This window comes from Hypomesus nipponensis, chromosome 18 (assembly GCF_054491055.1).
Source record: "Hypomesus nipponensis isolate SF chromosome 18, ASM5449105v1, whole genome shotgun sequence".
In the NCBI taxonomy this organism is placed as follows: Eukaryota; Metazoa; Chordata; class Actinopteri; order Osmeriformes; family Osmeridae; genus Hypomesus; species Hypomesus nipponensis.
In genome coordinates, this window is record NC_140378.1 from 20,395,089 (window position 1) to 20,457,500 (window position 62,412).

General features: G+C 50.0%; 2 protein-coding genes and 1 non-coding gene across 9 annotated transcripts; 2 read left to right on the forward strand and 1 right to left on the reverse strand.

Moving 5' to 3' along the window:
- Positions 1–30,626: 30,626 nt before the first annotated feature.
- Positions 30,627–30,698, forward strand: trnag-ucc (transfer RNA glycine (anticodon UCC)). Its single transcript has one exon. It is a non-coding gene; the product is annotated as a tRNA-Gly (tRNA).
- A 6,630-nt stretch (positions 30,699–37,328) lies between these two features.
- Positions 37,329–46,835, forward strand: LOC146252640 (carbohydrate sulfotransferase 11-like). 4 transcript variants are annotated; one of them, XR_014732027.1, is made up of 4 exons: positions 37,329–37,801; positions 42,538–42,614; positions 42,967–46,058; positions 46,276–46,835. XR_014732027.1 is itself a non-coding variant. In XM_084679585.1 (4 exons), exons 2-4 carry the CDS (start codon positions 37,708–37,710, stop codon positions 43,810–43,812), a joined length of 1,017 nt encoding a protein of 338 aa, XP_084535711.1. In that variant the 5' UTR covers positions 37,338–37,472; positions 37,591–37,707; the 3' UTR covers positions 43,813–46,835. The 4 variants fall into 4 exon arrangements, 3 of the variants coding, with proteins under 3 accessions (XP_084535710.1, XP_084535711.1, XP_084535712.1); XM_084679585.1 differs by having other exon boundaries at positions 37,338–37,472; positions 37,591–37,801; positions 42,967–46,835; XM_084679584.1 differs by having other exon boundaries at positions 42,967–46,835.
- Positions 46,836–47,261: 426 nt separating this feature from the next.
- slc41a3 (solute carrier family 41 member 3) lies at positions 47,262–60,392 on the reverse strand. 4 transcript variants are annotated; one of them, XM_084679580.1, is made up of 10 exons: positions 60,265–60,392; positions 53,680–54,014; positions 51,839–51,946; positions 51,514–51,730; positions 51,247–51,393; positions 50,876–51,020; positions 50,452–50,531; positions 48,693–48,827; positions 48,471–48,619; positions 47,262–48,061 (listed from the first exon to the last, which is right to left on the reverse strand). In XM_084679580.1, exons 2-10 carry the CDS (start codon positions 53,968–53,970, stop codon positions 47,888–47,890), a joined length of 1,446 nt encoding a protein of 481 aa, XP_084535706.1. In that variant the 5' UTR covers positions 53,971–54,014; positions 60,265–60,392; the 3' UTR covers positions 47,262–47,887. The 4 variants fall into 4 exon arrangements, with proteins under 4 accessions (XP_084535706.1, XP_084535708.1, XP_084535707.1 ...); XM_084679582.1 differs by lacking the exon at positions 60,265–60,392 and adding an exon at positions 59,629–59,651; XM_084679581.1 differs by lacking the exon at positions 60,265–60,392 and adding an exon at positions 59,359–59,380.
- Positions 60,393–62,412: the final 2,020 nt, after the last annotated feature.

Consider the following 62,412-nt stretch of genomic DNA (forward strand, 5'->3'; position numbering starts at 1 on the left):
AGAGCAGAGTACGGTAGAGTACACAGTACAGCAGAGTACAGTAGAGCAGAGTACAGTAGAGCAGAGTACAGTAGAGTAACGTAGAGCAGAGTACAGTAGAGTACACAGTACAGCAGAGTACAGTAGAGCAGAGTACAGTAGAGTAACGTAGAGCAGAGTACAGTAGAGTACACAGTACAGCAGAGTACAGTAGAGTAACGTAGAGCAGAGTACAGTAGAGCAGAGTACAGTACAGCAGAGTACAGTAGAGTAGAGCAGAGTAGAGCAGAGTACAGTAGAGCAGAGTACAGTAGAGTAAACAGTAACGTAGAGTACAGTACAGCAGAGTACAGTAGAGTAGAGCAGAGTAGAGTACAGTAGAGCAGAGTACAGCAGAGTACAGTAGAGTAGAGTACAGTAGAGCAGAGTACAGTAGAGCAACGTAGAGTACAGTACAGCAGAGTACAGTAGAGTAGAGCAGAGTAGAGCAGAGTACAGTAGAGCAGAGTACAGTAGAGCAGAGTTTTCCTCTCCTGTCACACCCCTCTTTCCCTTGTCACGTCTGCGCATGTCCGCTGCTCCTCCAGAGGTCGACACCTTGCTTAGAACACGCTCCACTCACCTTTCACCTTCATCAACTTCCTACTTAAGCACTGGATGTCCCTCCACATTCACTCTGTCATGGATTCTCGTGAGTACGTGTTCAATGATCTCTCCGCTCTCACTTTGTATCCTCTCGGTTACGAGCTAGCACTGAGCTGAAGGAGGTGACAACACCCCTGCAATAGATTATTGGTTCTTTTTCTGATTTTGGGATTACACCTTTTTTTCGTTGTGGCTTATATCATGGACTATACAGACTGTGGATTACCCTTTGTTGATTATATTGCCTGCTCTGTTCCAAGGAAAACTCAGGATTAATAAACTTGTTAAATGTCTCACCTGCATTCTGCGCTTGTGCTTCAGACAAAGCCTGATATCCCTCCCTCCGCCCTCCATTCTTCTCTGAGGGGAGAGAAGAAGTTGTGTTCTTGCATTGCATCAATTTGTTGGAGCTTAAGTTACCAGACTACAGTGTGATTGTGTGTGTGTATGTATGTGTGTGTACGTGTGTGTGTGTATGTGTGTGACAGATGGTCAAACCAAGACTGACTAATGGACAGCTAATTGACAGGTAATTGAAAACACTTGACAGGCGTACTATAAATGAAACAAATGACTCCTGATTGAACTATTTCTCTCTCCTCTCTCTCTCTCTCCCTCCCTCCCACTCCCTCTCTCTCTCTCTCTCTCTCTCTCTCTCTTCTGCTCTTCTCTCCATTGCCTTATCACTCATCTTTCTCTCTCCTCTAACAACTTCCACCTCCCGCCTTCTCTCCTCTCCCTCTCTCTCTCTCTCTCTCTCTCTCTCTATTTTTCTCTTCCTCTATACTTATTTCTTTCCCTCTCTCTCGCCCACTCTCATTCCTTCCCCACCTTCTAACCCTTCCAGCTTTCCTTTTTCTACCTCTCTCTCTGTCTCCCTCTCTTCCTCCCCCATCTTCTCTCTCTCCCCACCCTTCCATCTCTCTCTCTCCTTTTTCGTCTCTCTCCCCACCCCCCTAGCCCCCCTCTCCCTTCCCCCTCTTCTCTCTCTCCCTCTCTCTTGCCTCCTGAGTGCTAGAGGTTAGGACTGTGCTAAGACCTACGTACCAATTACCATCCTCCCACATCCTGTGGAATCCAGATGCCTCTTAAAGCGCTACAAAAGCAACTAATTAAACACTTAAAGAGCTGTGTGCGTTTGTCTGTCACTGTGCGGCACGGGTGTGGGTGTTTGTATGTGTGTGTGTGGTGTCCATACGGTGTGTGTGTGTGTGTGTGTGTGTGTGTGTGAGAGAGAGAGAGAGAGAGATGGCTGAATGAGTGGGCGAAGTAAAAAGGAAGATGTAGCAAGATGAAAGGGACATAGTGAAAGAGGAAGAGAGTGAAAGAGAGTAACGAGATAGAAAGAGAGATAGAGAGGAAGAAAGATAGATATAAAGGGAGAGAAAGAGATAGATGGATAGATTTAGTGGGAGAGAGAGAGATATGGATCGAGAGAGAGACATAGAAAGAAAGAGGGATATTTATATATAATATAGGTAGAGAGAAAAAGGGAGAGCGATGGAAAGAAAGCCTTAGGTGACCTTCAGGAGGAAGGTCAAGCGACTGTACAGAGAGATGCTCTGAGCTGCTCTCCCCGACTCAGCTTCATTGATTGAGCCATTGTTCTTAATTACGTCCAAATATATCCCATTACAGGCGTTAGAGCCTCAGCGTCCCTGAACGCAGCTCATTCCCTCGTCTGGTTTAATTGTGTTGCAGAGAGAGAGGGGCAGATAACAAGCACATGCGTTTCTATTGACGCAGTGTGTTAGGTGAATTGAAACGAAAGCAGCGAAAGCACGTCTTTCATCTCTCCACTCTCTTTCTCTCTCTTTCTATCTTCGTCTCTCATTCTCACACAAACACTCATGCTGGGAAACACACTTGTGAACACAGCAGCCCTGGCACACACACACACACACACACTCTCTGTCTGTGTGAACCTGGGCTCTTGTTGCAGGTCCTGGCTGCTGTCAGAGTCTGGCTCTTATTTCATCTGAAGAGGAAAAGACGGACCTGTTACAAGACACACACAAACACACACACATGCACGCACACACACTGTCCATACATACACTCACACATACTGTACGTACACGTAAATACACGCACACACACGTACTGTGCACGCATGCAGACATGTACTCACACGTGTGTGTAAATGTACATGACATGCATCCCACAGCCTGGAGAGGGGTGGGTTTGGGAGGACAGTCTGGAGGACAGACTGGAGGACAGACTGGAGGACAGTCTGGAGGACAGACTGGAGGACAGTCTGGAGGACAGACTGGAGGACAGTCTGGAGGACAGACTGGAGGACAGACTGGAGGACAGTCTGGAGGACAGACTGGAGGACAGACTGGAGGACAGTCTGGAGGACAGACTGGAGGACAGTCTGGAGGACAGTCTGGAGGACAGACTGGAGGACAGACTGGAGGACAGACTGGAGGACAGACTGGAGGACAAACTGGAGGACAGACTGGAGGACAGACTGGAGGACAGACTGGAGGACAGTCTGGAGGACAGACTGGAGGACAGACTGGAGGACAGACTGGAGGACAAACTGGAGGACAGACTGGAGGACAGACTGGAGGACAGTCTGGAGGACAGACTGGAGGACAGTCTGGAGGACAAACTGGAGGACAGACTGGAGGACAAACTGGAGGACAGACTGGAGGACAGACTGGAGGACAGACTGGAGGACAGTCTGGAGGACAGACTGGAGGACAGACTGGAGGACAGACTGGAGGACAGTCTGGAGGACAGACTGGAGGACAGACTGGAGGACAGACTGGAGGACAAACTGGAGGACAGACTGGAGGACAGACTGGAGGACAGACTGGAGGACAGTCTGGAGGACAGACTGGAGGACAGTCTGGAGGACAGTCTGGAGGACAGACTGGAGGACAGTCTGGAGGACAGTTTGGAGGACAGTCTGGAGGACAGTCTGGAGGACAGACTGGAAGACAGACTGGAGGACAGTCTGGCTTTCTGTCCCACTACATGTGTGTGTTTATACACGTGTCTGTGTATGTGTGTGTGTGTATCTGTGCAGTGTGTGTGTGTGTGTGTGCAGTGTGTCTGTGCAGTGTGTGTGTGTGTGTGTGTCTGTGCAGTGTGTGTGTGTGTGTGTGTGTGTGTCTGTGCAGTGTGTCTGTGCAGTGTGTGTGTGTGTGTCTGTGCAGTGTGTGTGTGTGTGTCTATGCAGTGTGTGTATGTGTGTGTGTGTCTGTGCAGTGTGTCTGTGCAGTGTGTGTGTGTGTGTCTGTGCAGTTTGTCTGTGCAGTGTGTATGTGTATGTGTGTGTGTGTGTGTGTGTGTGTGTGTGTGTGTGTGCGTGTGTGTGTGTGTGTGTGTGTGTCTGTGTGTATTACTTCTACCATGTGGTGTGCAGCATAGTAGCGCTGCCAGGAACCCTGTAGAGCCCCAGTTACAGCAGCATACTGGCCTCAGCCCACACAGCAGCCCAGACAAGCTCACTCCTCCCCTGGGGATAAGACCTACCAAAGGCCATCGCTCTCCTCTACTCCTCTCTCCTTTCCTCTCCTCCTCTCTCCTCCTCTCTTCTTTCTTCTCATCCTCTCTTCTTTCCTCCCCTCTCCTCTCCTCTCTACTCTGTTTCTCAACTTATGACGAATGATCGTGCATCATAGAGAGCATAAAGGAAGGAAGAGAGAGTAGAGAAGGAGGTGGGACAGAGTTTGGGAGAGAGAATGAGAGAGAGAGGGAGAGAGGGAGAGGGAGAGAGAGAGAGAAAGAGAAAAGAGGAGAAGGGAGTTAGAGAGAGAGTGTGTGAGAGAGGGAGAGATTTGATTTGTGATGAGTGCATGTGGAGGAGCAAGTCTTTCAGGAGATTTGTCCTAGACAGCCTCTCATAATTAGTTGTTTTCTGTTCTTGACACTTTGTTGTTGCCACATGTTCCGGACAATACTGACTGTCGTTCCTTCTGTTGTTTTTGAATGGTGTTGTTCATGTATGGTTGTCTGTTATGCCTCTTGCTTTGGCAATACGGTTGTAATGACTGTCATGCTAATAAAGCTGAATTGAATTGAAGTGAGAGTGAGAGAAAGTGAGAAAGTGTGTGTGTGTGTGAGAGAGAGAGAGAGAGAGAGAGAGACAGAGAGAGAGAGAGAGAGAGAGAGAGAGAGAGAGGGAAGGGGAGGGAAGGGGGAGGACGGTACACACAACGACTGCTCCTGCTGATAGTAATCGTCTGAAGGATGGAGGGTTCCCTCATGCAACACATGCAGAGGTAGCCCTGTATTGAGAATGAGAAACAAACTGTTGAATGCTACAATTCACAGCCGGCCCTGTGTGCTTGTGAGAGAGAAATGCATGAGGGGGATGGAAACTCAATGAGAGGGGGAGAGAAAGAGGGGGAGAGAAAGAGGGGAGAGGAAGAGCGGGAGAGAAAGAGGGAAAAGGAAAAAGGAGGGGAGGGAAAGGGGTAAAGAGAGGAGGGAGGGAAAGAGAGACGTAGGGAGAAAGAGATGAAGAGCTTTATTAAGACATTCTCACACCGAATACCCCCACACACACACACACACATACATACACAGACACACACCCGCCCCCACACACACACACACACACACACACACACACACACACACACACACACATACACCCATCAACCCGCTAACACCATCATCCCATGAAGATGACATATCCCTAACCCCAAGACTCCCCCTGCCCCTCCAAAACACCACACCCTCTCAAACTCAACCTGCTTCAGAGAGAGAGAGAGACACAGACACAGACAGAGAGAGTGAGCGGTGGCGAGAGTGAGAGATATAGAAAGATGTAGAGAAACAAAGGGAGACAGAGAGAGAGAGAGCCCTGGTCGGTTGTGAGGAGCAGAGCAGATCAAACAGTCAAACTACTCCAGCTCTGTCTCCACCCTGGAGCAGAGACATGAAAGACCAGCACAGTAATGGGCTTCTACATCTGCCTGCATGAAAGCAGGGAGGGAGGGAGGGGGAGGGAGGGAGGCAGAGAGAGTCAGAGGGAGGGATGGATTGAGGCATGGAAGCATGGAGGGAGAGAGAGAGAGAGTGGGAGGGAGGCAGGGGGGAGGGATATTGGGAGGGAGGGGTAAAGGTATGACAAGGGGAAGGTAGGGTTGGTGGGTTGTAGGGAGGGAGGACTGGAGAATGGAGAGATGACGTCATGGGGGATGACTGAACCTGAGAGATGGAAATAGGGGGAGGTGATGACAGAGAGAGAGACTGATGGTGCCGCAGGGAGGAGACACGGAGGGTGTGTTTGTCTCCTGGCTGCTCGGTCCAGACTGGTGACAGGCTGATGTGTTTTACTGCAGTACCCTCACCACTGTCCTTATCACAGAAGAAACTCTGCAAAACATGTTCTGGGAAAACGTCAGAAGATGCAACTTTCTCAAAGAGAAAAAAAAATGAAAAGAGAGAGGGGGAGGAAGAGAAAGTGGGAGAGAGAGAGAGGAGAGAGGAGGGAGTGAGAGGGGAGAGGGAGGAGAGGGAATAGGTGAAAGAGATTAGAGACAGAGGGGAGAGAGAAGAGGAGAGAGAGAGAGTGGGTGGGAGACATAGTGGGTGAGAGAGAAAGTGGCTGAGAGGTATGTTAAGATATACAGTGCATCAAAAGGCCCCTCAGAAATGATTTAGTTTCCTGTGTGACTCTGAGAAACTGTGCTACTGTACACAGCACTGGAGGAAACTGCAGAGAGAGAGTGGGGGAGAGTGGGGGGAGGGAGGGAGATCAAGGCATAACTAGAGAGAGTGTTAGAGAGAAATAGAGGGTGGAGCAGGGAGAGAGAGAGAGAGAGAGAGAGAGAGAGAGAGAGAGAGAGAGAGAGAAAGAGAGAAAGAGAGAAAGAGAGAGAGAGAGAGAGAGAGAGAGAGAGAGAGAGAGAGAGAGAGAGAGAAAGAGAGAGAGAGAGAGAGAGAGAGAGAGAGAGAGAGAGAGAAAGAGAGAAAGAGAGAGAAAGACACAAGGAGAGAGATGAGAGAGAGAGTGGGTGGAAGAGGGACAGCGAGAGACAGAGAAGTAGAGCAGAGGGGGTAGTGCTAAACCTGCCCCCCTCCCTCACCCCCTCCCTCACCCCCTTCATCTTGCAGGGGAGAATCAGTGAAGTTGACTTTTTGGGGTTAGCACAGCAGGGACCCCCCTTTACGCTTGCTAGCATATCTACCTAGCTAACTCTGGGATTACACTGGAGATCCATATCACACACACACATGCTGTCTCTCTCTAGCACACACACACACACACACACACCAACACAGCTCAAACGACCAGCTTTACACCCTAACCACCACATCTGAAATGTGTGTAGATTATGTATTACTGCTTGAAGCACACTCACACACACATATACTGAATACACACACACATACTGAATATACACACACACACACACCTCAAACAACCAGCTTCATACCCTGACCATCACATCTGAATGTTTGGGCCTCACAACCTTATTTCTGAAAACATCAAGTCTGATTAAGTGTAATTATATATCATAGCACATCACTATAAATACTACCAATATGATCCTCCATTTATGAACCTTCAACCGAGGATGGAAAGAGAAGGAGAGAAAGGAAGAGAGAGAGAGAGAGAGGGTGGGGGAGATGGAGAGAGAGATGGAGACAGGAAGAGAAATGAAGAGAAAAAGGTTTCTTTTCCGCGCTGAAGTTCAGAAAGCCAGACGTGACCTAATGAGCATGCTGACACAAGACGGGTTGGCTGACACCCCTCCCTCCTCACCCCATCCCTCCTTCCTCCCTCCCCATGAAAGAGGAGGAGAGGATGAGGAGGGAAACAGAGGAGGAGCAGGAGGAGAGAGAAGAGGAGGATGAGGAGAAGAAGAGAGAGGAGGAAGAGGAGCAGAGAGAAGAGGAGGATGAGGAGCAGGAGGATTAGGAGAGCAGGAGGAGTAGAAGGGGCTCACCCTATCTCTACCCCTGGCCTCTGGGGAGGCCGTAGGTAACCAATCAAACAGGGATCCCAGCCCTCCACAACATTCCCCCCGGGAACGAAGACTCTGCTCAACAATAGTTCCTCCTTATCTCCCCTGCAACACCTGCCTTGTTGGTACCCACTCATCCCCTGATTACAGCTGTAGCCATTTCAGCGGTAATTCGCCGAAGCATGATTTCTGAAATGAATAAATATGGAAGAGAGCAGACGCGCCCGCGGAGCGCTGTGTGAAACGTGCTGTTCTGCAGAGAGGAGGAAAGGAGGAGAGGAGGAGAGGAGGAGAGGAGGAGAGGAGGAGAGGAGAGAGAGGAGGAGAGGAGGAGAGGAGGAAAGGTGGAGAGGAGGAGAGGAGGAGAGGAGGGAGAGGGGGAGAGGAGGAGAGGAGGAGAGGAGGGAGAGGGGGAGAGGAGGGAGGGAGAGAGGGGGGAGGAGGGAGAGGGGGAGAGGAGGAGAGGAGGAGAGGAGGGAGAGGGGGAGAGGAGGGAGGGAGAGAGGGGGGAGGAGGGAGAGGGGGAGAGGAGGGAGGGAGAGAGGGGGGAGGAGAGGAGGAGAGGAGAGAGAGGAGGAGAGGAGGGTAGGAGAGAGAGGAGGGGAGGAGAGAGAGGAGGAGAGGAGGAGAGGAGGGGAGGAGAGAGGAGGAGAGGAGGAGAGGAGGAGAGGAGGAGAGGAGAGAGAGGAGGAGAGGAGGGGGGAGAGGAGGGAGAGGAGGAGAGGAGGGAGGGAGAGGGGGAGAGGAGAGAGAGGAGGAGAGGAGGGAGGGAGAGAGGGGGAGGAGGGAGAGGGGGAGAGGAGGGAGGGAGAGAGGGGGAGAGGAGGGAGAGAGGGGGAGAGGAGGGAGAGGGGGAGAGGAGGGAGGGAGAGAGGGGGAGAGGAGGGAGAGGGGAAGAGGAGGGAGGGAGAGAGGGGGAGAGGAGGGAAGGGAGAGAGTAAAAGGGGAGAAGAGGGGGAAGGAGAGAAAGGGAGAGAACTGAATGAAGAAGTCGAAAGAGGAGAAAGTCAAGCTGTCATCCCAGAGTCTGCACATCTGTGTTTGTAGGAGAGCAGGAGGAAGAGAAGAGGAGAGGAGAGAAGAGAAGAAATGGAGAGGAGAGAGGAATGAGGATGAGAGAAGAAGGAGAGAAGACAAAGAAAAGGAAAGGAGGAGAAGGAGAGTAGAGGAAGAGGGTAGGAGTGGAGGAGAGAGGAGAGGAGGAAGAGTGTTTCCTAAGAGGAGCTGGTCACCACAGCGATGCGGGACAGCAGAGCAGGACTTCCTGCTGGAGGACAACCATCCAGCAGCGTGAGGAAGACCAAGCGTAAGACACGTGATGGTGACCTTCCTTCCTTCGTTTAACAAACACTTTTCTCAAAAGCGACATGTAATTAGTGCATATGGAAAGTACAGCAGAGAATCTTAGAAGGGCACAGTTGTGACAGGAAAGTTCAGAGCTGGTAATAATAAATTGCATTCAGTAGAACATAGAATAAAACACCACTGATGAGCTGGGAGGGTGTCGGAAGTGACAAAGATCTCCCCCCTCACACCTCCCTCCTCTGCCCTCCTCCACCCCACCTCCCTCTTCTGAGTGTGTGTGTGTGTGTGTGTGTGTGTGCGTGTGTGTGGTGGTTCCAGGGTTGTAACTGTGTGTGTGAGAGAAAGAAACGCATCTAAGAGATTCAAAACATTTGGGGGGGTCTGAAATTCCCCTGCCCCGCTTGTCCTTCTTGTCGCTTCCTGGTATGATGAAAGCAACCACTTTGTGTGCTGAAGACAGAAGAGTTGCCTGGTGTGAGTTCAACTAAGAAACGTGTCACTTGAGTTTGGCTCGCTCAAAAAGACGCGCTAATTAGAATAGGTGTAGGTGATGAAGATGGCTAACCCAAGGATACGGCAACACTGATAATGAAACACTTTGCAGGCTTGCCTTCGTATTGGAAACAGAGGGGGGACCAATCACGCTCAAATGTGTGTTTGGAAAAAAAAGAAGAAAAAAATGGGGGAGGGAGGTGTTCCCCCACAGTATCAGCACGGCCCTACTGTGCTACTTTCTAAAAACAGAAGAACCGTCAGCGTCGCATGTCACCGTCGCATCAGCCGCTTCAACCTCCTGTTTCACTGAAGATGTTTGTTAAGCAGACGAGCTGACAAAAGCAGGGCTGGGAAACCGCACAAGTACTTTAGATACACTGGTTAGACCTGGGACACACAGCAACACACTGGAGAAAACTGTGAACATGGGGCCGAGAAGGGGATGAAAGATAGCAGAGCAAAAGGAGAGGGAGAAGAGGAGAAGAGGAAAAAAGGGGAATTAGAGGAGAGGGATGAGAGAGAAAGAGTGGAGAGGAAGGAGAGAGGGAGGAGAGGAGGAAAGGCGAGAGGAGAAGAATGAGAAGTGAGAAAAGAGAGGAGGATTGAAGAATTAAGTTTGAGAAAGAGAAAGAAAAGGAGAAAAAATTGTGAGGTGATGAAAGAGAGAAGAATCGAGTCATTGGAAACAAGGTCGAAAAAGAAGAGAGTGAGTCAAAGATAGATGGGAGGAGAAGGAAGACAGGAAGAGAGGAGAAAGAGAGAGCAGGATGGAAGAGAGGAGAAAGAGAGAGCAGGATGGAAGAGAGGAGAAAGAGAGAGAGAGCAGGATGGAAGAGAGGAGAAAGAGAGAGAGAGCAGGATGGAAGAGAGGAGAAAGAGAGAGCAGGATGGAAGAGAGGAGAAAGAGAGAGAGCAGGATGGAAGAGAGGAGAAAGAGAGAGAGAGCAGGATGGAAGAGAGGAGAAAGAGAGAGAGAGCAGGATGGAAGAGAGGAGAAAGAGAGAGCAGGATGGAAGAGAGGAGAGAGCGTCCACATTGTCGTGTCATCGAGGGAGCGAGAGTGCCCTCTACTGGGGAACACTGAACCGCAGACTAGAATAACCAGGGCAGGGGGGACAATGAATAGGGTTTAGAAGCACTGGGACCTTATGTCAAAAAAAATAATCTATCAAGCATTGCACAGTCAAACAGTAAACAAGTTAAGAAAGCTTTATTGCTTGTGGCTAGGCCACAAGGAGACAAAAACATCACACGCCATTGTGCTACAAAGTTTGTCCGCTAGCATGTTGTGCTAGCAAGCTATTTAAACAGACCTGCTCTTGATGCACCTCCAATGTTTTTACCACAGGTATTGCCATGTAGTGAATGTACCATGTGACATGACATCATATCCTGTTACTCCACCTCACACAGACATGGACTGGGCCCTGCTAGATTAAGAATTAGACCAGGCCATGCTATACTTCACTGTACCATACCAGGCCATGCTATACTGGACTGTACCATACCAGGCCATGCTATACTGGACTGTACCATACCAGGCCATGCTATACTGGACTGTACCATACCAGGCCATGCTATACTAGACTGTACCATACCAGGCCATGCTATACTAGACTGTACCATACCAGGCCATGCTATACTGGACTGTACCCTACCAGGCCATGCTATACTGGACTGTACCATACCAGGCCATGCTATACTGGACTGTACCATACCAGGCCATGCTATACTGGACTGTACCATACCAGGCCATGCTATACTGGACTGTACCATACCAGGCCATGCTATACTGGACTGTACTATACCAGGCCATGCTATACTGGACTGTACCATACCAGGCCATGCTATACTGGACTGTACCATACCAGGCCATGCTATACTGGACTGTACCATACCAGGCCATGCTATACTGGACTGTACCATACCAGGCCATGCTATACTAGACTGTACCATACCAGGCCATGCTATACTGGACTGTACCATACCAGGCCATGCTATACTGGACTGTACCATACCAGGCCATGCTATACTAGACTGTACCATACCAGGCCATGCTATACTGGACTGTACCATACCAGGCCATGCTATACTGGACTGTACCATACCAGGCCATGCTATACTAGACTGTACCATACCAGGCCATGCTATACTGGACTGTACCATACCAGGCCATGCTATACTGGACTGTACCATACCAGGCCATGCTATACTGGACTGTACCATACCAGGCCATGCTATACTAGACTGTACCATACCAGGCCATGCTATACTAGACTGTACCATACCAGGCCATGCTATACTGGACTGTACCATACCAGGCCATGCTATACTGGACTGTACCATACCAGGCCATGCTATACTGGACTGTACCATACCAGGCCATGCTATACTAGACTGTACCATACCAGGCCATGCTATACTAGACTGTACCATACCAGGCCATGCTATACTAGACTGTACCATACCAGGCCATGCTATACTGGACTGTACCATACCAGGCCATGCTATACTGGACTGTACCATACCAGGCCATGCTATACTGGACTGTACCATACCAGGCCATGCTATACTGGACTGTACCATACCAGGCCATGCTATACTAGACTGTACCATACCAGGCCATGCTATACTAGACTGTACCATACCAGGCCATGCTATACTGGACTGTACCATACCAGGCCATGCTATACTGGACTGTACCATACCAGGCCATGCTATACTGGACTGTACCATACCAGGCCATGCTATACTAGACTGTACCATACCAGGCCATGCTATACTAGACTGTACCATACCAGGCCATGCTATACTAGACTGTACCATACCAGGCCATGCTATACTGGACTGTACCATACCAGGCCATGCTATACTGGACTGTACCATACCAGGCCATGCTATACTAGACTGTACCATACCAGGCCATGCTATACTAGACTGTACCATACCAGGCCATGCTATACTGGACTGTACCATGCCAGGCTTGGCTGGAATATTGACCATCGGGGCGTAGGCTCTCACAGAAACAGTGTTTTGTTCAGTTGAGGAGAGATGGCACCAACTAATCAGTCTCTCAGTTATTAACTGTTGAACTCCTGTCTGTTTCTCTGCAGATCATTCTGTCTCCTGAGAGCAGAGATGATTGATGGAAGGAAGCAGGGATTCCTCCTCTGAGAACTCTTCTAATCAGACATGACTAATCTACACTCGCCCCAGTCTCCCTCCAAACCCACCTAGAGATTTTCTTCCACCTCCCTTTCCCATCCCTCCCTCCCCCCTCCTTCCCCCTTGCTCCCTCCTCCCCCCTCGCTCCCTCATCCCCCCTCCTCCCCCCTCACTCCCTCATCCCCCCTCCTCCCCCCTCACTCCCTCATCCCCCCTCCTCCCCCCTCCTCCCCCCTCACTCCCTCCATCCCCCCTCCTCCCCCCTCGCTCCCTCATCCCCCCTCCTCCCCCCTCGCTCCCTCATCCCCCCTCCTCCCCCCTCGCTCCCTCATCCCCCCTCCTCCCCCCTCACTCCCTCATCCACCCTCCTCCCCCCTCACTCCCTCCATCCCCCTTCCTCCCCCCTCACTCCCTCATCCCCCCTCCTCCCCCCTCGCTCCCTCATCCCCCCTCCTCCCCCCTCACTCCCTCATCCCCCCTCCTCCCCCCTCGCTCCCTCCATCCCCCCTCCTCCCCCCTCGCTCCCTCATCCCCCCTCCTCCCCCCTCGCTCCCTCATCCCCCCTCCTCCCCCCTCGCTCCCTCATCCCCCCTCCTCCCCCCTCGCTCCCTCATCCCCCCTCCCCCCCCCCTCGCTCCCTCATCCCCCCTCCTCCCCCCTCGCTCCCTCCATCCCCCCTCCTCCCCCCTCGCTCCCTCATCCCCCCTCCTCCCCCCTCGCTCCCTCCATCCCCCCTCCTCCCCCCTCGCTCCCTCATCCCCCCTCCTCCCCCCTCGCTCCCTCATACCCCTCCTCCCCCTTCCTTTGTTTGCTAGCAAGGCTATCTGAGTTCTGGACAATAGCACCAAGCAGAGCCCCAGCGAGAAACAATGAGGACCATATCCCCAGAAGAACTTGGTCGTAGTGTTTGGTACGACAAGGGCTCGCTATTGATCCCTTTTCATAACCCACTCCACAGACCTCACACACACATACATTCAACACACACTCACACACACACCTTTGCCTCATCCTTGCCTCCCATCTCAACCTTTACTCACACACACACACACATTGTCGCCATACCTCTGTCTCACATCTCAACCTCCACAAGCAACTCCCCTCCCCCACACACACACCTTCCCATCTCTCTGTAGGGTAATTACAAAGCCTTTTCTTGTCTCTGCGTCGGCCCGCAGTATCGGGCGACTCATCGAATGGCAAAGAAGGTTCAAATTAAATTCCTCCATCTGATAATGGAAGCTATTAGGTCCTTGTGAGAGCTGCGGCCATGACGAAACATCCCAGGAGAACAGCCAGTAATAACCAGAAACAACAAACCAGCCTGGCCTTCTGCACAACACACACAGCTGACTGCAGACAGGGAGAGGGGACAGCACTCACCCCACACACACTGGACAGACAGATATCAGGACAGACAGATATCAGGACAGACAGACATCAGGACAGACAGATATCAGGACAGACAGACAGACATCAGGACAGACAGATATCAGGACAGACAGACAGATATCAGGACAGACAGACAGACAGATATCAGGACAGACAGACAGATAGACATCTGGACAGACAGATATAAGGACAGACAGACAGACAAACAGACAGATAGACATCTGGAAAGACAAATATAAGGACAGACAGACAGACACAGATATCAAGACAGACAGACAGACAAATCTTCCTTCTGACAGAGTGTTCAGCTCCACCTGAACTAATGTACTTTTTGCGTGGCCTGAATGATACATGTGTGTATCTTAGCAGCATGCATCTTACATGTGTGTTGCATGTATCTTACATGTGTGTTGCATGTATCTGAACTGTGTTTGTCAAACGTGTGTGTGTATCTGACACCTTCTGCACGCGTGCAGTGGTTCGCATTCCACATTCCGTAACTGTTCAGCCAACATTCCGCTTCATCTCTATGGTAACCGCAGCACCGCATGGACCCCCGTTCGCTTTGAAGCAACAAAGGCTTTTCAACCTTCCACTGAGCCGACCAATCACACGCCGGCGACCTTAATCGCAATACCAGGAGGTGTGAGGCTTTGTCTGTGACATCTGAATTCAAAAGACCTGACTGAAAAAGAACTTGTTTGCGTCCCTGCAACATTTACATTTTTATTCATTTAGCAGATGCTTTCATCCAAAGCGACATGCAAATCTTACATGTTGGAGAGTACAGCAGCCATGCGGATACAGAGGCTTGAACCAGAAAACGCTCTGTGCTTTTGCAACAGCGTCACCTCCACTGCAATATCACCTCCTTTTAACGACAGTGCGTCAAAGAACGACAACCTTGTGTGTTGTGAGTCGTGTTGTGTGAGGTGGAACACGGTTCACACTCCTTGACCATAAACTGTCCTTCAGGAAGTCAGTCCAACCACTGGAGAACATCCATTGTGACAAAATGTGCATTCAGCAGATACTTTTATCCAAAGCAAAGTGCAGGAGGGATTTGAACCTGCAATCTCTTGATCTGCAGTCAAAGGTGGCATGCCCACTATTTTATATTGGACTACAATACTAGCCTCTCAGTTCCTGTCCCTGGCGTCTCTGTGCTAGAAGATTCTGTTGTGTCTAGACGTCACACGCTGAGGGTGGGATGTTGCCCGTGGAATAAAAGCCTTTCACAAATTAGGAAAGAAAATTGTGTGGGAGGAGGAGGGAAGGGGGAGAGTGGATTTGGGTGTGGGCTTGTGGCTGATGAATTAGGAGGAAAGCTTGTGTGGAGGGGAGAATGGGGTGCAGTGAGTGGGGACAGTATGTGAGAAAGGGAGAGGAGGAGGGTGAGGGATGGGGGAGGAGCGGGAGGGAGGGGGAAGAGGGGGGGGAGGGGGGGAGCGGGCTCGTGACTCAAGCCATCAGGCATCGTTCGCCCAACAATTATACATTCATGAGTGGTGCTGTAAAAATGGCGTCTGCTGGGAGGTGGACGAGGAACCCTGTCAGGACTAAGTGCTTGGTAAAATAGTTTAATTGGTCTCAGTCTTTCGCTCGGTCGATCACAGGGCAGAGGGGAGCGGAATGCTGAGAGGGAGCCAGGCTGAAACCCCACTAGGCCGAGGGAGGGAGGGAGGGAGGGAGGGAGGGAGGGAGGGAGGGAGGGAGGGAGGGAGGGAGGGAGGGAGGGAGGGAGGAAGGGAGGGAGGGAGGGAGGGAGGGAGGGAGGGAGGGAGGGATGGATGGTGGGAGGGAGGGAGGGAGGGGGGAAAGGAGGGAGGGATGGTGGGAGGGATGGTGTGAGGGATGGTGGGAGGGATGGTGGGAGGGATGGTGGGAGGGAGGGAGGGAGGGAGGGAAAGGAGGGAGGGAGGGAAAGGAGGGATGGAGGGAGGGAGGGAAAGGAGGGAGGGAGGGATGGTGGGAGGGATGGTGGGAGGGAGGGAGGGAGGGAGGGAGGGAGGGAGGGAGGGAGGGAGGGAGGGAGGGAGGGAGGGAGGGAGGGAGGGAGGGAGGGAGGGAGGGAGGGAGGGAAAGGAGGGAGGGAAAGGAGGGAGGGAAAGGAGGGAGGGAAAGGAGGGAGGGAGGGATGGTGGGATGGAAAGGAGGGAGGGAAAGGAGGGAGGGAGGGAGGGAGGGAGGGAGGGAGGGAGGGAGGGAGGGAGGGAGGGAGGGAGGGAGGGAGGGAGGGAGGGAAAGGAGGGAGGGAGGGATGGTGGAAGGGAGGGATGGTGGGAGGGAGGGAGGAGGGAAAGAAAAGGTCATGTTAACTGCCATAAAGAGAGCTGCTCAGAGCTGCTCAGATAATTAAAGGGAGAATAATTGGCTGGGTTGTTGTTGTTTGTGTGCCATGGGCACTGGAGCAGGGTGGCAGGAGAGGGGGGCAAGAGAGGGGGGCAGGAGAGGGGGGCAGGAGAGGGGGGCAGGAGAGGGGGGCAGGAGAGGGGGGCAGGAGAGGGGGCAAATGAGGGGGCAGACAGATATCAAGACAGACAGACAGACAGACAGACAGACAGACAGACAGACAGACAGACAGACAACAGACAGACAGACAGACAGACAGACAGACAGACAGATATCAGGACAGACAGACAGATAGACATCAAGACAGACAGATATAAGGACAGACAGACAGACTAACGTGGGACTGACGCATGAGGAGCGTGTAACAGCGACCAAATAAGACACCCTTGAAAAGCCGGGGTGGGGGCCGGGGTGGGGGCTGGGGTGGAGGCCGGGGTGGGGGCTGGGCGGGAGCCGGGGTGGGGGCCGGGGTGGGGGCGGGGGCTGGGGTGGGGGCCGGGGTGGAGGCCGGGGTGGGGGCTGGGGTGGAGGCCGGGGTGGGGGCTGGGCGGGGGCCGGGGTGGGGGCCGGGGTGGGGGCCGGGGTGGAGGCCGGGGTGGGGGCTGGGCGGGGGCCGGGGTGGGGGCCGGGGTGGGGGCCGGGGCGGGGGCTGGGCGGGGGCCGGGGTGGGGGCCAGGGCGGGTTTTCCGGGGCGGGGGCCGGGGCGGGGGACGGGGTGGGGGCCGGGGTGGAGGCCGGGGTGGGGGCCGGGGTGGAGGCCTCCTGGTCTTAGACCGACTGAAAAACAGAAGGACAGAAAGAGAGAGATGACAGTTAGAGAGAGAGGAACTCACGGTTGGACAAGCCCTAATGGTGACAAGTGATCAATGAATGTAAGACATGCAACTGTGATGTTTTGTCGATGCTTTACAATATGAGCTGGAGCAAATTAAACACCACTGGACCCATGTGTTGAGCTAACTGTCTGACGACCAGCTTGTGGTTCCCCTCACAGCTAAAGAGACATTGCATTTGACTGGGAAAACAAAAAAGAAATCAATGCCGAAGAAAATATGAACAATTAAATCAAATAACAAGGGGACGTTTTATAGATTTCAGTTGTTGGAAGCTTTTGGACGGAAAACAATCTTTAAAACGTGTCAGCTGCGTCCATCAAGCGGTGTGTTTTAATTTATTAAATCATTATATATTTACTTAATTCATTAATTAAACACAGCTTTCTCTTCTTGCTTTCAGTCAGTAACAACTTGCCATGTAATGAATTGATGGGAAAGGGCCTGACACATAGGCTTGTTAGCATTACACGGTCATACAATATGGTATTCAATAATGATCCATGCAACACTGCCGCTGGGAAGCTGTTCCATGCTTACCTACAGGACTCATGTCAGTGGCTTATCACTGCAAACCTTGCATCTGTTTCCACAATACACCAGGGGGGGGGGGGGGGCTCTCAGAGATAACATCCCATAATGGTGTGTGTAATGTTTTCATTTCCATGGTGACAGAGTGGTGGGCTGAGAGCAGATGGCTGATGTGACTCCTGGTGTGACATGATAACCTGTCTCACATGGACACGCTGCCTGGACACACTTAGTTACCACAGATAATCACAAGAAGAATACTCAGAGAAGAAGGCATTCAATGTGGGGTGTGGAGTCATTACCAAGCCAGGGATTCCATGTTGCTCATTTGTTAGTGGAGGCTGAAGGCACAGAGAGGGATGGAAGCAAAGGGGACGAGATGGCTGGAGGGCGCTGAGGCAGTGCGTGCACAGGATAACTCCAATCATACGTCTAAACACTACATACTCATCTGGTCCCTCGTCACACACGTGTAACATACTAGGGAGGGATTGAAGCTCCAGGGCAGATGTGTGGCTAGTGGGGCACAGAGGACAGCATGCTAAAAACATGATTACTTTGATTACCTGACTAACTTCTATGTGAGAATAAGAGGGAGAGCAAAAGAGAGAGCAAGAAAGGAAGATACGAAACAGAGAGAGAGAGAAAGAGAGGGGGAGAGAGGGAGACAGAGAGAGACAGAGACAGACAGAGACAGAGAGAGACGGAGAGAGAGAGAGACAGAGAGACAAAGAGGAGACAGAGAGAGAGAGAAAGAGAGGGGGAGAGAGGGAGACAGAGAGAGACAGAGACAGACAGAGACAGAGACAGAGAGAGACGGAGAGAGAGAGAGACAGAGAGACAAAGAGACAGAGAGACAGAGAGAGAGTAGGGGAGAGAGAGAGAGAGACAGAGAGAGAGAGAGAGAGACAGAGAGAGAGACAGAGAGACAGAGAGAGAGACAGAGAGACAGACAGAGGGAGAGAGAGAGAGAGAGAGAGAGAGAGAGAGAGAGAGAGAGAGAGAGAGAGAGAGAGAGAGAGAGAGAGAGAGAGAGACAGAGAGAACAGCAATCCCAGAAGGAGAGTAAAGTACCTTGAGAGTATGATTCCATCTCTCTCTCTCTCTCTCTTTCTTCACTTTCTTTTCTTCTGTCTGTGTCATTCTCTCTCTTTCCCTCTTTCTTTTTTTCTCTAGCTCTCTCCCTCTCTTTTTCCCTCTCTTTCTCCCTCTCTTTCTTTCTCTCTGAATCTTTCTCCTCTGTGTGTCGTGTTCCAGTCTCTTGACCAATGGAGCGTCACGATGCCTTCTGAGGCTTTCAGTGTTTGTAGACGACTGTCTCGCTCCACTGCTTTCTGCAGACACAGCTCACACACACACATTCCACATACACACACCTCATACACACACATGCACATATACACACGTACCCACACACTTAACGCATACACACACACAACACACTTACAAATACTGTAGACTCCTGTTGTTGTTGCCCACAGAACACACAGTTGTCCTGGTCAAAGACGACCACCCAATCATCTCATCCATTATCCATCTAGAACTGCCCTCATCCACCCAGATGCCTAGAACTGCCCTCATCCACCCAGATGCCTAGAACTGCCCTCATCCACCCAGATGCCTAGAACTTCCCTCATCCACCCAGATGCCTAGAACTGCCCTCATCCACCCAGATGCCTAGAACTGCCCTCATCCACCCAGACGCCTAGAACTGCCCTCATCCACCCAGACGCCTAGAACTGCCCTCATCCACCTTGAGCTATATCCATCCCCCCAACTATTTAGCTACATTTGATATTTAGTTTTTGTAGATGATTTTTAGTTAGTATTTACTGAGGATTGTATTTATTAGCACTTGTCTGTGGGTGTATTTAACTGTGGGAAGACAGAGAAGGGCTCTTCTTCAGACGAGCTGTCATTGAAAACGTCCTTCCGGCTGACGAACAGTCATTTACGATGCAGCAGAGACAAGCTCTTGACGCCACCAATCTCATTCCTCTCACACTGCTCATGCACGGAGACATAAAGACAAAAAACCTTTTCTAATTAACATTTCCACTGACCCGAAAATAAACATGTATTTTCCCATCTTCTGCACATGAGGAAAATATTTCTGACATTGTCGCTTTTGATAGCTTCAGATTTTCCTTTTTTTCCTTTTTCGTTTCGCAACATTCTACCCATTTAATTTATGCATCAAATTCATGCATAATTAATTTTGAATTTACCACCGTCTAAGTATTAAAATACCAAAACAAACCTTGTCATAACGGAGGTGTTCAAGGTCCCACTCATTAGAAATTAATAACTTTCAGTCGGGAGGGAGTGTGTGGTGTATGGTGTGTGAGTGGGTGAGTGAGTGTGTGAGTGTGTGTGTGTGTGTGTGCGCAGTTGGGGGCGGGGGTAAATAGAACACACAATACAAGCATTTGGAGCCACACAGCATGATGAGAATAATGTATTTCCAGAAACAGGTAAAACCTGCATGATTATCCAACAGTTAGAGACGCACTACAGATCGCCCTCCAATCAGAGAGCAGCTTGATCACCACTCAGCATCACTCCAATCGAAAGCGGCGCTTCTGTCTCTTGCCCTCCGAGTTCTCAGAGGGATGTGATGAGGATCTAAATAGAGGAGGATGTGGGCAGAAGGGAAGAATGTCGTTTGAAAGACCAAAAGAAAAACTGAAACTCAAACATACATGTTCTGTGGTGTTTCCATGGAGCTTTTTCACAATACGTGGCAGAGAACAAAAGAATTAGAAGATTTGTGTCCTGATGGTTCCTCGAGTGCAGACATGACGGCCATAGAGGAGACAGATCATGTATACACATGTAGTCATGGTGATAAGCCTACATGAACAACAAGACAGTAGTCTTCTCTCCAAGGCAGTTGCATCGATGTTCTGGAGACCAGAAGGGTGCAGCACAACCCCGCAGGGGGTACGTGAACTGACTGCTGGGAAGGTGTGTGTGGGGGGAGGTGAGGGGTGGGGTGTGTGTGGGGGGAGGTGAGGGGTGGGGGGGGTGGGATGGGCGGGGGGGGGGGTGATGAAGCAGGACCGTGAAGGTTGAAAGTTAGAGAGCGGCTGACTAAGACCCAGAGCAAGGCTGCATGTCAAAAGAAAGAAAGAAAGAAAGAAAGAAAGATAGAAAGATAGAAAGAGAACCTGCAGTAAGTGTCAAATGAGCGCGGTCACGTGACGCAAACCAGCAATTACCAGCCCTGCCCCCCCCACTCCTCACCTGCCTCCCCCCACTCCTCACCTGCCCCCCCCCACTCCTCACCTGCCCCCCCCACTCCTCACCTGCCCCCCCCCCACTCTTCACCTGCCCCCCCCACTCCTCACCTGCCCCCCCCCCACTCCTCACCTGCCCCCCCCACTCCTCACCTGCCCCCCCCCCACTCCTCACCTGCCCCCCCCCCACTCCTCACCTGCCCCCCCCCACTCCTCACCTGCCCCCCCCCCACTCCTCACCTGCCCCCCCCCCACTCCTCACCTGCCCCCCCCACTCCTCACCTGCCCCCCCCACTCCTCACCTGCCCCCCCCCACTCCTCACCTGCCCCCCCCCACTCCTCACCTTCCTCCCCCACTCCTCACCTGCCCCCCCCCACTCCTCACCTGCCCCCCCCACTCCTCACCTGCCCCCCCCCACTCCTCACCTTCCTCCCCCCACTCCTCACCTGCCCCCCCCCACTCCTCACCTTCCTCCCCCCTCCTCCCCCTAATCTTAAATGGGGCAGAAGCCCTGAGGTGAAAGTGACACGATGCTTCTTGCTAAGGTCAGACCCAGCCGTTAATCAGACACAGCACTTCTGACCCAGCCAGCTTCTAGAAAGATGTTATAGGTAGTGCATGGTTGTTATATGTAATGTGTGTGTGTGTGTGTGAGGGTGTGTGTGTGAGGGTGGCATGTGTGAGGATGGTGTGTGCGTTTGAGGGTGGTGTGTGTGTGTGAGGGTGGTGTGTATGAGTGTGTGTGTGAGGGTGGTGTGTGTGAGTGTGTGTGTGAGGGTGGTGTGAGGAAAAGTCCTTAGCCTGCTCCCAGGTGCTTCCTCCCCTGCTAGCACCTCGTCTGGGATGTCAGCCAGCCAGGAGGAACAGGGAGGAGCCAGGAGGAACAGGGAAGAGCCAGGAGGAACAGGGAGGAGCCAGGAGGAACAGGGAGGAGCCAGGAGGAACAGGGAGGAGCCAGGAGGAGCCAGGAGGAACAGGGAGGTGCCAGGAGGAACAGGGAGGAGCCAGGAGGAACAGGGAGGAGCCTCTGATGTCTGGCTGGGCTACACAACTGATCAGCAGAGCAGGTTTGGTCTGGCACACGAACCCCCGGTTACGACCACGGCAGCCATTTTATCTTCCTCTCACAGTCACAGCAGGCTGCCTCGACTGTTGTTTTGGTAGATTACATGGTGTAATACTTCTCATTTTAAAATCGCTTTATTCATTGTTTTTCCCACGGATGGATGGGCAATGCTGGGGAGACAGAAAAAGAGAGTGTGCATGGATGTCAGATGGAGAGGCAACAGAGAAACAATCTCTGACTTAAACAGAGAAATGTTTTCAATTGTAGAACGATAGTTGATTATTTACTCTAAAAGGTAAGTGCTTTATAGACCAAAAGCAACCATAGAGGAACTCTCTGGAAAAAATAGTCATCATATACTACAAAAACTCTTTTCAGGTCTGCTTTCAGGACGTTGGTATGATTATTAAAGCACCTTTGAAAGCAAAAACAGTAGTTTCTGGAAACTTCTGCGGTATGTGGAACCTGTAGAAACCTAGAACCTTGTTTTCTGAGGGTTCTCATGTTGTTAAAGTAAGATTGTCAAAGATTCCATAGAACTTTGTCAGATTGTTTCTCCAAGCTTCCAAGTTCTACGTTGCCGCAAGAAAGCATTACTTTAAAGGGTTGGTCTACACATCAGCTAATTTCACATCAGCAGCCATTGTAAAGTTTTCATCTCAAAGATGAAAACTATACCTCATGCAGGTGAAGGACCACAGAAAGTTAGAAGAAAGGAAGAGAGGAAAAGGAGAGAGAAAATTAAGAGAAGGAGAGTGGAGGAGTAAGAAGATAGGAAAAGAGAGTGGTAGAGAGGAGGAGAGAAGAGGAGATACTATAGGAGAGAGGAGGAGGAGAAAAGAAAAGGGGAGAGGAGAAAGTGAATGATGAAGGAAAGGAGAGAGGAGGAGGAGAGGAGGAGAGGAGGAGGGGAGATAGGTTGTAATTAGAGAAAAAAACTCAAATGTCGGTTCCGCTAGCTTAGGTTCTGACTTTGTCCCTCCCGTAGCAATCTGCCTGTTTGTAATTCCCCCCAGGGCAGCGCTGCTAATTTTCTGCTATGTTAGCGCTCTTTCCAAGGAACTGCTTATGTTAATAAAAAAGGAGGGTAAAATAACTGAGCAATTAAGCAATTAATGTGTTGAGGATTGAATTTTAGAAATATTGACATTTTCCTGCCCTCTCAACCAAGACCGGAAAGAGAAATAAAAACGAAAAAACTCAAACATAACTCTCGAGTCACCACCCTCGTTCTGGTACGTTCGTCCTTGACAAAATCAAATTAAATACGTGACGATATGTTTTGTTTTATGTTGTACGGACTGTGGTCTAAAGTTCGCAACTGTGCAAGATCTCTGAAACAAAACAGAGTATGGGGGAGATAAATAGGAAAGTGGAAAAAAGAGGAGGAGGGAGAGAGAGAAGAGGGAGGGAGAGGAGATGGGGAGAGAGGGAGAAAGAGGAGATGAGGAGAGAGGGAGGGAGAGGAGATGAGGAGAGAGGGAAGGAGAGGAGATGGGGAGAGAGGGAGGGAGAGGAGATGGGGAGAGAGGGAGAAAGAGGAGATGAGGAGAGAGGGAGGGAGAGGAGATGGGGAGAGAGGGAGAAAGAGGAGATGAGGAGAGAGGGAGGGAGAGGAGATGGGGAGAGAGGGAGGGAGAGGAGATGGGGAGAGAGGGAGAAAGAGGAGATGGGGAGAGAGGGAGGGAGAGGAGATGGGGAGAGAGGGAGAAAGAGGAGATGGGGAGGGAGGGAGGGAGAGGAGATGGGGAGAGAGGGAGGGAGAGGAGATGGGGAGAGAGGGAGGGAGAGGAGATGGGGAGAACCTTTCTGAGGCTGATCAAAACTTTGTACTTTATTTTGAAGGCATGAAAGTGTTGAGGTGAAGGAGAGGAAAGCTGAGGAAGATTACAGAGACAGTCCTAAGTGCTCTCTCTCTCTCCCTCCCTCCCCGCCTCTCTCTCTCTATCTCCTTCTCTCTCTGTGGAGATACAGGCTCTCTCTCTCTCCCTCTCTCTCTGTGGAGATACAGGCTCTTAGAGATGAGGTCTATTTTATGTTCCACGTCAGAGTAAGTAACACCCAACTGCTTGGTCACCATGGCCCATCAGCCAGGCCCGTCTCCACATCAAGGATAAGAAAGTGTGTGTGTGTGTACATGACTGGGTGTGTTTGTGTGTGTGTGTGAGTGCATGTATGTGTTTGGGTTGTACCTGTTGCTTTCTCCATTCAGGAACTAAAAGGTGACTGGAACATTTTCAGACAGACAGCACAACACCTCTCTCGTCTCCACTCTCTCACTTTGAACCCAACTTTACTTCAAAATCCCTCTCCAACCTGATGTCCGCCCCCAGCCTTCCAGCCTCCCCAGCATTCCAGTCCCCCCCAGCCTTCCAGCCCCCAGCCTTCCAGCCCCCCCCAGCCTTCCAGCCCCCCCAGCCTTCCATCCCCCAGCCTTCCAGCCCCCCCAGCCTTCCAGCCCCCAGCCTTCCAGCCCCCCCCAGCCTTCCAGCCCCCCCAGCCTTCCATCCCCCAGCCTTCCAGCCCCCCCAGCCTTCCAGCCCCCAGCCTTCCAGCCCCCCCCAGCCTTCCAGCCCCCCCCAGCCTTCCAGCCCCCCCAGCCTTCCAGCCCCCAGCCTTCCAGCCCCGCCAGCCTTCCAGCCCCCAGCCTTCCAGCCCCCAGCCTTCCAGCCTCCCCAGCCTTCCAGCCCCCAGCCTTCCAGCCCCCTCAGCCCCCAGCCTTCCAGCCCCCCCAGCCTTCCAGCCCCCCCAGCCTTCCAGCCCCCAGCCTTCCAGCCTCCCCAGCCTTCCAGGCCCCCCAGCCTTCCAGCCCCCAGCCTTCCAGCCCCCCCAGCCCCCAGCCTTCCATCCCCCCCAGTCCCAGCCCCCCCAGCCCCCAGCCTTCCAGCCCCCAGCCTTCCAGCCTTCCAGCCTCCCCAGCCCCCACCCTTCCAGCCCCCAGCCTTCCAGCCCCCAGTCTTCCAGCCCCCCCAGCCCCCAGCCTTCCAGCCCCTAGCCTTCCAGCCTCCCAGCCCCCACCCTTCCAGCCCCCAGCCTCCCAGCCTTCCAGCCCCCAGCCTTCCAGCCCCCCCAGCCCCCACCCTTCCAGCCCCCAGCCTTCCAGCCTCCCCAGCCTTCCAGCCCCCAGCCTTCCAGCCCCCCCATTCCCAGCCCCCCCAGCCCCCAGCCTTCTAGCCCCCTCAGCCCCCAGCCTTCCAGCCCCCAGCCTTCCAGCCCCCAGCCTTCCAGCCCCGCCCCCAGTCCCAGCCCCAGTCCCAGCCCCCAGCCTTCTAGCCCCCTCAGCCCCCAGCCTTCCAGCCCCCAGCCTTCCAGCCCCCCCAGCGCCCAGCCTTCCAGTCCCTTCCATTTCCGTCTCTCTTTCCCTCTCTCTGTCCCACCACCCTAGTTCCCTCTTTCTCTCTCTTCCTTCTGTTGTGTCATCCGTTTATCTCCTGACCATGGCAGAGCCTGTCTCTCTTCCTCCCCCAGGGACACGTGTTTGGCCCCCACATCCACCCCTGAAATTCACCTCTGACAAACAGACGGATGGGTGGAATGATAGAAGGATGGAGGGATCAGGGGATGGAGGGATGGAGGATTGAGGGATGTGGTTATTGAATGCTGGAGGGAGTGGAAAGGTGTGGTAATAAGAAGGGATGGAGTTGGCTGAGGTATGGAGGATGGAGGGATGGCGAAGGAGTAGACACGTAACCACGCCCCTCTGCTGCCATGTCATCGATCCGCCTTCATAGCCGTCGCCGCGGCAACCCCTCCGAATAGAATATGCTTCCTTTCAATCACTTGACACGACTCTTTACTTTCTCTCTCCTTTCATTCTCTCGTTCGTTCCCCTAAAGCTCTTCTCTGTCGTTCGCTGGCTATGGTGAGTGTGCAAGAGAGAAAGAGAGAGAGAGAGAGAGAGAGGGGTGGAGGAGGAGAGAGAAGGTGGAGGAGAGAGAGGGGTGGAGGGAGAGAGAGAGAAAAGAGTAAAAGAGGGAGGACAAGAAAGAGAAAGAGAGACAGAGAGAGAGGGAGAGAGAGAGAGAGAGAGAGAGAGAGAGAGAGAGAGAGAGAGAGAGAGAGAGAGAGAAAGAGAGAAAGAGAGAGAGAGAGCTCCTCCAGTAACCACCCTGACCATCAATCCTCTCCCCTGTTCGATGCTTGACTGTGATTGCTGTCAACAGAATGTAGCAGTGTCTCATTACGCAGAGACTATCCTGCTGTTTGTCTTTAGGGTGGGAGTTGAGACAGACTCAGCTCCAGCAGCCCTCACTCTAACCTCCCAAAGCTCACAAATACCACAAGTATATCTCATTCAAATGGACAAAATTTGAAATGAATGTTCATTACATGTATCTTTTTCCCACGACTCGAAGTGTACTGAATGATGTACAGATTTTCTACGCTTTCCATATGTGTAGGTCTGTTTGACCTTCCAGTTAAAGTGTGGTGTGTTTTGGTAGATGTGCTCTGTGCTTTTGTTCAGGACTGGGCTTTAACTACCAGGTGTGATGTCGTAGGGTCCTACTGATGGTGACTAATATCAAACCTGGAACATGTGAGTGCATCTTCTTCTCCCCTCCTCTTTCCATCTCCTCTCTCCCCACCTTTCCTCTCTCCCCACCTCCCCTCTCCTCTCTCCCCACCTCTCCTCTCTCCCCACCTCCTCTCTTCTCCCCTCTCCTCTCTCCCCACCTCCCCTCTCCTCTCTCCCCACCTCTCCTCTCTCCCCACCTCCTCTCTTCTCCCCTCTCCTCTCTCCCCACCTCCCCTCTCCTCTCTCCCCACCTCTCCTCTCTCCCCACCTTTCCTCTCTCCCCAACTCCTCTCTTCTCCTCTCTCCCCACCTCCCCTCTCCCCACCTCCTCTCCCCTCTCCTCCCCTCTCCTCCCCTCTCCCCAGCTCCCTTCTCCTCCTCAGGAACTGTGATGAGATCTGTCATCACCATAGCATTGGGGCAATCAGGAAACTGTTTGATCACTGAGGCAGCCTCCTGGCGCCGGGGATGCTGGGTAAACGGGGATCCTGCTGTTCCTCCTCCCTGTAAGGGACCCGGGGGACTGCCCGGGTAAACAAACCCAACGACGCTGAGCTCAGATGAGACTAGATCATAAACCTAACGGACCGTTTACTCAGTTTGTTCTCACATTAGATGTGTGGGCCTACATTTATTGTCTTATTTAAAGTGTGTGTTGGTGTTGGTGTGTGTTTGCATATCTAGGTGTGTGTGTGCACTTGTGTGCCCATTTGTGTGTGTGCATATGTGTTTGTGCGTGCATGCGTGAATGTCTGTGCGTGTGTGTGCGTTACAGATTGTTTGTTTTCATATCGACTCTCATCTCAGAACCCAGTTGAGCTACTGATGCACTGCAACTCAAGCATGCTATCTCCCACCATCTCTCTTTCTTCCTCTCTCTCTATCTCCCCCACCATCTCTCTCTTGCCCTCTCTCACCATCTCCCTCTCTCTCTCTGTCTCTCTCTCTCCCACCATCTCCCTCTCCCCAACTATCTCCCACCATCACCCTCTCTCTCTCTCTCTCTCTCTCTCTCTCTCTCTCTCTCTCTCTCTCTCTCTCTTTCTACCTCCCTCTCTCTCTCTCTACCTCCCTCTCTCTCTGTCTCTCTCTCTCTCTCTCTCTTTCTACCTCCCTCTCTTTCTCTGTCCCCCTCTCTGTTGGCGGTTTGGGGAGATGCAGGGAGATGCAGGGTATCAAGGTCCTGATGCACCGTGACAAGCAGCAAGCTCCTCTCCTGCCAAACAGTGGAAGCACTGTTCAGACAGGACAGCAACGTTCAGGTATTCCTCACTCTAAATGACTCGGCAATGACATGAGTGTGCATCTGTGTGTGTGTTTGGTCCCAGGTCTAAATACAGATACAGAAGTCTCAGGAAAGACTTGTTCATGTAGAGTCTATAAGTAAGAGTGAGGCTGTGCATGGGAGACATAGCGTGTGTGTCTAGTTTTATGTGTGAGAGTTCCAGATGCTCTATGTGTGTGGGTGTGCGTTAGTGTAATCTGTGTGTGAGTGTATTGTTTTGTGTGTGTGTGTGTGTGAGACTGTGTGTCATAGTTAGCATTGGGTCATATCAAATCCCTGTCAAAGGCTTTACCTGTGGCACTCAGATGAAAGGGGCGGGGGGGAGGATAGAGTGTCATGCTACACTCTCACAACTTCCTTAATCTCCTTCTGCTAATTCCACCAGTGTGGAGTCGTCATGGCGGTCGGCGGCGGGTCTCTCAGATTTGTTTTTACGCTGAGACGTAGAAGTGTAAATAAATCATCTTAACAAGCCGGCGCGCTAGCGAGCGACTCGCCCGTTTAGCGCTGGAGAGCCGTTGAGATAGTGACACGCCGCGAGGATTGTCTCCTCGTCTCCCTATGCACCCCGGGCGTAATCCTAGCCGCCGTCGCCGCGACAACGCACCTTCAGCGGCTTAGGCAGGTGATCAGCGCAACCGACGGTAGCTCACAATGATCTTGTCTGGGACGGACTTAGCAAACATCAGACTCATTTCATGCCTCTCTCCCTCCCTCCCTCCCTCTCTCCCTCCCTTCCTCTCTTTTCTTCTTTTTCCTCTACTTAATCTTTTCTCTCCTTTGATTCTGTGTTTCATGTTTTTGACACGTTTTTCTTTTGTGTGTGCCGTCCTGGTGGGGGGGGTTAGGGCTGTCTGACATCGCTGCTCCGGGTTAACAGCGCTGATCTGGAGGCACGCTGGAGTGGATCCTGAAGAGATGCTTCAGGGAGTTATACACACGGGAAGCTAAATAAACTACTGCAAAACAAACCTTTGTGTCAAACATGCCCAGGCTCTGACATCCTAGTGTGTGTGTGTGTGTGTGTGTGTGTGTGTGTGTGTGTGTGTGTGTGTGTGTGTGTGTGTGTGTGTGTGTGTGTGTGTGTGTGTGATGCTGTGAAGAGTGTGGCTTACTTAGCACAATCTTCAATAAGACCACTCCCCACTGTTGAATGTCCTAGATAACAGTGGTGAACAGTGGTGTATAGATAACAGCTTGTATATCCCACCAAGACTGTTTGGCCAAGACTTATATACACTGCATAACCTACGTAGACATTGTACTAGACTGTATATCCTAGATGGGAGGGTGGAGGGAGAGGGAGGAGAGAGGAGGAAGAGGAGAGAGGAGGGAGGATAGGGGAGGAGGAGGAGGAGAGAGGAGGAAGAGGAGAGGAGGGATCAGGAGGAGGGAGGAGAGAGGAGGGAGAATAGAGGAGGAGGAGGAGGAGGAGGAGGAGGAGGAGGAGGAGGAGGAGGAGGAGGAGGAGGAGGAGGAGAGAGGAGGAGGGAGGAGAATAGAGGAGCAGAGTGCTTTTACTGTCCTCCCCAGAGCACAGGAGCCTCCACAGCACAGTATTGATCTACTAAAAACTCCATGTTCCCATGGCGATCTCCAAGATGAGATGACCTGATATGAGATGAGGGCTCCAGACACTGGGGAGAGAGAGAGAGAGAGAGAGAGAGAGAGAGAGAGAGAGAGAGAGAGAGAGAGAGAGAGAGAGAGAGAGAGACTGGGGTGGGGGACAGAGAAAGATTGGCAGAGGGAGTAAAGAGAGAGAGAGACAGGATGAACTGTGGACCTGAAGCCGTGCTGAAAGTGTGGCTATAAATGCAGTCTAGTGTTATTGGTGGTGTGCACTCATGGGTACAGACATTAAGACAGGTTTATCTGCTATCACAGAAGAAGCAGGCGGAGGTTCAGGGAAGGCGGAGGACTGCGGAGGTGAAGGAAGGCTGCTTTGTACAGTGTTGATTATTTTAAAACACAATTCAGTTGCACCTGTGGCAAATTGCTTTACTTATTGCAATTAACTGCAAAGTTGTTTGTTATTGGTCTGCTAATTGATTACTCTCTTTATACGGGCCTGTAACAAATGTCAATTTATCATTAAGGCCAAGCTTATAAAAATACTATACACAAGGGCCAATGTTTTGCTTCAGATATAAGTGATGTGGTTGACTTAATATTGCAATCGCTTAGATGACAAGTACTTCGTTAAATTCGCAAATTGTTGTCATGAATTGTGATTTAACCAAAGACAGCGGTAAAGGAGAGGCTGTTATGGAGCTATGGCGCTTCCACGTGGACAAAGGGAGAACCGACGGAGAATCACAGTCCCTGCATAACCTGTATGGATGCGGAGGTTGAAGACCTGGAACATTGATAGTTTTACGGACCTGACGGTTCGGCCCTCCCACAGTTTTCGCCCCTGCTGTTCCTGATCCGTCCTATGGGGGGAGAGTATACCGCAACATAATGTTACTGTGAAAACTAAATAACTAACAAAAAAATCGTATATTTGTGTGTATTAGTCTAGTCATTTTTCATTCTGATAAGACAGGACTGTTGTTTGCCTAGTTAGCTAGCTAGCTAATCACTTTTCTAAATAACCCACCGAAGAACAATAACTTAAGCAGATTATTTAACATACTTTAGCATGCATTTTGTCGAATACATTTCGCGATGGCCGGGAATCGAACCCAGGTCAGCCGCTGTGGGATGCTTCTCTCAATCGCATAAGAAAACGGCGAAATAGCGCCCCTCCATAGCGGCCATAAATGTTAGTATTCCATATGGGTACGACTAGCCATAGAGAATGAATGGGAAAAGTTAAGGAAGTTAAGACTACCCAGAATCCTTTTCGGCATGAGTTACTGGTATCTTAGTGAGCGCTATCACCCACCACGCGTTGGTGGTATAGTGGTGAGCATAGCTGCCTTCCAAGCAGTTGACCCGGGTTCGATTCCCGGCCAACGCATAGTTTTTTTTTTTTTTTACTGAATATATGCAAAGGTTATCCCTTTTTTTTACGCATAGTGGTCACTACAGTGGACAGCTATTCAAAACTCTGTTTCTTGTATATGGATGGGTTTTGGTGGTTTAGTTGCACATCAGCCACTCTCGTGGACGCTATTGCGTCATCCCATACACTTCTACCCATTGGCCAGTTCTAAGTGAAACAACATTTTCGAAATTCCAATATGGCCGACGTATTTTCAAAAACGCTAGCTAGCGCATAAATATCTTGCCAATCCTTTTATAGAAGAACACCATCGTAGGTAAATACAATTTTGTAATATAAAGTAACTACTAAGGTGCAATACTATTGTTAAATCTTCGAAGTATTGCTTTTATTTTGGGAGGAAATCACAATTGATCATTTGTCCACTAAATTGGACATCATGCGTCTCTGGCTTTAAGTCAACCACAATTTATTGTAGTACTGCAACTTTGATGTTCTTGAGAACACTTCATCTGCAACAACTTTTTGGGCTGTTATAATTTGATTTATGTTTTTTTTTTTTTACCTGCCTGTTGGTTTTTGCTCCAACAACACTAATTTCACTTTATTCTACACTAGTTACCTGATCAACCAGCTAATTATTAGATTCAGGTGTGCTAGATTGTTGGGGCTAAAACCTACAGGCAGGTAGCTCCCCAGGAGCAGGGTTGGAGACCACTGGTTTAGATGTTTCTCACACCTCATTCAAATGATTGAGTTGTTATCTCGCTCAGCAGAAGTCTGATAACGACCATTCATTTGAATCAGGTGTGTTGGAGCAGGGGAAACAAACAGGGCAAGCATGTCCCTAAAGACCACCTGGTCAGGTCAGCAGCCTCTATGCCCAGATTAACCAGACTACCCTGGTTTGTAAACGGATCCCGTTTAATGGGTACGGACAGACACATACTTTGAACGTGAATTAATGTTATTAATTTATAACGGTTAAGTATGAATTGTCTGATAGAGTCATTTTGACATCAGTTATTTATGAGTAGTGAAGTGAATCTGTCAGTTGGTGAGCAGCTTTCTACACGGAGGCTAGCTCTGGCAGCATCCTCCATGCTCCAGAATGCCCACAGAATATTTCATCTGTTGCTCAGCAACATGCAAGGTCGAGTAGGCTTTCTTGATTTGAGTGCTGTGGATTTAAACTTTTAGTGCAATCTTAATCATTTTATCCTTGTACAAGTGCACATTTTATATAGACTACTTTACTCAAGATGATCATTTTAGATGCATTGAGCAAACACATCCGTGACGCTTGCTGAAGTAATATCACACTTTGCTAGCGGTTAGGGAGTCGGGCTATTAAACAGAAGGTTGTTGGTTCGATTACCGGCCGTGCCAAATGACGTTGTGTCCTTGGGCGAGGTACTTCACCTTACTTGCCTAGGGGAGAATGTCCAAGTATTTACTGTAAGTTGCTGTAAATAAGAGCGTCTGCTGAATAAAGGTAAAATGTACAAACACACTCGCACAACTGCTGGTGATACACACATACAGCTCTGCAGGCAAGGCACACATGCACACACGTGTGGACTTCTGTGTGTGTGTGCAAGACACCCAGGGAAGAGAGCATCCTGTATCTGGTCCTCTCTAAAGGATGCATCCTGGACCCGTATACTAATCCACACAGAGTACTCCATACTGTGGTGAGTGTCCTTCACAGGTCAGGAGCACCTGCACCCTCAGCTGTCCAGCTGTCCACCTCCCCCTCCCCTCACCCCCTTCCTCCCTCCCCCCTCCCCCTCACCCCTCCCTCCCTCCCCCTCCCCCCTCTCCCCCCTCCATCCCTCCACCTCCTTCCCCCCTCCCTTCCACCTCCTTCCCCCTCCCCCTCCCACCTCCCTCCCCCCTCCCCCCCTTCCCCCTCTCCCTCCACCTCCCCCCCCTTCCCCCCTCCCCCCCTCCCTCTCAGTCAAGATGTGAAGTGGCTTTCACAGCCGGGACCAGTTCAGCGCCCGGCCACTAGGTGGTGCTGCTTTGTCTGAGAAGGAGGATGAGCAGGAGGTGGGCGTGGTGGCTGTTTGTCCTCAGATGTGGTTCCTGGGCCCGGGGCGTGGCCCAGAGCAGCTGGCTGTGTGATGTGGACGGGTGGTGGTCAGGAGAGTCCTGGAGGGTGGACATGAAAGAAGATGTAGATGTTTTGGTGGTAACCCAGGTTGCAAGCGGGGGATGATGATCTGGTGATCTCTCTGTCTCTCTACTTTCTCTCTCCTCTATCTCTCTGCCAGCTTCTCTCTGTCACCTCTCTCTCTCGCTCCCTCTACCGCCCTCTCCCTCCCCTTCTCCTTCCCTCTGTCCCACTCCTCTCCCTCCCTCTCTTCCCTCCAGGATGTGGGTTCCAGCGAGGGTGAGCTGGTTCTCTCTCGGGGCCTCCCGGCCCCCCCGGTCTCCGCCCTGCTCCAGTCCTCCAGCGACCTCACGTCCAGCCCGGTTGAGAGACAGGGTCACCTGGGTACTGGGTGGTTAGAGGGCTGGTGGCTGGGGGGTGTAGCGAGTTAGAGGCCTTGGGCCGGGGACTGCAAACCATTTATTCTCCTTATTGCAGCTGGTGGCAGCCACCAGTTCTCCCAGTCATAAAGAAGAGCTTTAATGAGAGCCTCTCCACCTCTCCTCTGATGTGGTCATGCAGAGACTAGCAGACAACATGAGCAGCCACCATTAAACCAGACCAGAGGAACCATAACTAGACCTCAACCATGCAGAACCACTCCCCTCTGGTGCCAGCCACATCACTTTCAACAGGCCACGCCCCTCGGCTGGAGACCGCACCCCTTTGGCACAAAGGCCACTCCCCCTCTGATTACTGTTCTGGAGAGATTTTGAAGCGCACACCATCTGAGCTGAGCTGTAGACAGGAAGTGTTCCTAAATACATCCTGTGTTTTCTTTCTCAGGTGATTATGAACCCCCGGACCAAGCTTCCTCTCCTCCACCTCTTCCTGCTCCTCCTCCTCCTTCTCCTCTTCCTCCCCCACCCTACCAGCTTAGAGACCTCCTTCCTGTCATCAGTGCCCCTCCATGGGACAACCCCCCCCCTCCACGTCCCTTCCCCCCCTCCCCCCTCCACACAGATGAGGCCAGGGAGGTGGGAACACCACAGGTGGTGGTGCGTCCGGCCCAGCCAACCACAGGAGAGCATCTGGTCCTCCAGGCAGACACCAGGACGGAGCAGGAGCCCCCGGAGGAGATCAGGCAAGACTGGTCCTGGTCCTGGTCCTGGTCCTGGTCCTGGTCCTGGTCCTGGTCCTGGTCCTGGTCCTGGTCCTGGTCCAGCCTCAGCCCCGACCCCAGCCTCAGCCCTGACCGCAGCCTCAGCCCCGACCCAAGCCTCAGCCCCGACCCCAGCCTCAGCTCTGACCCCAGCCTCAGCTCTGACCCCAGCCTCAGCCCCGACCCCAGCCTCAGCCCCAGCCCCAGCCTCAGCCCCGACCCCAGCCTCACCCCCTGGCCCAGGCAGGAACCAGAGGGCTAAGGTACAGATGGACGGTTGAGTGCCTTGGAAACCCATCACAGGTCATGTAGAAAGCCTATTTACGTAAAATAAATATTCACAGCGAATGCAGAGACATTGGATACAGCAAAGAGCTAATGTATGAACATGTGGAGATTATGTCGAACTTTCTAGATGAATGGGTATGGGAAGGGCAAGAGATTAGACTCAGATCCTGATTGCACATCCGATGTAAACACCCACAAGATCTTATCTCAGCTGGGGCTTGGAACAGTTTGGGGTTTCTAGAATGATCTGACAGTTTAGAGTACAGTAAGGATTTACTTCATGTATTCATTGTGTGCCCTTAAAAGCCACAAATAAATCATTGTAAATAGTTAAATGTGAAACACACAAAAACTGCATAGATGTACATATTCTTTGAAGGACAAGCCTTGAACAAAGGGAGGCGACCAGGCAAGACCGTCACTTCCGACTAATGAGATCCACATTCTAAACATCCACTCCCAGATTCCAGCACAGATTAAACCCTTTTAATCTGTTTTAATCTAGAGCTGTGATATAAGCCTCCCTGCCAACCCCGGTAATCTCCATCCACACTCCTCCCTCGGGGATCTGTAAGCCAGTTGGTCTGGCTCTGAGAAGACACTCCCGCCCCACGCTCAGAAGACCAGCATGCATTGCAGGGTTTAGCGTGCGTCCCTAACAGCCCCTCGCAGAGTGAATCATGATTTCCACTGCACTGCTAATGGGTCAATAAAAGTTATTTCACAGCTCAGTGACGCAACCATGGTTTACACTGGGGGATGACTAATCAAACCTGGCAACCCGCTAGGTCTGGGGGGAACTGACCCTAGGCCGTGTGGATGTTCTGTAATCTGCTAGAACGTTGCTAGAACATCGTTACATCAGAAAGCAGTAGAGTCCCATAGTATGATGAGCCGACCTCTGACCTGTGTTTCTACCAGAGCCCGTGACACTCTCAGATAGAGGAGCCGCCCTCGGCAACAAGACTCATCTCAGAGTTGTCGTTAGGCAGGCATGATGGGATGGCTGCAGCTCGGTGGTTAGAGAGTTTGACAGTTGATCACAAGTTCTCAGGTTCAGATGTTGTTTGAGAGAAGTGTGTTGGATCAAAACACGTAGTTACTGTGTTGAAAACCTGTCATCCTCTATTAGAGACTCCTGCCACGAGCACTACATGGGCAGAGAGGTGGGATGTCTATTCTAACTCCGGTTATTGACATTTAGAAAAGTTGTGTGTGTGTGTGTGGGGGGGGGGGGGCAGCAGCAGCAACATAGTGAGAGAACTCTGATTAAAATATTTTCTGCTACCTACATCTCTTTCTATCTCCTCTCTCTCCTCATCCCTCCTCCTCTCCTCTGTGAGAAGCCCCTACGCCCAGCCTCAGCCCCAGCCCGAACCCCAGTCCCTGCCTCAGTCCCTGCCTCAGTCCCTGCCCCAGTCCCTGCCCCAGTCCCTGCCCCAGTCCCTGCCTCAGTCCCTGCCCCAGTCCCTGCCTCAGTCCCTGCCTCAGTCCCTGCCCCAGTCTCAGCCCCAGCCCGAACCCCAGTCCCTGCCTCAGTCCCTGCCCCAGTCCCTGCCCCAGTCCCTGCCCCAGCCCCTGCCCCAGCCTCAGCCCAGTCCCAGCCCCAGTCCCTGCCCCAGTCCCTGCCCCAGCCCCTCCCCCAGCCTCAGCCCAGTCCCAGCCTCAGTCCCTGCCCCAGCCCCTGCCTCAGCCCAGCCCCTGCCCCAGCCCCTGCCCCAGCCCCTGTCCCAGCCTCAGCCCCTGCCCCAGCCTCAGCCCCTCCCGTGCCCTCCTCCACAACAGGCTGGCAGGCCTGCGGAGGTCAAACTGCTGAGTACAAGCCTTCAGACAGCCAGCGCTTTATAGACCAAGGGTTAGGGCTACGGTTAAGTTTGGGCTGAATTCTGTGCATGGTCATCCGCAAACAATTGTATTGTATAGTAACAAAATGATACACTGGGATAAAATGTGAGACGCACATTTGCGTCTAAAATGAGAAAATTGTCTGTTTAGCCATGCTGTGTGAGCTGGCAGTTTTGCTGGGAAAGTTGATATCACAGGCTTGAATGTACATCTGTAGGACTGCTGGTTATCTTTATCCTTATTTAATGTTCCTTTTAATTAGCCTCAAGTGCAAGCTGACAAACCTAAATGATCTTAAATGATGACTACATCTCAGAATAGTTCAGTGTCTGTAACCATGCAGTTCCTCTTTTGACTGCCCCTGGTCTGGAAACAGCCAGTAAGAGTCAAGTAGTAGACAGATCTGAACAGATAATTAGATAGTTTCACTCTTTTTTGACACTAGTGTTGATGAATTCTGCCCCTCCCTCTACCCTTCTCCCACTTTCTCTTTCTTGTTAACTCTCCATCCCTCTCTCTCCCTTCCTCTCTCCCCTCCTTCCCGTGCTTCTCTCCCACTTTCTCCCTCTCCCTCCCTCCCTCCCTCCCTCCCTCCCTCCCTCCCTCCCTCCCTCCCTCCCTCCCTCCCTCCCTCCCTCCCCCTCACCTCCCTTCCTCCTCCTCCCTCACCTCCCTCCATCCCCCCCACAATCACCTTACACACACACACACACACACAGACAAATACACCACAACTCTTCGTACTATACTATTAATACTTTAGTATCCAGACACAACTGTGTCCCATGGCAAAACGTATAGAACTTGTATGAAAGCAGATACCATCTTACCAATATAGACAATAAACTGTAGTTTTATCAACGTACCAGTTGATACGTTTTCTTTACAGCTTCCACTTCATACATTTTTATAGCGATAGACAGAATTGTACCTACTTTTAGACATCATTCATTAAACCTAGTATGTGCTTGAAAATATTTGTAACATTAAACAACTTTGCAAACACGTCCTCACTCAACAGTACTGGTTAACATGGACGCGATTATATATAATTGTTTTATAAGTTCACTAACCTACTTCTTTATATGACTAAATAACGTCAGGTTAAAGATGATTCCATTGTCAGTCATTTGTCTCTGTTCCTATAACAGGATTTGTCACGGGTAGTGGGGCGAGCTTCGCTCTGTGGCAGCAAGTCTGAAAGAGAGGGTGGGCGTGACGTCATGGCACAGTGCCGCGTCCATGTTCCGTTTTTTTTCTCTCTCTTTTTCTTCAGTTTGGACTAAAACGCGAAGTGTGTTCAGAGTTGATGAGTTGTAGAAGAAGGCCTACTGAAACCTCCACAGAATGCTAGTTGCTGATTGTAGCGCGGACGGCAAATTGCGTTTAGATCGCCGATGTAAGAAATACTTTGACCCGTATCGATCTAACTTCTTAGTTCTCTAGTTTTTCACAAGTGATTTGTTTTAACCCGTTGATAGCGAAGATCTGACGCGTTTCGTGTCTTCGTTGCCAAGGCTTTTCCGCTAGAACTGGACACTGACCTCCGTTCTTAAGGGAAGCTGCCTCGGTCGAAGTTCCCCGCATGAGCGACTTCGGACGGGTTTCGGCTGTGGCAGTTCGAGGTCTCAAAGATGCGGATGCCCAAAGTAGGAAGAATATTTCTCGCGACGTGTGTTGGCTCACTTTTTATCCTGCTGTTGTACTTTCAGAGCACCTCAAAGCCAGGTAAGTGTGTGTCACAGCCTAATGACTGTCGCTGCCTGTTTGCGTGGCTGTCTGCCGTAGCTGCTACAGTAGGTTCCTTAGGAACGGGTTGGCAGTTATTGTTAGCTAGCGCTACGTTTGTTGGCAGGGTCTCGGTCGTTGCCTTTCGTCCTATCGCCTCGCCGGTAAATTATATAAATTATCCTCGTCCCTGGTGATTTGTATATGGAGTAGCCTATGTCCAGCACTACAGTATAGTTTGAGACGGTGCCGTTTCATAAACCATTTATAGCTATAGCTGGGCCATACGTTGCATGCGGTGTCACGTTTCTGGGTCTGCCAGGGTGAATTTGAGCCCACATGAGGCTGTGCCAATTCGCCAAACTGGCCACGGTGGACTGAATGCGTTGTGTGTGTGTGTGTGTGTGTGTCGAGAGGAGGAGAGAGACAATGGAAGTGTATGAATAAGCTCACTGTGAACAGAGGAATGTTTTGAAAGCCTCCTCTGAGAGACCCTGGCACATTCCTCTGCCTTTTCAACTCTGCCCTCCTCCTTCTCCCCTTCCTTCCTCCTCCTCCTCTCCTCCTCAGCCTGGCTCAGGGGGTTGCAAGTACTGACACTGGGTGACAGAAAGACTGAGAGGGAAGATGAATAAGGAGGGAGAGGAAGGTGTCAGGTGAGAAGGATGATGGGAGTACTGAGATGAGCTGTGGAAAACAAGGATCCATGATGCTAGAGAGAGAGGAGGGGGGGGGGGGGGAGAGGACCCTCAGAAGCTCCTAAGGGATTGTTTCTGACCTGAATCAGTTTTCTGTGGAACCTGCCACACCAGGAAGGTTTCTCTGTTCTGGAAGGGTTCTGAGGGTTCTCCTGCTGTTCCAGTGTTCTAAAGCAGCCGTTCTCCAGAGTGTAGAGAGCCACAGTGGCTGACAGCCTATAGGAGCTGGGGCGCATGATTGACAAACAGCTCAGTTTACTGGTGAAGGCAGGCCTGTTCAGACCTGCTCTTAACACACAGATCTTACTATCTCTCTTTCTCTCTCTCCTTAACTTTCTCTGTCTATTTCTTTCTCTCCATCTCACACATACACAAGTCTTTCTCTCACACACATTAGACTGGCCGTATGATCCTGGTAGGGCAGCCAGCCTGACCTCTGATTCTTTCTGTCTGTCTCTCTCTGACTCTTTCTGTCTGTCTCTCTCTGACTCTTTCTGTCTCTCTCTCTCTCTCTCTCTCTCTTGTCTCTCTCTGTCTCTCTCTATGCACAGCTGTCAGTCACACAGGCCTTGCAGACAGACAGTACAATTCCATAAAGACCTGCTGCTGTAAAACCACAGAAGATAAGAGGAGATAAGATAAGGGAGGAGACAGGAGAGGAGATAAGATAGGGAGAGGAGAAGATTAGAGGAGAGCAGGGCATGAGAACTCGATAGAGGAGAAGGGGAACTGGCATGAGGCAACTTGTTGGTAGAACTGTCATAGTTATTGAAACCTCTCAACTCCACAAACCTGCTGTCTGTCTCTCCCTTCCTCTCGCTCTCTTGCTTTCTGTCTCTTTCCCTTCTCCCTCTCTTAGTCTCTCCCTCTGTCTTATCCCTCCCTATTTTCTCGGTAGTTCTCTTCTGTAGGAATGCCTAGCAGAGTTCCAGAGAGCTGAAGGGAGCTCGAGCCAGGACATCCAGTTCACATCTTCTGGACTGCAGCTCGAGACAATTAAACCCCAGTACGCTTCCAACACAAGCCATGTGCTCTCCTGCAGGCAGGCAGGCACACACTCTCAACTAGTCAACCACACACACACATCTTACTATCTCTCACACACGGGTATCTTAACTCTCACACTTCTCACTACGACTAACTCTCAGACCGGCAGGACGAACCAGATAGCCTGACCTCCCCTTTCTTTCTGTCTTTCTGCCCCTTTTATTCTGTCTGTCTCCCTCTCCGTGAGTGAGTGTGTGTGTGTGTGTGTGTGGGGGGGGGGCAGGGCAGAGCAGAGCAGGGGAGGGGAGGGAGGACGAGTTTGTGTGACGGTGTGTCTTGGGTCTGGGTTCAGGAGCTCGTATCGGTCCTCTGATCGGAGGAAGAGCAGCACCAGACCAGGACCCATGAAGGATCAAACACACAAACAGCCTGCTGCTAAGTCTGTGGGGTTTGAAGGTCAGAGAGCATTTTGAAACTGAACACAGACAAGACATACCTCCAGACTCACAGGCTTACTGGCCTCAACCCACACACTCCTGCTCCACACACACGTGAAACCCTGGTCACATCAGTCTGACAAGCTTGGACACCTACCCCACACACACACACCGTCTCTGTCTCTCTGTCCTTTTCTGTCTCTCTTCCCTCCTCTTCTCTCTCTCTCCTCCTATTCTCTCTGTCCTCTCTCTCTCTTGCTCTTCTCTCTTCTGCAGCTCATAACCACAAGATTTATCACACGGGCTGGTCAGCTGTCAGTCAGACTGGAGGACTTTCTCAGGACTTCTTCTGTGTTTTTCTGCACTGGGCTTCTCTTCTGTCCCTCTTCTTCTGTGCTGTGGTGTTGTGAGCACCAGTTATGTTCCTGTTAGATTCCATATCTAATATCATGTTGACTCGACAATTTCACTAGTTGGACCTCCTACACCTTACTTAAGTGTTTCATACACACACACCACACACAGGCACAGCACAATTAGCATATTTCGACAAACCAAAAGATACTCTACAAGTATTTTCAAACTAACACACAAATAAGGTTGGCATTGTGCCAGCCACCACCTCAACTCCCAGTCCTCTACACCCAGTGTGTGGGTGTGGGTGTGTCATCACTGCAACAACTGCCACGGCAGCACTGCCTCTTTCCCCCTCTCTCTCACACACACACGCTCACACACACAGTGGGGGAGGAGTGTGTACGTGTGTGTGTGTGTGTGTAGCGTAGGACCGGTGACTGTTCATCATGACCCGTTGGAGTTTGAGGTCAGGCGTGTCATGATCTTAATCTGCAAACTTCCTGTTTCACCAAGCTGGGTCGACGTTTCATTAGCATGTGCTGTCTGCTTCCTGTATCAGTTACCATGGGCAGTGTGTGCTTCCTGTATCAGTTACCATGGGCAGTGTGTGCTTCCTGTATCAGTTACCATGGGCAGTGTGTGCTTCCTGTATCAGTTACCATGGGCAGTGTGTGCTTCCTGTATCAGTTACCATGGGCAGTGTGTGCTTCCTGTATCAGTTACCATGGGCAGTGGCTGCTTCCTGTATCAGTTACCATGGGCAGTGTGTGCTTCCTGTATCAGTTACCATGGGCAGTGTGTGCTTCCTGTATCAGTTACCATGGGCAGTGTCTGCTTCCTGTATCAGTTACCATGGGCAGTGTCTGCTTCCTGTATCAGTTACCATGGGCAGTGTCTGCTTCCTGTATCAGTTACCATGGGCAGTGTGTGCTTCCTGTATCAGTTACCATGGGCAGTGTGTGCTTCCTGTATCAGTTACCATGGGCAGTGTGTGCGTGTGTCTGTGTGTGCGTTATGTAGCTGACCAGTGTTGGATTGTTGAAACGCGTCTATCTCTTAAAGTTATTGTAGATTAGAATGTCTCACTTTCTCCTCTCTTCCCCTCTTCTCCTCTCTTCCCCTCTTCTCCTCTCTTCCCCTCTTCTCCTCTCTTCCCCTCTTCTCCTCTCTTCCCCTCTTCTCCTCTCTTCCCCTCTTCTCCTCTCTTCCCCTCTTCTCCTCATCTTTCTTCTCATCTCCTCTCCTCTCTTCTCTCATCTCTTTTCCTCTCATCTCTTCTCCTCTTCTCCCCTCTTATCTCTCATCTCTTTTCTGCTCTCTTCTCCTCTCTTCCCCTCTTATCTCTCATCTCTTTTCTGCTCTCTTCTCCTCTCTTCCCCTCTTATCTCTCATCTCTTTTCTGCTCTCTCCTCCTCTCTTCCTCTCTCCTCCTCTCTTCCCCTCTCCTCCTCTCATCTCTCCTCCTCTCTTCCCCTCTCCTCCTCTCATCTCTTCTTTTCTCCTGTCTTTTCCCACTCTTTTTCTTTTCTTAACCCTCCTTGATTATATCATCCTCTTCTCCTGTTCTCTCGCTTTTATCTCTCTCTCTCTCGTGATGTAAAGCAGGGCCATAGGGTCTCCTGGCATCAACACACATCCCCTCCCTGATACAGCTCCCTCCATCTGTCTGAAAGAGCACAGAGAGAGGAGAAGATAGGGTGTGGAGGAGGAGTGTACAGGAGGAGGAGGGGTTAGGAGGAGGAGGGATTGTTCTGCCAGGAGAACAGTGTCCCTACAGAAAGACTACCTTAAAGGAAGGAATGTGTTGTGTGATGTCAGGACAGAGGGGCAGTTTCTCCCCTGCTCTGCTCTGTCACGCTACAGTGATCCAACACAACACAGCTACTGGATGGAAACACTGCAACATCTGATCCCAGGTCAGCTTATACAGGCTGTGAGAGCAGATCCCAGGTCAGCTTATACAGGCTGTGAGAGCAGATCCCAGGTCAGCTTATACAGGCTGTGAGAGCAGATCTCAGGTCAGTTCATACAGGCTGTGAGAGCAGATCCCAGGTCAGCTTATACAGGCTGTGAGAGCAGATCCCAGGTCAGTTCATACAGGCTGTGAGAGCAGATCCCAGGTCAGCTTATACAGGCTGTGAGCAAAGTTCAGACCAGTGATGGGTATAGCTGAGTGGTTAGAGCATTTGACTGTAGATCTCAAGGTACCAGGTTCAAATCCCCCTGTGTGAACAGCCCTCCTCCTTATCTCCTCTAGTGGAGTCTACAGGGAACAGCAGCAGACCAGAGAAGGCCAGGAGGAGTCCTCTACAAACCCTCTACAATGGAGACCAGGTAACCACACACACAACAGCTGGTGCTCCAGTTGCTTCCTCCATCTCTGGTCCACACCAGGGCTCCAGCCGCCAGCCTCTGACTGTTGCCACGACGACTACCTCTCTTAAGCACCTCTTCAGCCAGTCATACCTCAGAAAGGCTTTTCGTTCGTGTGTTGGTGGTATGCATACTGAGGATTGAGTTTCCAATTGAGCTCGGTTACACACACTCATGCATACACAGTCCAGCTGTTTGTGTTTGTGAGTCAAGCTGTGACATTGAGTCCAGCTGTGTGTGTGTTCATCTCTCTCAAACTCCCACTTCCTTTGCCCCCCCTCCACCCCTCCTTCCTCCTCCCTCCCCTCTCCAGGTGGCATTGTCCGCCGCCCAGGCGTCCCTGCGAGGTCGAAGGTCACACCTGGAGGAGGGCTGCCTAAGCCACACCCGGAAGAGGCGTGTCCTGTCGCCCGAGGACCTGCGGCACCTCATTGTGGATGACCGTCACGGCCTGCTCTACTGCTACGTCCCCAAGGTGGCCTGCACCAACTGGAAACGCGTCCTCATGGTGCTCACGGGCGACGGACGCCAGTCCGACCCGCTCGCCATCCCCGCTAACGAGGCCCACGTGGCGGGAAACCTCCGCACGCTGGCCGAGTTCCCCGTGGCCGAGATCAACCACCGGCTCCGCTCCTACCTCAAGTTCCTGTTTGTCCGGGACCCCTTTGAGAGGCTGGTGTCGGCCTACCGCAACAAGTTCACGCGGAGCTACAACACGGCCTTCCACAAGCGCTACGGCACCAAGATCGTGCGCCGGCACAGGGCGGGGGCGGGACCCGAGGCGCTGGAGAAGGGCGACGACGTGACGTTTGACGAGTTTGTCCGGTACCTGGTGGACCCGCGGACGCAGCGAGAGGAGCCCTTTAACGAGCACTGGGAGAGGGTGCACTCGCTCTGCCACCCCTGCCTCATCCACTACGATGTGGTGGGCAAGTACGAGACGCTGGATTCGGACTCCAGGGCCGTCCTGCAGCTGGCCGGGGTGGACGGGGAGGTAAGGTTTCCCACCTCGGCCAAGAGCACACGGACCAACGGCGACATGGCGGGGCGCTTTTTCAAATCCGTCAACCCTTTCTACCAGAAGAAGCTTCTGAATCTCTATCGCATGGACTTCCTGTTGTTTAATTACTCCACCCCTGAGTACCTCAGTGTCAGCTGAGAGGCGGGCCGTTCGGACTCTCAAAACAAGCTTCCCAGCCTCCCCACTGAGAGGGGCGTTGTATGGAGGAAGGTAGAGAAAGTTTCAATTCAAGTGTTTTTTGTTTTTGTTTTTTTTCAGTGCTTCAAATGCTCAAGACTTCAAGTCTTTAAGATTGTTGATGGGTGAGTTATCGCTAAAGTCCAAATCACTTCACGCATCGAGCGAGTTCAAACTTGAACTCAAGACTTTGACTGTACTGTTCTGTATTAGCGAGTGAGCCAAGAGTTTATTTGAATATTATTTATAGTGCCTTGTCACTGGAATATCCCAGAGTGTCACAACGTTGCCATGGTCACCCAATAAGACCTTCTCTGTGCCTTTTTTTCAGTCAAGGACTGTACTAAATATACATGACATTATGGAGATGGGGAACTTAATGCATTTCTCGCTTCAGTGAGCCATGGCCATGAAGTTGTAGAAGGAGAGAAGCAGGTTCTTCTCTCCCCTGCTACGCGGCCTGGGTCTGGGCACTAGGATTTCATCTGGGCATGGACCAGGACATGGACGTAAGTTAGGAGTTAGACCTGGGTCTTGGTTGAGGCGAAGACCTGGTCTTGAGCCCATGTCTCTCCAGGACTACGATTCAAATGAACTTTATCATCCCTAAAAGAGTAAGCATGTATAACAGTGCTCAGGGGAGTGTATTTATTATCATCAAAGACTGTGGAGCCATGGACTCTGCCAGAATGAATGGATGGATTCATGATGGAGATTGAGTTTTTCAGGAAAAGAGAATCTGTTTTTTTCCTGCTTGCTTTTAAATTCAGTGTCTTGAGTTTCTTTTCTTGAGCACAGACTGGCTAATGATGCAAATGGTAAACATACAGGGAGTACACACCCAACTCTGTCTCTCCCTAATGTCTTTATAACTCCCTCTCTCCCTCCCCACACATACACACCCAAACTCTCTTTATTTCTCTCCCTTCACCCCCACACACATACACAGCCAAACTCCCTCCCTACTCTTCCTTCACCCCCCCCCCCAAAACTCTCTCTCATCCCTCCCTGCTCCCTCCATTTACTCCCCTGCACAGACACAGCCAAACTGTCTTTCTTTTCCCTCCATCCCTCCCCTCTCCACCCCCACCTCACCTTCGCCCAGTCCCACCTTGTCATCTCCCCCTAGTTTGTACCTGGCCCCAGCCTTGCAGAGTAAACAGCTGCATAGCTGTGGTCGGGCCTGTGACTAGCTTCCATCAGTAGCCTCCTTGTCCAGCCGGTGAACAGCCTGCAAGGGGTTAACCTACCAACACCACACACTGCTACAGGTCAGCGTCCACACAAAGTTATTTTAGGTTTTTTTAGTCGTTTTTCTGTTTCCTTTTTCCTTTCTTTAAAAAACATTTTTTTATACCCCTTAAGAGCTCAGAGATCGTTCTACATCCTGTAATTACTGCTGTACAGAATGTTTGTTTCACACAACGGCCCAGTACAACTTTGGATTGGAGAAGGAAGCTAAGAAGATGCTAGTTGGCGAGGGAGGATAGCTAGTTAGCTAAGGAGGCCACAGACGTCCTCAGACTTGCTCAAAAGTGCAATATAGTGTTCCCTCGCGCGCTATAGGCTATAGGATGTTTGTCATTGGCTTACAGGAAGGAAACATGGAAGACGATATCTCTTTGGAGTCTCTTGTCTCTGCAGCTTAATGGGAATAACTCGAGCCAGTTGTTCCCTTTTAAGCAACCTTGCACAACAGTTTGTCTCGTTGCAAACATGCTTTTCTGACTAGCCGTTCAGCTGGTTTGAATACTAGCTTCATGGACACCAGATATATTCCACAGTAATATATTGTTCGTGACACTGTCTGTTGTGAGTGATTGTAAGGATGAACTTGTAGCTTCTCAACTTTCACCTTGCTGCCTTGGAGAGGAATGTGTTTCTTCTAGTGCCTGTCCAGGAGACGGAACATCAATCACGGTGTGTGCGTACCTGCGGCGTGTGTGCGTGTGCTTACACGCGTGTGTGTATAGGGAAACGATTACAGGGGTAAAAAAAAAAAACGGCCATAAACTGTGAATCAAGTCTTGTGTAAACAGATGTCTCACTCAGCAGGAACGTTGCATCATTTCATTAACTCATGTCCGACTCGAAATGACAGGCAGAAACTGCATATCCGGTAGACTCTAACGCCTGGTTAAAGACCGGTTCCCGGTTTTCCAGTTCTGGACGATGCAGTTTAAAGCGATACCTTTGTACAAACCCTGGTGAGTGTTTTATTAAACTCTGACAGAGTTCTTAGATAAATTCTAGGCTGTGACCGGGCTCACAGCCTCTGTGAATGTTGTCGCATCATTGCTCCCAAATATGTTATCTGTATAGGCTATTTATAAGTGAGTAATGTGTGGTGTAATATGCAATCGTTTTTTGAGAGCGCCAGGGACCCTAACTGTATTTCTTTTTTTATGTTGGCCCCGCTTTTAGGCTTGCTAAAAGGGATGTTGTCGATGCATCACCGCAATCGTCCAGACAGGGGCGCCAGATATTTCCGATTATCCCCCTAAATTATCGATGTGACCCAATTTTACTTCTAGAAATGAACAGCATACCTATTGAGACTCACTTACGGAGGGGAAAAAACTGGCACTTCTCCTGAGCGGCCACGTTTCAATGAGCACTTCTCCGCCTTAGGGGAAAGAACGGCAAAGGAAACGATTGCTTAGTGGGTACAATCAGTTTGACGTTTTCTTTATTAAAAAGGGACTAAACGGAGCCACAGGGAACACTGAGATGTTTGTTGAACATCATTCAGTTCCATATATTATATTACACTTGTGTATGGAATAAATGTCCACAGAATTAAACAGGTAGGCTGTTTGGACAATTGAAGTGGATGTACGATTAAAGGTACTATAAATGTTGTATGAGCCAGCGAGCGGCTGGCAGTGTGAATGAGAAATATCCTCGTAAGGTTTTATGTCATGGAACATGAGTGGGACCATTGCAATGTTTCTAATAAAAGCCAGAGTTTTCTGTGACATTCAGCAGTGTGATGAAAATACTAGCCTTTACAGGTTACACACACCTGTAGTCATTTATATATACTCACATACACACCCATCTCTATATGATAGATATATATATATATATCCTACACATAGTGTATATATACCGTATTTACACAATTGTCTGGTCCCATGAAATCCAGATTGCCACATGGTGATGTCATGGTCTAACTAGTTTTTAGTATGAATCCCTCCCTCACTGCGTTATGTTGGCGTAGTTGGTAGTGTTCGGGGAGTCAGAGGTGGCGTCTTCGATCCCGGGCGAACGTCAGCCAAGTGTACAACCCTACCTGTGTCCTCCAGGCCACTAGGAGGCAGAAGACTCACTCAACACCCTCACAGCTCAATCTGCTCAGCCTTCCGCAACACCGGAAGTCCTACACAGATGTAATTCACCCAGAAATATTCCAGTTCCAGCCAGTGATTTATTATGTCCAGAGGTAGCCCACTTAGTTCACCAAGTGTTATAAACACGTTTTGATCATGTCACGGCTGGTGTAGTGTTAGAGACACCTTGCTTCTGAGACAGATTCATCTTGGATGGAGATGGAGAGAGAGAGACAGAAGAGGAGAGAGAAAGATGAAGAGAGGGATAAAGGAGAGAGTTTAATGCAGTGTGTGTTGATGCCTGCTAGATCTCACACACAGGCTATTAGTCCACATGCTCATGTGCATGTAGTAATACCCACACGTTATCAGAACAAGGTGGCACCATCATCTGTGCTTTTTCAACATTCTGAGAAGGACAGCTGTAACAGTCTCCAGGTGTAACAGCTGATCCAGTCACAGGTCCCCAGGTTTAACAGTCTCCAGGTGAGTTGTCAAATAAATTAAACATAAAACCTGAACCCTCAAACAACACAACGAAAAAGTCTCCCCAAAACAAAATTCAGAAACCTGGTGGGGCAGTTCACCTGCTCCTCCAGAGACAGTCGGCGACACAGGTGCATAACCTGCCAGGAGACAATTATGCAAAAAGAAAATCAGCCAATCAGTGTTCAGCTCCAGGTCTCTAGGTGAGGCAGTGCCGGTTAGGGTTCCAGGTCCTGGACCAATGAGACAGAGCGGAAGCAGAGGGCCAGGAAGCCGGTGCCCAGCAGGTCGCCCAGTGCTGTCAGGTAGGGGATGGAGAAGTTGTCCGGGTCCAGGCTCCGCCTCCACATCAGACGCACGATGAGGTCAGCCAGGTACAGCAGGATGCCCACCTGGGAGGGTGACGGACAGCAGAGTCAGCCAATCGCAACAGACTATCCATCATGTGGGGTGACAGACATTGGATAGGCAGAGCTGGAGACGGGCCTTGGTGACAGGGGAGGGGCCTTGGTGACAGGGGGGGCGGGGCTTGGTGACAGGGGGGGCGGGCCTTGGTGACAGGGGGGCAGGCCTTAGTGACAGGGGGCCGGGCCTTAGTGACAGGGGTTTTTCTAGCTTGTTTATGGTTAGTTTGATTTATACTCCCTAACCTGCAGCAGGGTTGCACATTGGGCTACATTGATGGAGATTGTACTCTTACCCTGCTGTTAGATTTATACTCTTTCCCTGCAGTACAAGTGGAAGCATGTGGAGAACACAGTAAAGAGGCTAGTTAGGGGTTGTTTGGTTTGAACTCTGTACCTGCAGCAGGGCAGCACAGAGGTAGCAGCAGGTGAAGAACACCGAGATGGTCATGTGTCCTCCCTGGAGCAGAGAGATGGCGTAGAGGAACACCAGGTGACCCGGAATCACCAATAGGAAGAGGACACGCGCCGACTTGGAGTTCACACCTGGAGACAGGAAGCTGATGAAGGGGACTGTATTTTACCTGGAGACAGGTGCTAGGTTGGGCCTGTATGTTACCTGGAGACAGGAAGGTGATGAAGGGGCTGGGCCAGTGCTGTCTCATGCTGTAGGGCAGGACTCCAGGTAGACTCCAGTAGTGCAGGTAGGTAGAGATCCGGCTGGCCTGGATAGCTACCAGGTTCCCCCCCACCCCTGGGGAGACAGGGAGAGGGGGGCAGAAGGAGTGAGCAGAGAGAGAGGGGAGAAAAGGCAGGGATAGAAGGGGGAGAGGGTAAGATTTATTTAGAGAAAGGAGGGGTTACGGGAGAAAGGAGATGACAGCGTGAGGGAGAGAGAGAGAGAGGTAGGGAGTAGAACAAGTGCAGAGATACAAATAGAAACAGATGCATGAGAGAGGGGAAAAAGAGGGCGAGAGAGAGAGAGGTGGAAAGAGGGCGAGAGAGAGAGGTGGAAAGAGAGAAGTGGGTTCACTTCTTGAGTATGCTGCCACTAAACCATTTCATACCACGTGCCTGTTGCTGCCCATAAACACCTCATGCTTATTAAAGAAAACCGAACGAGACACACACAACACCCGCCTCTCTGCCTCCCTCTCCCCCTCACTCTATCTCCCTCTTCCTCTCCCCCTCACTCCCTCTCTCCTTCTCTGCCTCCCTCTCCCCCTCACTCCACCTCTCCTTCTCCGTCTTCCTCTCCCCCTCACTCCCTCTCTCCTTCTCCGTCTTCCTCTCCCCCTCACTCCCTCTCTCCTTCTCCGTCTTCCTCTCCCCCTCACTCCCTCTCTCCTTCTCCGTCTTCCTCTCCCCCTCACTCCCTCTCTCCTTCTCCGTCTTCCTCTCCCCCTCACTCCCTCTCTCCTTCTCCGTCTTCCTCTCCCCCTCACTCCCTCTCTCCTTCTCCGTCTTCCTCTCCCCCTCACTCCCTCTCTCCTTCTCCCTCTTCCTCTCCCCCTCACTCCCTCTCTCCTTCTCCGTCTTCCTCTCCCCCTCACTCCCTCTCTCCTTCTCCGTCTTCCTCTCCCCCTCACTCCCTCTCTCCTTCTCCGTCTTCCTCTCCCCCTCACTCCCTCTCTCCTTCTCCGTCTTCCTCTCCCCCTCACTCCCTCTCTCCTTCTCCGTCTTCCTCTCCCCCTCACTCCCTCTCTCCTTCTCCGTCTTCCTCTCCCCCTCACTCCCTCTCTCCTTCTCCCTCTTCCTCTCCCCCAAAAGTCACACATGTGTTTTCAATACTAAACACACTGGGTAACACACACACCTGCAGAGACAAGGACAAAACACACACACACAGAACACACTAGGTTAGACACACACTAAACCTCTACTGCCACCAAGTGGTTCAGAAACATTTTAAGAACAATTACGTTTCATAATGTTAAGGATTTTTGTTTTGATGTTTTAGACCTCTATATAAAAAAAAACAATAACAAAATAAAACTGTATTGATGAAGCACTGATTTCTTTTCACACTTACACACAACCATATCTACAAATAATGGTTCAGAAGGGTTAGATCCTTCCGACTGATATCAGAATCAAAATTGGTGTTTATTCGCCATGAAAGTTTGCACAGACAAGGAATTTACTTTGGCAGGAGAGCCTACCTAGGTAGCTATATCTGGAATAAGCCATATCTCCAGCCATGCCAACCTACAGTAACAAGAACTGCTTTTTACCAAATGTTACACACTAAACACAAGTGTCAGGGTCCTCCTTAAAAAATGAGCGGAGAGAGAGAGAGAGAGAGAGAGAGAGAGAGAGAGAGAGAGAGAGAAAGAGAGAGAGAGAGAGAAAGAGAGAGAGAGAGCTGCTATGCTCACCGTTGATGACCGGGGTGAAGACAGCCATGCCCACAAACTTAGGATCACTCACTGTCTGGTCCAGGATCAGACCACCGAAACTGCAGAGGCAGAGAGAGAGAGAGGCAGAGAGAGGCAGAGAGAGAGGCAGAGAGAGAGAGACAGAGAGAGGCAGAGAGAGGCAGAGAGAGAGAGGTAGAGAGAGGCAGAGAGAGTAAGAGAGAGAGAGGCAAATAGCGAGAGGTAGAGAGAGACACACACACACACAAGTAGATAAAGGTAGAAACAGAGATAGATGCTGTTAACCACTGTGATCTGTGTCACTGTGTGTATGCGTAGATATAGTGTTGACAGAGTGTGTTGATGTAGATAGAGTTTATGGATTTCATGTGACCGTGAGTGTGTGATTGCATGTGTGAATGCATGTGTGTGTGTGTGTAGCTACCTGCTGATAGACATGGCCACTATGACAGGCTGCCAGCCTGAACGCAGCACCTCTGTGATCTGAGAGCTGCGCCTGGCCAGCTTCACCCACACTGGCAACATCGCCAAGAACAGGACGCACACCAGGGGAGACAGGTACCACACACCTGGGCACAGTGAGGCTGGGTTATACACACACACACACACACTAACCTCTGTACTGGAACAGTGTGGAGCTGACACACTAACCTCTGTACTGGAACAGTGTGGAGCTGACACACTAACCTCTGTACTGGAACAGTGTGGAGCTGACACACTAACCTCTGTACTGGAACAGTGTGGAGCTGACACACTAACCTCTGTACTGGAACAGTGTGGAGCTGACACACTAACCTCTGTACTGGAACAGTGTGGAGCTGACAGCGGCCAGCAGAGACAGGGTGATAAGGTCACCGAGACTGGCGGCGATGGGCGTGGCCACGTTGTCGGGGTTGATGCCCACCTTCCTGGAGCCCAGGATCACACCAATCATCACCAGGCCTGGAGGAGGGGGGGGGGGGGGGGGGGTCAGACAGACAGCCTTCATGAGTGTGCATGTGTGTGAGTGTATGTTCCCAGGTTAGGGTTAGTGACTGCTTGTGAACCCCCTCCCCCTCGTACCGAGAGAGAGCGCCGCTATGAAGGCGGTGACGATGCTGCTGGCACAGAGCACAGCCGCCTGCTCCAGATCCACCCCTCCCCGAGACACCGCCCCCAGCACCACCGCTGCCAGCGCCGCCAGGAAGCCCACCACCGTGGCCTGCACCTGGATCAGAGCCAGGTTGCTGCTCACCAGGATCCACTGCTGGGCTGGGTCGTCCAGCTGGCCCGTGTTAGACTGGAACACAAGCACACACACACACACAGAGAGATGGTGACGAAGGAAACGAGTAGGAGAGGAGGAGGGAGAGGAGGAGGAGGAGGGAGAGGAGGAGGAGTGACTCACAGCAGTGGAGAGGCGTGCAGCCAGGGTCATCTCCAGGTTCCCCTTCAGCCCCACCAGAGCAGGAACCAGGATGAACACCTCCGTGATCACCTTGAACACCTCCCAGTGCTGGAAAACACAAACACACATGCCAAGTCAAACACAGAAATACAATTAGAGCCCTGCCTCTCTCCAGCCCTGCCTGTCTCCAGCCCTGCCTCTCTCCAGCCTGTTCAAACACACATTTAGAAATGGTCACACAGGGATATTTATAAATCCCTCTCCTTTTCTCTCTCCTTCTCTACTCACGACACAAAAATAGACAGCTGGGTTTAGCATAACCAATATAGGCACTGACACATACATACACACAAACACAATACCCCTCACACACACACACGCCCCCCACAAACCTTAAACTCAGAAAACACAGCACAGGACGTATGTACTTTTACTGTATCCATGACGATGCCCGCTGACACCATGCCCATGCCACACACCAGGTAGGGCAGCAGCACCTGGGCGGCCACACTCCAGGCGCTCTCCGGCAGGAAGTCGTGCGGGAAGCGTGTCAGCTGACAGGAAACGCCACGTAGCTTCCTCCTCTGGTAGCAGAGCTGTAGCTCCAGATGAGTCACCACCATGGCTAGTAGCTAGCTAGCGATTAAGGCTAAGCATAGGACTGTGGTAGCTGATGGCTAAGCTAAAAGCTAGCTACTGGCTGTTGGAGCAGATGGCTAAGCATGCAGCTAGCTTCTGATGCTAAAGATAGGACAACTGCAGCCGATGGCTGGACTAGCAGCTAGCTACCGATGCTAGTTATCTTAACAATAGCACTACCGTTGCTGATGGCTAGGCTAGCAACTAGTAACCCTCCCCCTGTTTTAACAGGACCTGTCAAAAACACATGACCTGCTCTCTGACACAGAGGCTGAGAACAGACAGGATGGAAAACAATATGGAAAGAGAGGAGAAAGAGAGAGGTAGGAAGGAATAGAGTGAGAGGGGTAGAGAGAGGGGAGGGGGGAGGAAGGGAGGGAGAGAGAGAGAAAGAGAGAGAGACAGGGGAGTGAGAGGGAGAAAGAGAGAAAGATAGATAGAGATAGAGAGAGAGAGCACAAAGAAAGGAAACGAGGAAGGAGATGGTGAGGATGCAGAATGGGAAGGAGGGAGAACTCCCTCCTGGCCCCATCTTCCTGACTCACTTGAAACCAATTGAATGATTTTCCATCATTATTGGTCCACGTAACCAAGACGCTCCGGTTGTGTGACAATAGGGTGACCAGATTTGAGTTTGTGAAAAAGAGGACACTTCATTGCATCTAGAGGGGGAGGGGGGGGGGTGCTGGTCGTGTATTGCATGCCACACTATCTGATCAAAATGACAGTTCTCTCTACAGTCAGTGCTCGCGCAAGAAGGTAGAACGTAAGGGAGATACCCTTTCCAAAACTTGTAAAGGTGTAATAACTAGTTTGTGAAAGACCTACAGAAACACAAATATCCGACGAGGCAAAAGAGGACATGTCCCGGTAAAAGAGGACGTCTGGTCACCCTATGTGGCAGACATGTAACATGTTTCCTACAGACATTTCTGTCAGCATCCCACCCTCATCCTCACTAACCCTCATCCTCACTAACCCTCATCCTCACTAACCCTCATCCTCACTATCCCTCATCCTCACTAACCCTCATCCTGCCTCCATTCCACATCTTCCATCCCTCATCCTCACACCAATCATCATCCTCACTATCCCTCATCCTACATCATCTCCACTCCATCCTTCACAGTCCATCTGTCATCCTCTCTCTATTCCTCACCCTCGCTCCTCTCCTCACCTGTCCCACCCCCCAGCGGACTCACCTGCACACTGTCCAGCACCATGCCCGCCATCACCATGCCCATCCCAGCCAGCAGGTAGGGGAACACCACCTGCAGGCAGATCGCTACCGAGGACTCCTCCGCTGGCTTCGCATCCTCCTTCACCGGCTTCCTGGAGGCCAGAGCCGGGACCAGGGGCACGGGTAGATCCTCCTGTCCATCAAATGAGCCCCCGAGGCGGTCAAGAGAGCCACTGGCATGCCCTTTCCCCTTCTTGGACTTTGATTTCTTGGAGGATTTCTTCCTCTGGCGAGGCTGCTCCTCTGGTGGCATGGTGGGCTTAGGGTTAGGGTTAGGGCTTCCCGAGGGTGGACTGTCTGAAGAAGACACCAGGCAAAGTGCTCAACTGATTCAATAAATATAAATACGGTCAACTGATCAAGATGGCATTTGCTGTTCAGTACATTCAACTGATGTGATCAGAAGGGATCAATACTTATCTACTCAACTGATAAATAACTGTAGAACTGATCAATACTTATATATACTGATAGACACTCAACGGGTCAAATTAAGTTAACGTTTCACTGAAGAGGATGTAATAACAAGGTATCGACACTGACAAATATGCAAGCTCAACTGATTGCAGAGAGCACAAATACATCATCACTGAAGGCCTAATGTGTGGTGTCAGTACTTTGTTCACTGTTTATTTTTATGACAACGTTTTACTTAAAAATGTTAACACAAATATCAGTAGGCTACTTTCTACTTCTTACATTTTCAAACTCGGCTCGTTACTTTGTGGAATGATCAATACAATTCATTGTCATTGCGTGACATGTCAAATGACTAAGGGGTTAGCATGTGTGTTTTGGATGAAATGACCAAAGGGGTTAGCATGTGTGTTTTGGATGAAATGACCAAAGGGGTTAGCATGTTTGTTTTGGATGACATGACCAAAGAGTTAGCATGTATGTTTTAGATGACATGGCCAAAGGGGTTAGCATGTGTGTTTTGGATGACATGACCAAAGAGTTAGCATGTATGTTTTAGATGAAATGACCAAAGAGGTTAGCATGTTTGTTTTGGATGAAATGACCAAAGAGGTTAGCATGTATGTTTTAGATGACATGGCCAAAGGGGTTAGCATGTGTGTTTTGGATGAAATGACCAAAGCGGTTAGCATATGTGTTTTGGATTAAATGACCAAAGGGGTTAGCATGTGTGTTTTGAATGAAATGACCAAAGGGGTTAGCATGTGTGTTTTGGATGAAATGACCAAAGGGGTTAGTATGTGTGTTTTGGATGAAATGGCCAAAGGGGTTAGCATGTGTGTTTTGGATTAAATGATCAAAGAGGTTAGCATATGTTTTTTGGATGAAATGACCAACACAAAAAAAAACTTTTGGTCATGTGTGTTTTGGATGAAATGACCAAAGGGGTTAGCATGTGTGTTTTGGATGAAATGACCAAAGGGGTTAGTATGTGTGTTTTGGATGAAATGACCAAAGGGGTTAGCATGTGTGTTTTGGATGAAATGACCAAAGGGGTTAGCATGTGTGTTTTGGATGAAATGACCAAAGGGGTTAGCATGTGTGTTTTGGATGAAATGACCAAAGGGGTTAGCATGTGTGTTTTGGATGAAATGACCAAAGGGGTTAGCATGTGTGTTTTGGATGAAATGACCAAAGGGATTAGTATGTGTATTTTGTATTAAATGACCAAAGGGGTTAGCATGTGTGTTTTGGATGAAATGACCAAAGGGGTTAGCATGTGTGTTTTGGATGAAATGACCAAAGGGGTTAGCATGTGTGTTTTGGATGAAAAGACCAAAGGGGTTAGCATGTGTGTTTTGGATGAAATGACCAAAGGGGTTAGCATGTGTGTTTTGGATGAAATGACCAAAGGGGTTAGCATGTGTGTTTTGGATGAAATGACCAAAGGGGTTAGCATGTGTGTTTTGGATGAAAAGACCAAAGGGGTTAGCATGTGTGTTTTGGATGAAATGACCAAAGGGGTTAGCATGTGTGTTTTGGATGAAATGACCAAAGGGGTTAGCATGTGTGTTTTGGATGAAATGGCCAAAGGGGTTAGCATGTTTGTTTTGGATGACATGACCAAAGAGTTAGCATGTATGTTTTAGATGACATCGCCAAAGGGGTTAGCATGTGTGTTTTGGATGACATGACCAAAGAGTTAGCATGTATGTTTTAGATGAAATGACCAAAGAGGTTAGCATGTTTGTTTTGGATGAAATGACCAAAGAGGTTAGCATGTATGTTTTAGATGACATGGCCAAAGGGGTTAGCATGTGTGTTTTGGATGAAATGACCAAAGCGGTTAACATATGTGTTTTGGATGAAATGACCAAAGGGGTTAGCATGTGTGTTTTGAATGAAATGACCAAAGGGGTTAGCATGTGTGTTTTGGATGAAATGACCAAAGGGGTTAGCATGTGTGTTTTGGATGAAATGACCAAAGGGGTTAGCATGTGTGTTTTGGATCAAATGACCAAAGGGGTTAGCATGTGTGTTTTGGATGAAATGGCCAAAGGGGTTAGCATGTGTGTTTTGGATGAAATGATCAAAGAGGTTAGCATATGTTTTTTGGATGAAATGACCAACAAACAAAAACAACTTTTGGTCATGTGTGTTTTGGATGAAATGACCAAAGGGGTTAGCATGTGTGTTTTGGATGAAATGACCAAAGGGGTTAGCATGTGTGTTTTGGATGAAATGGCCAAAGGGGTTAGCATGTGTGTTTTGGATGAAATGATCAAAGAGGTTAGCATATGTTTTTTGGATGAAATGACCAACAAACAAAAACAACTTTTGGTCATGTGTGTTTTGGATGAAATGACCAAAGGGGTTAGCATGTGTGTTTTGGATGAAATGACCAAAGGGGTTAGCATGTGTGTTTTGGATGAAATGACCAAAGGGGTTAGCATGTGTGTTTTGGATGAAATGACCAAAGGGATTAGTATGTGTATTTTGTATTAAATGACCAAAGGGATTAGCATGTGTGTTTTGGATGAAATGGCCAAAGGGGTTAGCATGTGTGTTTTGGATGAAATGATCAAAGAGGTTAGCATATGTTTTTTGGATGAAATGACCAACAAACAAAAACAACTTTTGGTCATGTGTGTTTTGGATGAAATGACCAAAGGGGTTAGCATGTGTGTTTTGGATGAAATGACCAAAGGGGTTAGCATGTGTGTTTTGGATGAAATGACCAAAGGGGTTAGCATGTGTGTTTTGGATGAAATGACCAAAGGGATTAGTATGTGTATTTTGTATTAAATGACCAAAGGGATTAGCATGTGTGTTTTGGAAGAAATGACCAAAGGGGTTAGCATGTGTGTTTTGGATGAAATGCCCAAAGGGGTTAGTATGTGTGTTTTGGATGAAATGACCAAAGGGGTTAGCATGTGTGTTTTGGATTAAATGACCAAAGGGGTTAGCATGTGTGTTTTGGATGAAATGACCAAAGGGGTTAGCATGTGTGTTTTGGATGAAATGACCAAAGGGGTTAGCATGTGTGTTTTGGATGAAATGACCAAAGGGGTTAGCATGTGTGTTTTGGATGAAATGACCAAAGGGATTAGTATGTGTATTTTGTATTAAATGACCAAAGGGGTTAGCATGTGTGTTTTGGATGAAATGACCAAAGGGGTTAGCATGTGTGTTTTGGATGAAATGACCAAAGGGGTTAGCATGTGTGTTTTGGATGAAAAGACCAAAGGGGTTAGCATGTGTGTTTTGGATGAAATGACCAAAGGGGTTAGCATGTGTGTTTTGGATGAAATGACCAAAGGGGTTAGCATGTGTGTTTTGGATGAAATGACCAAAGGGGTTAGCATGTGTGTTTTGGATGAAAAGACCAAAGGGGTTAGCATGTGTGTTTTGGATGAAATGACCAAAGGGGTTAGCATGTGTGTTTTGGATGAAATGACCAAAGGGGTTAGCATGTGTGTTTTGGATGAAATGGCCAAAGGGGTTAGCATGTTTGTTTTGGATGACATGACCAAAGAGTTAGCATGTATGTTTTAGATGACATGGCCAAAGGGGTTAGCATGTGTGTTTTGGATGACATGACCAAAGAGTTAGCATGTATGTTTTAGATGAAATGACCAAAGAGGTTAGCATGTTTGTTTTGGATGAAATGACCAAAGAGGTTAGCATGTATGTTTTAGATGACATGGCCAAAGGGGTTAGCATGTGTGTTTTGGATGAAATGACCAAAGCGGTTAACATATGTGTTTTGGATGAAATGACCAAAGGGGTTAGCATGTGTGTTTTGAATGAAATGACCAAAGGGGTTAGCATGTGTGTTTTGGATGAAATGACCAAAGGGGTTAGCATGTGTGTTTTGGATGAAATGACCAAAGGGGTTAGCATGTGTGTTTTGGATGAAATGACCAAAGGGGTTAGCATGTGTGTTTTGGATGAAATGGCCAAAGGGGTTAGCATGTGTGTTTTGGATGAAATGATCAAAGAGGTTAGCATATGTTTTTTGGATGAAATGACCAACAAACAAAAACAACTTTTGGTCATGTGTGTTTTGGATGAAATGACCAAAGGGGTTAGCATGTGTGTTTTGGATGAAATGACCAAAGGGGTTAGCATGTGTGTTTTGGATGAAATGACCAAAGGGGTTAGCATGTGTGTTTTGGATGAAATGACCAAAGGGATTAGTATGTGTATTTTGTATTAAATGACCAAAGGGATTAGCATGTGTGTTTTGGATGAAATGGCCAAAGGGGTTAGCATGTGTGTTTTGGATGAAATGATCAAAGAGGTTAGCATATGTTTTTTGGATGAAATGACCAACAAACAAAAACAACTTTTGGTCATGTGTGTTTTGGATGAAATGACCAAAGGGGTTAGCATGTGTGTTTTGGATGAAATGACCAAAGGGGTTAGCATGTGTGTTTTGGATTAAATGACCAAAGGGGTTAGCATGTGTGTTTTGGATGAAATGACCAAAGGGATTAGTATGTGTAGTTTGTATTAAATGACCAAAGGGATTAGCATGTGTGTTTTGGATGAAATGACCAAAGGGGTTAGCATGTGTGTTTTGGATGAAATGGCCAAAGGGGTTAGCATGTGTGTTTTGGATGAAATGACCAAAGGGGTTAGCATGTGTGTTTTGGATGAAATGACCAAAGGGGTTAGCATGTGTGTTTTGGATGAAATGACCAAAGGGGTTAGCATGTGTGTTTTGGATGAAATTACCAAAGGGGTTAGCATGTGTGTTTTGGATTAAATGACCAAAGGGGTTAGCATGTGTGTTTTGGATGAAATGACCAAAGAGGTTAGCATGTTTGTTTTGGATGAAATGACCAAAGAGGTTAGCATGTTTGTTTTGGATGAAATGACCAAAGAGGTTAGCATGTATGTTTTAGATGACATGGCCAAAGGGGTTAGCATGTGTGTTTTGGATGAAATGACCAAAGGGGTTAGCATGTGTGTTTTGGATGAAATGACCAAAGGGGTTAGCATGTGTGTTTTGGATTAAATGACCGAAGGGGTTAGTATGTGTATTTTGTATTAAATGACCAAAGGGATTAGTATGTGTGTTTTGGATGAAATGACCAAAGGGGTTAGTATGTGTATTTTGTATTAAATGACCAAAGGGGTTATCAGAGTTCGAATTAAGGTGTTTAAAGTGTTAAAAACATCGGGTCGTGGGGTCGATACATTATGATATCGTTCTTACCTGTGACCGTAAATATTACTTTACGCCCTGGAGAAGAAGTTGACCCCCCTATTATCATTGAATAATTCGCAATCTGCTCACAATCACACCCACACCCCGCACTACAAACTTTCAATGAAATCCGTGGCTCATCATTCATTCACACCACCACTATTGCAGAAGCAGCACTCACTTGAAGTGAGTCTGCAAATCTTGGCTAGACAATTCATTCAGTTTGAACAGCTACAAACCGGAGAACTTGCGGCTAAATGAGCTAAACGCAACAGATACCTTTAAAAAAGTGTAGCCGTACGGTACAGTCAGTGAGCCGCCATGTCTACGCAACGCAATAATTCATGGGTTGTGCTACAGTTACGTTACAATGGCTGCGTCTATATAATCATCTGATTGGCACGAAATTGGAGTTGCACCTTTAACCCCGCCCCCAGAGAAAGTGAACACAAACAGGCTCTGGTGAACAGTTATGAACCCATCGAACTGAACGACGTCAACCGGAGAGAACTTGAAAGAGCCCTTATTGATAATACAAACACACATTATGTTACGGCGAGTAGTCTATAAACTCACAAATGTCTGCGCACCTTTGTGTGTCTGCCAGTTTCAACCATCAACGCATCTTTCATATCGTTTTTTCTTACAGCAGTAATCAAACCACAGTGTCGACCACAGAAACTACTGCATTCTATTCTAAAGCAACAATTATAGTTAACTTCGTAATAATAAATCAATGAATCGCTCATTTTTAATTTCAACGAGTTCGAGCAGTATGTTGCTCGCGTGACAGCCGATTTTTTTGAGTGATGATCCAGACCAAATATAAGTTGAACAATTTTCCCCACCCCATCTCTACCTTCCCAAACAACCGCGACAGCGTCTGCACTGTGATCTCCAGACTGCTGTCCTTACCTGTTGTCTGTGGTGCTCGTGAAGCCCGTTAGAGAGTTCGGGTGTGTGGTGATGTTCTGAAACCGTCTGAGAATAGATCTTCTATGAAGATGTGGGGGGAGGAGAAGGTGTGTGTGTCTGTGTGTGTGTTGGGGGGGGGGGGGGGGGGGTGCTGTCTTAGATTTCAGCCTGCTTGGCAAATTAGGATACCACCCCCCCTCCCCTCTCCTTACTCTCCTTCGAGGATGGTGACACACACACACTATCCATTGACACACACACACACAGCACTGTCAGTATCTCAAACTCCTCAGAATAGCCTGGCAAATCGTGCCTGCTGTTTGGATTGTCAGAGTATGTGTCAGCATGTGTGTGTGACTGTGTGTGTGACTGTGTATGACGTGTGACTGTGTGTGTGTGTGTGGTAACTGCTGAGTGACAAGGCTATTCAGTGTGCAAGTTGCAAAAAAGTTAGCTCGGTGCTTGTGAGTGTGTGTATGTGTTTTTTTGCCTGTCAGTGCAACATTTCACCACCAAGGGGCAGCAAGGTGACACAGTGAAAAAACATTCTTCATTTATTTCCCCTTATATAAATTTATATGACTACTAAAGCTTACTATTATTGTTTAGTCATGCCAGACTGAAGAGCAGAGCCAGAGACACCATCCCTAAGTTCACCGTTTCATCCACTACCCTGTGGTACATGATCTCATACACACACTCACATGCGCACACACTCACAAACACACACCCACAGACATGCACACACTTACAAACACACACACTTGAGGAAGCTAGCTGCTCTCTATTCTCAAAGTGCCCTGGAGAAACAATGGCTCTTCACTTTAAGTTGCTATGGTGAGACACCCCCCACCACACACACACACACACACACACACACACACACACACACTGACACACACACACACACACACTAACACACTGACACACACACACACACTGACACACTCACACACACAGCCCCTCTCAGCAGTATCAATCCTCAGAGATTTAAAAGGACGATACGTCTACATTTCACAGAGAGTCTGCAGGCTGGCGGTCTGCAGGCTGGTGGTCTGCAGGCTGGTGGTCTGCAGGCTGGCGGTCTGCAGGCTGGTGGTCTGCAGGCTGGCGATCTGCAGGCTGGTGGTCTGCAGGCTTGCGGTCTCTGTCAGGACATTTACATTTCTAGTTTATTCATCCAGCAGATCCTCTTATCCTCAGAGAAGATAGTGCTCATGGAAAGAACAGCAGCAGATAAAGGATCTCTCAGTGGTTGAAACACCACTGATCCCTCAGGAGTGTTTCAGTGGTTACACAGTCTGTCTGAAGGTAGAGAGAGAGGATAGGTTGTGTTGCTGTGTGAGGGGTGTGTGTGGAGTGTGTACTGTGTTTGTGTGAGACACACACTTACATACTCTGCACAGAGAGTGTGAGCTCAGTGGACTTCTTCAATGAGACATCAAACACAGTGGAGTGTTGTCCTCACCTCTGGGAATGGGTTCATAGATAGTTCTCTCTCTCTCTCTCTCTCTCTCTCTCTCTCTCTCTCTCTCTCTCTCTCTCTCTGTCACTCTCTCTGTCACTCTCCCTCTCTCTCTCTCTCTCTCTCTCTCTCTCTCTCTCTCTCTCTCTCTCTCTCTCTCTCTCTCTCTCTCTCTCTCTCTCTCTCTCTCTCTCTCTCTCTCTGTCACTCTTCCTCTCTCTCTCTCTCTCTCTCTCTCTCTCTCTCTCTCTCTCTCTCTCTCTCTCTCTCTCTCTCTCTCTCTCTCTCTCTCTCTCTCTCTCTCTCTCTCACTCTTGTTCCCTCTGTGCAGCGTGATGGAAAGTCTCATGACTATAAATAAACATCCGTCTACCTGCCTGCCTGCCTGCCTGCCTGCCTGCCTGCCTGCCTGCCTGCCTGCCTGTCTGTCTGTCTGTCTGTCTGTCTGCCTGCTTGCCTGTCAGTCTGTCTGTCTGTCTGCTTGCCTGTCTGCCTGCCTGTCTGTCTGTCTGTCTGTCTGTCTGTCTGTCGGTCTTCTTGAAGTACCTGTCTGTCTGTATGCCTGTCTGTATGCCTGTCTGTATGCCTCTCTGCCTGCCTGCCAGCCTGCCTGTCTGTCTGTCTGTCTGTCTGTCTGCTTGCTTGCTTGTCAGTCTGTCTGTCTGTCTGTCTGCCTGTCTGCT

What these genes read in the sequence shown, in the direction of transcription:
- LOC146252640 (XM_084679584.1), top strand. Translation starts at nt 37,708, where the DNA reads ATGCGGATGCCCAAAGTAGGAAGAATATTTCTCGCGACGTGTGTTGGC. An exon ending in TCAGAGCACCTCAAAGCCAG is followed by an intron (nt 37,802 to 42,537) that starts GTAAGTGTGTGT and finishes TATCTCCTCTAG; the next exon opens with TGGAGTCTACAGGGAACAGC. An exon ending in CCCTCTACAATGGAGACCAG is followed by an intron (nt 42,615 to 42,966) that starts GTAACCACACAC and finishes TCCCCTCTCCAG; the next exon opens with GTGGCATTGTCCGCCGCCCA.
- slc41a3 (XM_084679580.1), bottom strand. Translation starts at nt 53,970, where the DNA reads ATGCCACCAGAGGAGCAGCCTCGCCAGAGGAAGAAATCCTCCAAGAAA. An exon ending in TGGTGCTGGACAGTGTGCAG is followed by an intron (nt 51,947 to 53,679) that starts GTGAGTCCGCTG and finishes TGTGTTTTCCAG; the next exon opens with CACTGGGAGGTGTTCAAGGT. An exon ending in CTTCACCCCGGTCATCAACG is followed by an intron (nt 48,828 to 50,451) that starts GTGAGCATAGCA and finishes CTGTCTCCCCAG; the next exon opens with GGGTGGGGGGGAACCTGGTA.